This window comes from Silurus meridionalis, chromosome 2, assembly GCF_014805685.1.
Source record: "Silurus meridionalis isolate SWU-2019-XX chromosome 2, ASM1480568v1, whole genome shotgun sequence".
In the NCBI taxonomy this organism is placed as follows: Eukaryota; Metazoa; Chordata; class Actinopteri; order Siluriformes; family Siluridae; genus Silurus; species Silurus meridionalis.
Genome location: NC_060885.1, coordinates 34,249,834 through 34,312,555, shown reverse-complemented (window position 1 = coordinate 34,312,555; position 62,722 = coordinate 34,249,834). Strand labels below are relative to the sequence as shown.

The window sequence follows — 62,722 nt, the reverse complement described above, 5'->3', positions numbered from 1 at the left end:
TGCAGCTGTGACTAATAGAGATTTACTTGTTTCATTTCATGGTTTGTGTGTGTGTTGTTTGTGGGCATGTTTGTATATTTTGCAAAAGAATATTTGACATTTTACCTTGAGGGGACAATTGAGGTGTGTGTGTGTGTGTGTGTGTGTGTGTGTGTGTGTGTGTGTGTGTGTGTGTGTGTGTGAGAGAGAGAGAGAGAGAGAGAGAGAGAGAGAGAGAGAGATTCCATGGCTGTGTTTGAATTAGTCTGGTGACGTGAGCAGGTGTCTGAGGGGACAGAGGGAGTCACGATCTATCTGCTTCATAACAAAAAACTATTTGGTTTGTCCCAGTGAAGGAGCAACAGGAGAACAATTACCAGCAGGAGACACCAACACCTTCTGTGATTTAATGCAGAAAAATTCTGCAGAAGATAAATAAAAATGGGAGGAAGAACTTAAAAAAAAGGGAAAAAAGATAGATACACAGACCTACAGACAGACAGACAGACAGACAGACAGACAAATAGATAGATAGATAGATAGATAGATAGATAGATAGATAGATAGATAGATAGATAGATAGATAGATAGATAGATAGATAGATAGATAGATAGATAGATAGATAGATAGATAGATTCCCTTATATTTCCTACTTATGAAGCAACCCATAAACTCTTGTGTTTTCTTTTGTGTGCCAGTGTAATGTATTTGTGAAAATAGAGATGGATGTGTCTGGCAGTTGTTCTGTTCATTCCCAGAAGGAGAGGATCTGGAAGAACGCATCTACTCTGTGCATACTTTACTCAATTTTCTTTTTCCAATAAAACTCTCACATTTGGCAGATGTCACCTCTCAGCTGTGTCTTAGTGTTCCATACCTTTAAACTTATAGATAGATAGATAGATAGATAGATAGATAGATAGATAGATAGATAGATAGATAGATAGATAGATGATAGATAGATAGATAGATGATAGATAGATAGATAGATAGATAGATAGATAGATGATAGATAGATAGATAGATAGATAGATAGATAGATAGATAGATAGTGTGTGTGTGTGTGTGTGTGTGTGTGTGTGTGTGTGTGTGTGTGTGTGTGTGTGTGTGTGTGTTTGTCCTTTGCACTTTTGGACACTTGGAATATTGAATATATAATGATATAATTTAGTGCTATATTTAAAACCAGGAAATGTTGAGAAAATGGTTTCTTTTCTAACAAACACGGTAAAGAAACATATTTACCTACTTGAAATCCATAATCTAACTTGTTAACGTCTAATTGCGTTTCAATCCGGTACGCAAAGACCATGCAGGAAGAAAAAAAATGCTCCTAATGTTATTGGTCCTGATGACCAGAGTCCCAGGAGCAATGCTCCACAGACCTTGGCCTTGATTAAAGTCCTAATGATGCTCTGAAAGCATAGTTAAACCTAATATCCTCCACGTGACCAGATACCCAGATGTGTGTTTACAGCATTAGTTAGGGTTCCACTGAAGATGAGCCTTTATTGATATGTCACAGAGCTTGTGGGTGATATCAGAGTCATGATTCCCGTACTGAATGAAAGCAGTGCATCTAATGCGGAAAACGATGTGAGACATACCACACGGATTATTGACACATATAAAGTATATACAAGAATACAAACCTTTTTTCCTCACAGATAAGATTGAAGCTTTCTGTGAATGTATGTGAAACAAAAACAGTGAAGTATGTTTTAGTGTTCGAATATGCTTCTTTTTTTATGTCAAATCTTTGTTTTATGTTAATATTTTTACTTTTTTGCATTTTTCTGATTTTCTTATCCAGAGCAACAGACTATGATCAAACCTATATGAAAGTTTACAGTTTTGCTTCACTAAATCCCACAAGCTCACCCTCACTGAACAGCTTCAGGATTATTTGGAGCACTTCACTTTTATAATATAACAGCAGGGGAAAACTAAATCTGGAATTTTAAAGTTTTAAAAGGGACATATGGATGTGTTAATCAGGTGTCCTGAAAAATCAGTACGGTATCTCAGTCAATATAAATCATATTAATGAAATATTATATTATATTATATATATATTAGAGTTGCCAATCCATCCAAGTGGAATGTTTTTTAGAAGGCAGGAGGAAACCAAACAACCCTGGGGAAATGTATGCTGATACAGTAGATGGAGGCCATGAAAACTCTGACCAACATTACGATCAAACTCAGAATTGTGGGTCTGTGTTGCATCAACGCTAACCCATTGCTCCATTGTTATAGAGCATACCCTGGCTGATATGATGTTCCAGATATGATGATACGATATGAGACAATGATAGGATGCACTTACTAAAGCCGAGACTCAGTTGTGTTCTAGGAAGCAAACATAGTTATCTTACAGCTTATCTTATAGCGCCTGCATTAATATCAGAGCAACCAAATGTAGATGTATAAAGCTGACAGTAACTGAGATGAACTCAGATACACAGAATGACATACTTCTAAATATATGGGAAAAGTAACAATATTCTAAATGTTGTATTTGGCCCAAGCAGGTTTTTAAAGAAAATGTTTAGGACACGGTATTGTTTATTTACTTCAATTTGAATATACTGTAAAGTATGTTTGGTCTGTGATGAACTGGCAGCTGACCCGCCTCACACACAATTCTCCTGGAATAGGAGTTCTGAACTGCTATTATTGACCATTACGAGGATTTTGTAATGGACTTGACATGGCAACCCTTCTTATAGATGAATTCTAAAGCTTCTTCCTTATCCACTTTATCCAAATCATTATCTTCATCTGTTTTTATTCATTTATTACATTTTCTGTTTTAAAATCTCTATAGCGTTTAACATATTGATGCTGCACTGTAAATGCATAAAACAGACATGCAGCCAAAAACAGTTCAGCGCAAAGTATTTATTTATATAACACTTGTATAAAACAATCAAAGTTCATCTCTAGCACCTGAAATGAGTCATTGTCGGAACAGTGACCACTCTGACCAGCTCTTGTTATACCTGTTTGTTCTTTAAGCTCTTCTCTCTATGTGATTTATTCAAGTCGGTTCTATTCTTTACCTCCCTCATTAATCACTCTATAGAGAACTGGCCTGGCCGTGAAAGAGAGCAGAGCAGATGAAATCATTTGGGATGCTGTTAAGGTCACTAGCTGAGTACTGAGTGTTTCTGCCCGAGAACTGCGTAAAAAACTGACTCATCCTGGGGGCACGCTCACTGCTCAATGCTTCAGCGAGCTCTTTACTCAGAACCAATTTATATCTCAGCCAAATTGTCAACATATTCCACCCAGTAGTCCACAAGCTCCAAAATGCATTAAAGCTCGCTGGCATTTAGCAGTTAACTCTGTGATATAACACGGTATAAGACTATCCTTCCAACAGCAGGTGTGTACATGCCAACACATTCATCTGTTGCGTGTTCATGACTAATAATAAGAATTTTATATGTAGAAATGCAGATGGTTGCAACCTGTCACATGTTTGCTATTTGCTGGGGTTTTTTTGTTGTTTGTTTGTTTGGTTGGTTGGTTTTTTAACTATGTCTTATAGATATGAGCTTTTCTCTGCATGTTGGATCCATAAGAAAGTCTGGTTTAAATCAACCTAACAGTAAAATAAATATGTTTCCCCACAGTTTGGCCCCTAATGTACTCAATGTCTTGAGTGATTCTGTTAGTACTGTGATTGAGGACTGCATTGCAGCAGTCTGGTGTGAGTAAACCAATTTAGAAGCACCCGAGAGCCTTATTATAAAAAAAGGCTGCAACTTCACAGACTTCTTTAGTAGCATCACTACACTGAAAAAAGAGAAGTTATGTATTTTATTTATTTCTATTTTATTTGTTTATCCCTTTTACAAATAACCTATAGTTAGATCTACAATAAATCCCTAAGTAAAGAGACATGGGTGATCATAACTGCTTGTGATGACATGATGGAGAAACCCTGAAAGGATTCTGACTCAGATGGGAACTCATTCTCTTCTAAAACCTGATCATGAGATTATACTGTAAATCATTACTGCATGGTTTACTATATGTTTTTATCTTGTATTGTTAAAAAATAAATGTTTATTTTAACATAAAAAGAGGTCAAATTAAGTGTTTGTTTTTTGCAAATTTCCCCGACTACTTGTATATGCATAGGGAAGGTACAATACTGCACATGATTGTTTTTCAGAAATGTCTACGGTGAAAACTGTCGTACACTATATGGCCAAATGTCTGTTGTCTTAGCATCAACCTATTGTTGCTATGTATAGATAACACAGATAGTGTTGAGGATATTTCTACACTATATGTATGATGAAATATTCTAATCGAACACATTTGCAATGCCATTTTTTCTTCAGAAAACCGTAAAGATTTGGATTGAGTTTCATATTGTTGAGACAAATTTGGATCTGATCATCAGCATGATCAAGAAGATATCTAGCATTTCACTGCATGTCCTACCCTGTATGTATGTGTATGTGACAAATAACATTTGATTTTGATTTAATTTGATCTATTTTTATCCAACCAGTCCACAGTCCAGTTTTCAAGTTCTTGCACAAACCATTTTATGTATCTGACATAATATTTAGCTGTTGAAATATAAATATAAAAAGATATATAAATATAAAAATATAAAAGAGAACGTACTGGGTAAGTTTCTCTCTGCCATTTTTAAAATGAGACAAAAGGGGAAATTGCTCAAAGCTATTGCACACACATTGGGCATTACCAATATGACAGTTCGTTTTGTAAAATAAATGCTGGTAAAAGTGTCATGGCTTGGGCTTGCATAACCCCTTTTGGAAAGGCTTACTAACTTATTAATGGTAGAATCTCATAAAAGTAGCAGCAAATTTAATCCAGAAATGTACAGAAAGATTCTGTCTTTAATGTGTCCAAACTATTTGGGATAGTTCTGAGGAGACTGTATAATTAAATACATTTATGTTTATGCTTATCTATAATGAAAAATGAACCAACCCAAAAGTAATACAAATATGTCAGGAGGAAGACTTCACTAATGGTCTGTAATGAGTTTGGGGTTTATGTAGTGAGTTTTTAATGAGCTGCAGGTGGAAATGCTCAGAATTCATATGGCCCTGAACATGAATATGTAAATTGCCTGGAAAACATAGTTCTCATGCTCCAGTATTCCAGCTGAAGTGGGCAAAACTGTAGAGTTAATTCAGGTATATTTTAGTTCAGGTAGAACATAATAAAATATCAGATTATTAATTCAGTTTAAATCATGTAAACAGGTGTGGTTAGCATCATTTACATTTTTGGCATTTGGCAGATGCCCTTATCCAGAGTGACTTACAGTTATTTCATTTATACAACTAAGATCAAGGGTCCAACATCTTTTTTTTCTTCTTCTTCTTCTTTTTATTTTCTTCTTCTTCTTCTTCTTCTTCTTCTTCTTCTTCTTCTTCTTCTTCTTTTTTCGGCTTCTCCCATTAGGGGTTGCCACAGCAGATCATTCGTCTCCAACCCCCACTTGTCCTCTACATCTGCCTCTTTCAACCCAACTACCTGCATGTCTTCCCTCACCACAACCATAAACCTCCTCCTTGGTCTTCCTCTTTTCCTCCTTCCTGGCGGCTCCATCCTCAGCATTCTTCTACCGATATACCCCATGTACCCCCTCTGCTCATGTCCAAACCATCTCAGTCTCGCCTCTCTCGCTTTGTCTCCAAAACACCCTACATGCGCTGTCCCTCTAATAAACTTGTTTCTAAATCAAGGGTCCAACATCTGGGATCTGAAATTCCAACCAATTGATAAGAAATGGGCAGGAACAATAATATATGCATTTACTAGTTTATAAAATATTGTCAAGACCAATATATTACACATATTGTTTATCTGTGTTTAACTAAGATGTACTGCAATAGATTGTTGTATTGTTTAACTGTTTTCAAGATTTCTTTTATTAAATAAACCATGCTAGTTTGTTCAATACTCTCCAAAATCTGCCAATTCCCACCCACCAGCCAGTTTCCCATAACATACAACACAACAACAAGGGAAAACAAAGACTTATAATAATAATAATAATAATAATAATAATAATAATAATAATAATAATAATAATAATAATAATAATATAACAATGTGAACTCAAAGGTAGTGAGTCTACAATAAAAAATGTGATATAAAAAAGCATTATATACCGCTTGTGTATTTTTAGAGCATTTTTAAAATCTCAATCTTCAGAGCCACTTCTGTAGCAAATCTATTTCATGATCAAAAACATGTCTATTAAAACAGTCTGTGGCAATAAATCATGTTTATAAAGACAAAATTACCAAAGTAAATAGTCATAGTGTATAAACAGATTTAGGCATAACGAATTATATTATATTAATAAATATTAAATGCAAAAAATAATCATTTGGATCATTTGGAAATTGGATCATTTGATTGTTGTGTGTTCACAACAATTGTTCACTGGATAACTCATAAATAATGGAAACCCTATTGGTTGCACCCTGTTGTAGGGTTCTCCATAAGGCATGTAACCTTTCTGGGTTGTCACGTGCACACATCACGGTATAATGAATCATACAAACCATGGCATTAAGAGGCTTAATTTCAGCACCGACCCAGAGCAGCACATCAGTCTGGTGGGACTTCTCTGATGACGTAGTAGCCCAGATCTGATGTGATTGTGTTCCTCATCTCATGAACAACATTTCAGACATATAAAACGAGGCGAGGTGGGTGAGGCCGTTCAGAGAGACACACACCAATCGTGGAGAAAAGACGCCAGGAGTCCTTTACAGCAAACTTCTTTGAGATAGCAAGTCACCTGGTTCAGCACCACGGTCAGCGCTCCACACAGGGGTCAGCCGCTCATCCAGACCAACCTGAGCACATGTAAGGAGGACTTTTCTTTCTTCTTTTTCTCTCTTTCTCTCTCTCTCTCTTTACTTTTATCTTATCATTCTCCTAGTGATCAGCTGTTTCTTATTTATAGCTTTAGAGACATGTTTAATGGTTGATGATCAGAAAAAAAGCAGACGAGTTACCTTGTGAAAATGAACCTTAATTATTTTAATGGCATCCATTGTATTGTTTTTACTACTGTTTTGTGTTCCTTATAACTAAATGATAACCTCCATACATAATGTTACTAGATACTTGAGTTTCGTTCTGCATGGGCAGAGCTACGGATTTATCCAGTTGCTGAACGGAAAGAATAAATGAGCTGTGCGTTTGCAGGTTTAAGGCGATGTTACATAGGAGCGCCACTCAGCTGCTGCTCCTCGTAGCTCTCTGCGGCGTCTTCTACACGCGGACTCTCAGCCTGCCGCTCGCCACTACACGGTAACAAAACATCTTTCAAAAAATAAGAGTCCGACTGATTTGTTTATTCTGAATAATTGAAATATGGGTATCCCTTTTATAAACTTTATCGCATGACAGCACGGAGGTCTGCGCGGTCGTCCGTCGCACAGTTTACTGATGCGTAATGCGTAATTAGTAATCAATAACTAATAATTGTCAACTTGTGGTGAAGACATGATGCTCTTGAAATTACGATAAACTTGACGATGAAGATAAACTTGATGAAATGACGATAAACTCTCTAGTATGTTACACTTTTCGTGTCTGGAGTATCTTCAATATGCATAATCTCCTCTATCATGAAGATTGTCTCTCCCACAAAAAATGCGATCCGAATTTGTATTTATTGTTTCTAAACTGATATTAAGAGATGCTGAACTGCGTTCATGTATACTGCCAAAAAGCACAGGTTATAGAATAATAATAAAACATTCTGATGTATTATTACAGTGCATATTATTTTAGGGGGTGACAAAGTCTGAACACAGATTTTGTGAACATTTTTTCTCTGTATGTGCAGAGCCACTCGACACGCTGACGGTCTGTTCACCAGCGGCTACAGCAAACTGCTGGGCCAACTATCAGCCAGACGCTACCTGGAGTCTCTGATTGGCAAACGTGTCAGGTAGAATCACTACAACCAACCTCAGACCAGCTTTCCAATTTCTGAGTAATCAGGCTGCTCAGTGGTCCAGTCCTCTGGAGGCGGTTTTTAACTGATTTTGGACATCAAACAAATTTCTTTATAAGAATTATTCAGTTATATAATTATGAATATTGTTCGTTCTCTGTTGGGTCTCAAGAAAAGGGTATTTATGGGACTGGGTAGAATTGGTGTATTGGAAAATCAATTTTAATACTAATAAATTCAATACTAATAAAACATTGAAGAGGCAAAATGAACAACATTATTCTGGTTAACAGGCATATAATCCAATTCAGTGGTTTGGAAATTTCTTTACAGCCATTACAACATACCATTAGCAAAATGTATGATATTTGTTACTATGTTTTTATTGTTATATAATGGGTTAAAATAAAATAGGACGGTTTTAGTACAAATCCTCAGTGTCACAAACAAGCAAAGATCAAGATCATGGAGAAAAAAATCTCTTCTGCAATGATAAATAGCTATATTATTATAGAGCTTATTTTAGTCATTTTTTGCTATTGTGGTATATTGTGGTATAGTGAGGGGGTAGAGACTGAAATAAAGTTTGAAAAGTCTAGTTAATTGGTATAAAAAAAATATTGAAAATGTAAAGAGAGAGTCTGCCACCTGAATAGAAAAGGGGTTCAGAGTGATAAATAGAGAGAGTGAGATGTTTTTACTTTCAAAAATATTGAATATTGATTACTGCAACCTGGTGTCTCACAATGTTTCAGTGATGATCTGGTGGAAGGACCGATGCCAGTGAAGCGTCACTCTGATGCCATATTCACTGATAATTACAGCCGCTTCCGCAAGCAAATGGCTGTGAAAAAGTACCTGAACTCTGTCTTAACAGGAAAGCGCAGGTAGGTCAATCAGTGTTCAAGCTCTGTTTACTACCAAATAGCATGCAGTGTATAATTTTATCACCATTTCTAACATAGCTATGTTCATATATCGTGTCTTCACCATTCACCATTTTCTTTTTAGCCTAGAAGATCCTGCCAGTGAGCAGGAGGAGTCCACTGGAGGAGAAACCTCCTACAAGGAGAGCTATGATGATCTAACTGTCGACGAGCTTCTAAATAATATACCAATGGTAAGTCACTGATCAAACTATATAATGAATGCTATTTTATAAGCTTTTTCATTTTTAAATAAAATATTTGTTTTTACTAATGAGTTCTCTTTCTCCTAATGATGTTTTGCGGTAGCACACATAAAATAAAAGATGTGTATTTCATCCCACCTGTTTCCTTTCCTCCAGTTTAACTGTTGTTTATGAATGTATTTTCTATGAAATATTCTAAAATATGATCCTTTTATTTATTACATTTTTTGTACTACGCATGATTGTGCTTCTGGTAAATAAGAACACGAAAGCTTTCAGATATTCTCTAAAGAATGATGTGTTTGTGTCTGTGTGTGTCTGTGTTTGTGTGCGTGTGTGTGTGTGTGTGTGTGTGTGTGTGTGTGTGTGTGTGTGTGTGTGTGACATTATTTACGCTCTAATTCTCTCTGTCTTTATCAGTGTCTATTTCCTTGCAGTTGTTTTTATTGTAATAGGGGATTTGTGTAATCATCACGTACAAGATGATGATGTATGACTGATCCTTCTTTCATTTTTCTCTTCCCTCTTTATTTCAGCCACTCTGAAGGCCCCTCGATAACACATGATTATCAGTGACTGTAACAGACATTCCATATACAGAACATAGTAAAGGACAGCAGCATTTTCATTAAAAAAAAATCATCAAATGTGTTTATCGATAAAGTAAAGGTTTACACTGTATATAAAAATTACACTTTAGAAGACGTTAAGCTAAAGAGGTGTGTGTGTGTGTGTGTGTGTGTGTGTGTGTGTGTGTGTGTGTGTGTGAGTGTGTGTAGTAGGTTTTGGCTCAAAAACAGACAAAGCCCTTCTACATTCCTGTATCAAGTAAATTCATTAATAAATGCATTAAAAGAAGTCATGCCTGATAAAATCGGAGAACAAGATCTTAGACCCCAAGACCACAAGCTAAGAACGAACTAGATCATAATTGTATAAGTCTGGAGTAATTATGTGACCTGGTCTGATCTCCATGAATTTTGTAAATCAGAATAATTTTATAAGACTCTGTTTCTGTTGCTTCTCTGACAGTTGTCAAGTAAAGGGTATTTAAGAGGCCGGGTGGGATCGGGGTATTGGAGAATCTTTATTTTTGCCATTCAATGATAATAAAACTTTGAAGAGCCATTCAAATATCATATGAGTGTATTTTCAGTCATGTATTTTTTGACCCACAAACAAACAAATAAACAAACAAAAAAATCCAACTACCTACAGCATCAATTATATTACCATGTCAGTAAATCACATCTATCATCAAACGACGATTTTAGTCAGTTGTTATTTCACAGGAATAAAATCCGTCTAAAAACCACACACACACACACACACACACACACACACACACACACACACACACACACACACACACACAAAGTATTTTTTGTTATGTTGTGCTTTGTCTTGGCTCCACTTATACCTTTAATGGAAGAGTAACTGCAAATCTATCCAGACTAATCCCATTTATCCAATGCTAAAACATTATTGGGTTCCACCTTACACACAGCACCATAGACCATGAGGTTCACTGTGTATGCTAGTGAAAATGATTCATCAGATTTCAGTGCCACTGGGTTCCTATGGGACTTGTTTAAAACCAGTGTGTTAGCATCATCATCAACACAACAACTGAGAGAACATTCGCTGAAAGAAGACTATTCATCCCTACAATACAGAGAATTAAAAACGCTTAAATATATAAGTAGATTGAAGCAGTTCAGGGAGCTTGTGGTTGCCACACACATAATATTACAAGATGTAACTGACTGGGAAAATGAGCTGAATTCAGTTTTTATATGTCTGATGCTCATTCTATTATCTTATATATATATATATATATATATATATATATATATATATATATATATATATATATATATATATATATGTATATATATGTGTGTGTGTGTGTGTGTGTGTGTGTGTGTGTGTGTGTGTGTGTATATATATTACTGTATGTATATGTGTGTGTGTGTGTGTGTGTGTGTGTGTGTGTGTGTGTGTGTGTGTGTGTGTGTGTGTGTGTGCGTGCTAATATGGCATGACCGGTGAGTCAGTATGTTTGCTGGTGTCATGTGTAGCTTGGAAAACTGAATCATAAATGTCAGAGGCTACAGAATGCCAGAGCACAAATTCACATAAAGTGCTAAAAACAAACCAAGTTTCCAAAAGTAGAAATCATGTCTGAATATCTGTTTGTGTTACTTAAAACTCACTTTATTGTTGACTGGTAAAGTGGCTTTAATACCCTCTGCTGATTGATGTATTGTAGATTTATCAGAGATAGAGTAGAAGAAGCTACAGGAACAGATCTGGTAAAAATCTATGTTCAGGAACTGAGGCAAGATCAGAGAGACAGATACAAGAACATCCCAGTTTCATAATGAGTCAAATGTAATATTTTAATATTTTAAAACCAGTAGATTACACATCATAACTCTAGAAGATCACATCTTGGGCTGCTGCTTTAGGAGCGGGAAGAGAAATTATCCTTCAGTGAAAGTAAGCATCAAAAACATTTAAAAAAAATGCATCTCTTAAAAAAACTGAGCAGTTTAGGTTTAAAGGCCCAGGAGTGGCTACTTGGTGGTGGTGGGATCTGAACTCACAACCTTCCGATAAAAAAAATCATCACCTTAATCATTTAGACACCTAAAAATGTTCAATTTTCTAAAATAAAAAGAGCCTCATTTAAAGAAAAACTTTAAATAAAATGTTATTGAGAATTGACTTTAAATAACAGCAACACAAATCAGCTTTAAATAAACACTCAAAAGAGTCTAATTAAAAAAGAGAAATTAAAGAGTCAACATTAAGAAAATAAGTAACATTTTTATAAGAGTTGACTTTAAATAAAAAGTAACATTTATGTTTATATGAAAAGTAATATGTTTAATGTTTATTTTTATACAAAACTGTTACATGATCCTTTCGATTTTACATCAAATGCACAGCTATAAACACCATTAACTCTCCGTATGTTTGTTTTACATCAAATCTACAAATTGTAACATTTATTTGAAGTTAAAATGAAGTTTTAACTTAACATGTACATTTAAGAAATTTGGCAATAATGACATACAAATCGACTATTAGTCATTATTTAAAAAACCTGCTGAGAAGGTGAGTACAGCGTGAAAAATGCAACACAATGTGTTGTTTTTAAACAGAAAAACTAACAAAAAAAGGTGAACACAGTGCAGTGCTGTGTGTGTGATGGGTGCTTTAAGGTTAGGGTTAGGGTTAGGGTTAGGGTTAGTGTTAAGGTTAGGGTTAGGGTTAGGGTTAGGGTTAGGGATAGGGTTAGGGTTAGGGTTAGGGTTAGGGATAGGAATAGGGTTAGGGATAGGGTTAGGGTTAAGGTTAGGGTTAGGGTTAGTGTTAAGGTTAGGGTTAGGGATAGGGTTAGGGTTAGGATAGGGTTAGGGTTAAGGTTAAGGTTAAGGTTAAGGTTAGGGTTAGGGTTAGGTTAGGGTTAGGGTTAGGGTTAGGGATAGGGTTAGGGATAGGGTTAGGGTTAGGGTTAGGGTTAAGGTTAAGGGTTAGGGTTAGGGTTAGGGTTAGGGTTAAGGTTAAGGTTAGGGTTAGGGTTAGGGTTAGGGATAGGGTTAGGGTTAGGGATAGGGTTAGGGTTAAGGTTAGGGTTAGGGTTAGGGTTCTGCTCTATCTTTGGCTTTGTAGGCCAAAACAGTGTTCATATGTGTTTTGTGCAGCAGATACTGAAAATATATGAGTTGATGTAGGAGTAACTAGAGAGATTGAAAATACATTCTGGATCATTCTCATGGGTTAGATGGCACTCAGAGTCAGAAACGTTGCAGTGGATCAGTGCTATAAGATTTAATTTTAACTGATAAACTGACATTCCTGACGAGAGATTCTGCCAGACACACTGATATAAGTGCCAAAACCTGTCTGTCTGAAGGAAAAATGGATATAAGGAGTTAAGTGTCATCAGCTATAGGTGTCATCTGCTATAGTCATCATATTAAAAGAAGAGAACCCAGCCATGAGCCTTGGTGGACACTAGATAGAGATATTGCTTAGGGACTAATGTATATGATAGAGCTCCACCTTATATGACCTTCCTCAAAGATATGAAGCACACCAAGATCTTTACCAATACTGAGGAATTTTGACTGTTGAGATCAAAAGACTCTAAAATCATGAACGTTATCAATAATGGCTAGAATATGTTGGATTCTGAAATGTCACTAAATCTAAATTATCCGAAGTTCTGAAGCCATTAGCTACACTACACTATTTTTTCAAGTATGACAGCATGTCAGATGGACCCAAGTTCAAGCCGGTGTGTAAAATAGCGAGGTGTACTTCAGATGTTGTGTGATTTTGCCCAGCTGTATAGACACAGGCAGCTCATTAATGCTCATTACTGCCAGGCTAAATGGACCAGGGGAATGCTGCCCATAAAAATAGACAGGACTCTTTCCAATACACTGACCAGACCCTCTGCTCTGGTAATTGCTGTACCACTTAAAACTATTCTCCCATAGAAATGGACAGCCAGAAATCACTGTTTTGTGGGTGGAAAGACAGGCTTTTAGGAACTTTTATATCATTTAGGTTTCTGTGTTATCATCAAATCCATTTCCTAAACCTGTATTTTCTGGTTTTTGGTCAAATATTTCCCCGTATAGAATGCCATGTTTGCAAAATTGTTTGTAAAACTGTAAACTATTCATGACATTTTAACCAGGTATACTGATCTTACACCATTTGTCCTTCTGGAAAACAAATTTTTTATCTGATTGTTCAGTTGGATTCAAGCTGATGTGGAGTTGCATAGACTATTCGTGTAATTGCTCAGTATATTCTAGTCACAGCTACACGAAAGAAAAGCAGTAACGTTTTTTTTTTGTTCAGTTAATTTAAGATGATTATGCTGAAATCGTTTTTTTTTTATAGTATATAGTATTTATTTATTTATTTATTTATTCTTTTGGCTACTAACACTCATCATTTTTGCATGAATTGGAAAGATGACATGATCCCAATCCCAAGATAAATTATTCTGGCTCAAATAAAACGCTTAGAGAGGCCTCAAACATGGTGTTGAATCTTCCCAGACACTAAACCAATTATTAACCAAACTAAATCAATCATTAACCATGGGTTTTATGAACTGGAAGCCCTTTTATATGGCTGAATGTTTGTAGACACCTGACTGTCATACCTATATGTGGGTTCTCTCTAAACTGCTGCCCCAAATTTGGAAGCACACAATTAAGCAGAGTGCTGTTTTATGCTGTAGCATTAAAATTTCCTTTCATAGGAACTAAGAGGCCCGAATCACTCCTGCATGCTCCTGGGCACAAAAATTCAAGAGAAACCTATTGCCAAATGAAGCTTGTGGTCTTTACATATACATTCTAAGACTGGATTTAGGTGCCTGGGTTTGTTAGTTTTTTACCTCTCAGAAATGGATTTTGAGAGAGATTGTTCAACCATAAATAGAAGAATCTGCTGTTTTTGAAAATATATAACCTGATGAATCCCTAGTGGTCCCTCATTACTTGTTTAAAACCGATGTGCAATCATGCAGAGATGAAAAATCCAGGCAAATTTTCCAAGAAAATATCATTCAATTACTCAGGACTGTCTCCGGTTTTAAAAGGTTAATTACATAAAATATCTATTCATGGCAAAATTAGATTTCCTTGTCCAAACAGCATGACTTGTGAGAAGGTGGGAAAACGCTGTTTGCCGTACGATTTTGTACATGTGAACATATCCGTTTGTGTGTGTGTTAGTGTAGTATGCTGTAAAGGCATGTTCAGTTGTATAGTTTTATCGGATCTAATTAATTTTAATAAAGAAAATGGAATAGAATAATAACAGGGAGCCCCTGAGCTCTTTTCCATGTAAAAGGTCAGAACTTAAATTAATGCTATTTCAAGGAAATCAAATAATGAAATATCTCTTGGCCTCAAATGTTTTGACTGACAATCTAATTTTTTAGAACCATTTTTTTATTCAAGACCTAATGCAGTTATTATGCATAGCATCTACTTAAGCGGATGAAAATGGAACACAAACGCAGAGGCACAGTAACGCATATAAGAGCCACATTTAGCCTCTGAATCATAGCATGGCCATGAGGGCTATAGATTGTCACCGCAAATCGGATAGCAAGGTGCAGAAATGGCATCCAAACTGCCAGCTATGCCCTGACATTTCAGATGGATCTCAAAGTGCCTGAGGAGACAAGAGTGGCAGGAGCAGTCAGCTGTGATGCATCTCCAAGTGATGTTGGTAATGCCCAAGCTTGACAGTCCGCTGCTATTTTAATGTGCTCCCATTAATATTTTATTTATTTATTTATTTTGCTGTTACCACTTTAAGGAATCCCAGGCTGTCCCCCATGTGATCCAGAATCTTATATATATCTTCTAAATGTTCAAATGAGATCAAGTCAACATCACTAGTAAACAGAACAAAAATATGTATCAGAACACCAATGCATCTTGGGTTTGCTGTACACTAAATTCATTCAGGTTTGGGATCAAAAGATGAATGAAACTCTAGATCTTAGATATTAAATTATAAGCTTTCATTTCCAGATATTTACATCCAGAGTGTTAAGAATGTCCAGGTGGGCAAAAGAAAAAGGATCAATTAAGGGACACTGGACAAAAGTTTGTGAACATCCCATTCCACGTTTAGTCCCTATTTAAATAAATTAGATTAATCTAATCTAATTTAATCTATTTGCTGTTGTAAGAACAGAACATGTTCCCACTTCTTGGAAGACGTTCCACTAGATTTTGGAGTGTGCTTGTGCCCCAGGTTTTGAAGAATCTCCCCATCCCCAAAAAAACAAACTCGTTATGCTATTTAAAAGTCTTCAGTGTATACAGTGGAGACCATTTAATACACCTAAACTAAAATAATTCAGCGCTTCACTAAGCAAAAACTGTTAATTGTGAAATGATTGATGATGAAAAATCATGAGCCTACAATCCTTGTTTTACAACGAACAATACGTTTCTCTATTCAGTCCTCCTCTTTATCTATTCTTTAATGTATCAGATTTCCTAAATTGACTGTCTCTTTTAAAACATTTAGAAGCTTCTGATTGGCCAATTCTTATAATTAGGAGTTAAACAGGAGCACCTGAGACCTTCTTGATACTACAAGAAAAAATACAGACTAAATTAAAGTCAAAAGATTAATTCTTTTGGCCATAATGAACAGTATTTTATATGAAACAAAGAAAAGGTGAGGCTTTCCTTCCAAAAAAGCACCATCCCAAATGTGAAGCATCATGTACCGCAGACATTGTAAATTGGGACTGGTGTATTATAAATATATGAGGGAGGATAAAATAAAAAATACTAAAGCACCAGCTCAAGATATTAACCAGAAAGTTCATCCTTCATGATCATTAATTAATGATCTCCTCAAAGCTAATACTACATATCTAGTTAATGCAGATACACTTTGCTATAAATTACATGATATAACTGAAAGATATCAGGGAAGTTAAAAACAAAACAAAAAAAAGACTGCCACTATTTGTGATCTACTTTTATAATATTTTAAAATACATAACAAATGCTTTCTGTGATTCTGAAAGAACATTTAGTTGACCATCATATACAGTACAGTTGCATGCTTATACCTTCATAATTAATAATTAAATATTTGGTCTGTTTTATGAAGCAGTAGAACAGCTAATAAATGGGGAAATGGATCTTCTAGTACAGATTAGTTACATCCACTGTATTTATGGTACAAAAGTTAAAATGAGATATTGGTAGTTCTGGATGTTATAATGATTCTCTTTATAAATTTGTGTTTAAACATAGTATTTACTCATAACCAGCTCCATTATATAGACTGGTTTGTCCACCAGAAGAAAATCAATACACACGGTCTAAAAAAAAATAGAGATTCTTTATTCAGCCATGTAAATATTTACAATTGGACAAGGCACAAAAAAATAAAGTTCATTAATACATTTACAAATAAAAGCATATAAAATTTTGTATTGCATCAGTGGAGAAGGCTGTCTGGTCATCTCCTTCCTTTTTTTCTTTTGGCATTCAGTACTTTACAAACATATGCTAAAGGCACAGAAAATGTGACATACATCACTTCAGATTAGACACTGAGGAACAGATATAAAAAGTCCACATTATAAAAGTATCATAAAAAGTTTTTTTTTTTTAAAGTAATAAAGACTGTGCAAATTGTGTTTCCTGGGTTAGGAGTTAACTCATAGGCGCCGGATGCTGCGTTTGCTGCGAGCAGAACCTGCTAAAGGTGAGGTCTGGCAGTGTGATGAAGAGGACTTTAGTATGCCCCTCTGGCAGGGGGTGGACCCATGGTACGCCGACTGGCACAGTGAGCAGAAGTCGAAAGCACAGCTCGCTCTCATACACACCGCCCTTTTCATGACCGAGTCGAACCGTGCAGGAGAACCGCAGACACGACAGCTCCTCAGCGCCTCGTGAACCTTCAGAGATTTTGCAGCCTTGGAGGAAACAGAAGGGCGTGTTAACTCTCCAGCAATTCATTAATAATTGTATAACCTCTGTAACACCCATTTCTCCAATTCAGTCTCACTTCAAGGTGCAAACTGGTGTATAAAATTTCTATTCCCAAGTTTAAAGAAATCCTGCTTACTTCGTGAAACTCTGCGAAGCGGCTTGGCTTGGCAGAATTCTGTGTGGCATCCGTTTGGCTGTGCGTCGTCTTTGTGGGTTTGGATCTTGGTGTCGAAGAAGCTACTTTCTGCAGGCAAGAAAACACCACCCTGCTAAGCCCAAAGTCTCTGGATAAAGACTCTGTCGACTTTCCAGTGTCCTGCAACAGGAAATGAAAGTTTTACTGAGACATGAAAACATCAATATATAAATGATGATAATGTCTGTCAGATGTCTGTCTGCTCCGTCAGACACGAATACTCAAGTCCTTACCCGTAGCATTTGCTCGGCTTTTCTACATCTCTGAACGGCCCGGTTGTCTTGGCGAATGATTATCTGCCACGTCTTGCTCACTTTTTTACAGCTGTAGAAATAATTTCGATCAGTAAAGCTTTTTAAAAAAAAAAAAAAAAAAACCAGATCAGTAATGTGGTTTAGGTAAAAACCAGACCAAGTCCTTACCTTATCAAGTCACAATCCCCAAGAAGACCCAAGATCCTGGTCAGGATGTGCTTCATGTCCTTCTTTAACAAGCCACAAAGGATATCAACATATTCGAGCCCATCTTTGTACCAATAATGTTCTGGAGGTTGTAACACTCAGCAATCTTATTAATGATGGTCCAATCATAGCTTTGGGTTTTCCTGTAGTCTTTCTTCAGCTGTCTGCATACCTCCTCCTGGAACTTCAGGACAGGAAGGCAGTTCGGGGTTGAGGAGGAATAGAGTGGAGATGGTCCACGCTCTTTTTCCTCTGCGCAGATCTGCAGCGTCTCTGTACAAGGCAGGTCGTTGTCACTGGGCTCGAGCTGGCTGTTGTGGAGAGACAAGTATCCGCTGTCCTCTGCTAGACTCGAGCTGCTCAAAGGAACATCATCACTGGGCAGCAGATCCACACCACATGACTTGTTCTCCTCACAGTTCTCCTTGTTATGAGGTCCTGTAGGGTCACTGTTTAGGGACTGAGGGATGGAGGGAGAAATGGAGGAGGCCACACAGAAAGATGGCGCGCTCTGTTTCCGTTCCTTTAACTCTGAGCTCGTTTCCGTTTTCTGGGCGGAAGTTCTGCTGCGGGTCAGGCACTTCATATCTGGGCCTATACACTGCTCCACAAAACTGAGGAATAATAAGAGTCGTTTTATTAATATTCAATATTTTATCAACATTTATTAGATTATTAAACACAATATCCTGTCAAACTAATATTACACATCCTAACAAACTCATTCACCGGGTAGGACTTTACAAACCCACTGAGGGGAAAATCTGACTTATTTAATAACCAAAATTATTCGACCTTTATATCCCGCTATTAAAAAGGGAAAATAAAAAAGTTAAACCCTGCTGCATTATTTATTATATACAACAATGCAGGTGTGTAGCAAGACATTAATAAAGACATCATCCACAAACCTCAGCCCTGTCACAGTCAGAAACACACACATTAACCTAATAAAGTCCCTGTTCCTACACTAATCCGTATTTCACTAGATTTAATCCTTTATTTCTCCATTTTGCACATGGAAGCAGGAGATGTTTCAGTTCGCGCGCTCAGTAAAGCTAACAGGTTAGCCACATTCCGAGTTAGCTGCCCTGCTGGACGGTGTAAAGGCTAAACTTTAACGCCTTAGCATCACCTTTATCAGGAAACCGCGGGAGAACAGCTGCTCATTAAAACCCAATAATGATGTTCGATTTAATTCTACAGAAATACACATCTGTCCTTCTGCTACAAACACTGTACTGAGAGTATCTGCTGGAATAATCACTCAGGTCTCGCGGCCATGCACTGATAAATATAAAATATTAAACCTTACCTGTAAAATAAAACTTCTGCTTTTTTTTCTACAGAATTAATCATTTAAAATGAGTGTATAAATGAGTGTCCACTGCTTCAGCAGAGAAGATTTTCGCGTTCGAGCCCGGACTCCGTTCACTGTACTGAGGACTAAAAAGCGCCAGTTACTGCAGTGTTTGAATTTCGCGTCAAAAACCGCGCTAACGAATCAGAGCTCGGCGCAATACCTTTAAGCCGCCGACAGCCAATAGGAGCCTTCCGTGAGTCGCGCACGCTCCATACACCCCTACCTATATTTAGGACAAGTCCCGCCTGCTACGTTTCTATTGGCTACAAACTCATTCTCGTTTAGCAGCTCAACCAATCAGCTTGCTCAATCTTACATTTTTGGGACGAATCCAGCTCCTTACTCCTAGCACATGAGGTGGTATCTGTCCGAATACGGGTAGTAAAAAAAAAATTAACGCCTTATTGGGGGAAATGGCGCGTATATATGACGTGGATGACCGAAAAGGAGTCTTTTATAAAATGATTTAGAAATAAATGACTTTTCTAATATATTTTTCTTTTATTTTCCATACACACACACACACACACACACACAAATATATATATTTGAGATGTTTGTCACATTCATCCTTCATGATCATTCATTCATGATCTCCTCAAGGCTGATACTACATATCTAGTTAATGCAGATACACTTTGCTATAAATTACATGATATAACTGAAAGATATCAGGGAAGTTAAAAAACAAAACAAAAAAAAAGAATGCCACTATTTGTGATCTACTTTTATAATATTTTAAAATACATAACAAATGCTTTCTGTGATTCTGAAAGAATATTTAGTTGACCATCATATACAGTACAGTTGCATGCTTATACCTTCATAATTAATAATTATTAATATTTGGTCTGTTTTATGAAGCAGTAGAACAGCTAATAAATGGGGGGAAAAAAAATTGATCTAGTACAGATTAGTTACATCCACTGTATTTATGGTACAAAAGTTAAAATGAGATATTGGTAGTTCTGGATGTTATAATGATTCTTCATAAATTTGTGTTTAAACATAGTATTTACTCATAACCAGCTCCATTATATAGACTGGTTTGTCCACCAGAAGAAAATCAATACACACGGTCTAAAAAAAATAGAGATTCTTTATTCAGCCATGTAAATATTTACAATTGGACAAGGCACAAAAAAATAAAGTTCATTAATACATTTACAAATAAAAGCATATAAAATTTTGTATTGCATCAGTGGAGAAGGCTGTCTGGTCATCTCCTTCCTTTTTTTCTTTTGGCATTCAGTACTTTACAAACATATGCTAAAGGCACAGAAAATGTGACATACATCACTTCAGATTAGACACTGAGGAACAGATAAAAAAAGTCCACATTATAAAAGTATCATAAAAAGTTTTTTTTTTTTTAAAGTAATAAAGACTGTGCAAATTGTGTTTCCTGAGTTAGGAGTTAACTCATAGGCGCCGGATGCTGCGTTTGCTGCGAGCAGAACCTGCTAAAGGTGAGGTCTGGCAGTGTGATGAAGAGGACTTTAGTATGCCCCTCTGGCAGGGGGTGGACCCATGGTACCGACTGGCACAGTGAGCAGAAGTCGAAAGCACAGCTCGCTCTCATACACACCGCCCTTTTCATGACCGAGTCGAACCGTGCAGGAGAACCGCAGACACGACAGCTCCTCAGCGCCTCGTGAACCTTCAGAGATTTTGCAGCCTTGGAGGAAACAGAAGGGCGTGTTAACTCTCCAGCAATTCATTAATAATTGTATAACCTCTGTAACACCCATTTCTCCAATTCAGTCTCACTTCAAGGTGCAAACTGGTGTATAAAATTTCTATTCCCAAGTTTAAAGAAATCCTGCTTACTTCGTGAAACTCTGCGAAGCGGCTTGGCTTGGCAGAATTCTGTGTGGCATCCGTTTGGCTGTGCGTCGTCTTTGTGGGTTTGGATCTTGGTGTCGAAGAAGCTACTTTCTGCAGGCAAGAAAACACCACCCTGCTAAGCCCAAAGTCTCTGGATAAAGACTCTGTCGACTTTCCAGTGTCCTGCAACAGGAAATGAAAGTTTTACTGAGACATGAAAACATCAATATATAAATGATGATAATGTCTGCCGTATGTCTGTCTGCTCCGTCAGACACGAATACTCAAGTCCTTACCCGTAGCATTTGCTCGGCTTTTCTACATCTCTGAACGGCCCGGTTGTCTTGGCGAATGATTATCTGCCACGTCTTGCTCACTTTTTTACAGCTGTAGAAATAATTTCGATCAGTAAAGCTTTTTAAAAAAAAAAAAAAAAAAAAAAAAAAACCCAGATCAGTAATGTGGTTTAGGTAAAAACCAGACCAAGTCCTTACCTTATCAAGTCACAATCCCCAAGAAGACCCAAGATCCTGGTCAGGATGTGCTTCATGTCCTTCTTTAACAAGCCACAAAGGATATCAACATACTCCGAGCCCATCTTTGTACCAATAATGTTCTGGAGGTTGTAACACTCAGCAATCTTATTAATGATGGTCCAATCATAGCTTTGGGTTTTCCTGTAGTCTTTCTTCAGCTGTCTGCATACCTCCTCCTGGAACTTCAGGACAGGAAGGCAGTTCGGGGTTGAGGAGGAATAGAGTGGAGATGGTCCACGCTCTTTTTCCTCTGCGCAGATCTGCAGCGTCTCTGTACAAGGCAGGTCGTTGTCACTGGGCTCGAGCTGGCTGTTGTGGAGAGACAAGTATCCGCTGTCCTCTGCTAGACTCGAGCTGCTCAGAGGAACATCATCACTGGGCAGCAGGTCAACACCACATGACTTGTTCTCCTCACAGTTCTCCTTGTTATGAGGTCCTGTAGGGTCACTGTTTAGGGACTGAGGGATGGAGGGAGAAATGGAGGAGGTCACACAGAAAGATGGCGCGCTCTGTTTCCGTTCCTTTAACTCTGAGCTCGTTTCCGTTTTCTGGGCGGAAGTTCTGCTGCGGGTCAGGCACTTCATATCTGGGCCTATACACTGCTCCACAAAACTGAGGAATAATAAGAGTCGTTTTATTAATATTCAATATTTTATCAACATTTATTAGATTATTAAACACAATATCCTGTCAAACTAATATTACACATCCTAACAAACTCATTCACCGGGTAGGACTTTACAAACCCACTGAGGGGAAAATCTGACTTATTTAATAACCAAAATTATTCGACCTTTATATCCCGCTATTAAAAAGGGAAAATAAAAAAGTTAAACCCTGCTGCATTATTTATTATATACAACAATGCAGGTGTGTAGCAAGACATTAATAAAGACATCATCCACAAACCTCAGCCCTGTCACAGTCAGAAACACACACATTAACCTAATAAAGTCCCTGTTCCTACACTAATCCGTATTTCACTAGATTTAATCCTTTATTTCTCCATTTTGCACATGGAAGCAGGAGATGTTTCAGTTCGCGCTCAGTAAAGCTAACAGGTTAGCCACATTCCGAGTTAGCTGCCCTGCTGGACGGTGTAAAGGCTAAACTTTAACGCCTTAGTATCACCTTTATCAGGAAACCGCGGAGAACAGCTGCTCATTAAAACCCAATAATGATGTTCGATTTAATTCTACAGAAATACACATCTGTCCTTCTGCTACAAACACTGTACTGAGAGTATCTGCTGGAATAATCACTCAGGTCTCGCGGCCATGCACTGATAAATATAAAATATTAAACCTTACCTGTAAAATAAAACTTCTGCTTTTTTCTACAGAATTAATCATTTAAAATGAGTGTATAAATGAGTGTCCACTGCTTCAGCAGAGAAGATTTTCGCGTTCGAGCCCGGACTCCGTTCACTGTACTGAGGACTAAAAAGCGCCAGTTACTGCAGTGTTTGAATTTCGCGTCAAAAACCGCGCTAACGAATCAGAGCTCGGCGCAATACCTTTAAGCCGCCGACAGCCAATAGGAGCCTTCCGTGAGTCGCGCACGCTCCATACACCCCTACCTATATTTAGGACAAGTCCCGCCTGCTACGTTTCTATTGGCTACAAACTCATTCTCGTTTAGCAGCTCAACCAATCAGCTTGCTCAATCTTACATTTTTGGGACGAATCCAGCTCCTTACTCCTAGCACATGAGGTGGTATCTGTCCGAATACGGGTAGTAAAAATAAGAAATTAACGCCTAATTAGGGGGAAATGGTGCGTATATATGACGCGGGTGACCGAAAAGGCGCCTTTTATAAAATGATTTAGAAATAAATGACTTTTTTAATATATTTTTTATTTCTTTTTTTTTCATACACATACATACACACATATATATTCATATATATATATATATATATATATATATATATATACACACACACACACACACACACACACACGTTTATGATGTTTCTCGATTCCAATACTCTTTAAACAGCTGGATTTTAAATGTCTTACTGCTTTTGTCGGTCTTACAGAGTTCAGCATGCATGTGGCAACACAAAGGTATTTCACACCTCCAGGTGGAATGTGGAAAGGGTTCGATAGCCTGCTTAGAGGTTCACCACCCTGTAACAAAACTACAGACTGGCGAATGTATAGACCAGGGCGACACCCCCCACAGCTTCTCCAGGATCAATTAACATGACAAAGAGCACTTCACATGCACAACACACCAGGCCAACTGGGGAGCTGTTAATGCCCTACTGAAGGCAAATTGATTTTCTTGAACCAGATTTACTGGATTTATAAGATTCCAATATTTGATCTACTTCTGTTTCGGTCATTTCAAACAAGGTTGAATAATCTATAGCACCAGATGAGTAGAATCTTCAGGAATTTCCAAGCTTTATTTATAGAGCTCACAATCGAGTGAGAGATCTTTCCTAAAAGTAAATGCATATATGTATATATCAGAGGGCATCTGTGATTACAAAGAAACACGACGGATATCTGTTACATATTGAATTCTGTTTAGTGAACAGAGATCTGTCTGTATTATCAGTGATGGACAAGCGATACGACACAGAGCTCAACAAAAAGGCATTTAATAAACAATTTTAAAATGTTATATATGGTTATTGATTTCAGTCATTAAACTTCGACAATGTCCATGAGAGCTTCCTGTTCGGAGAACTGCTGCAAAGACACGCTCATCTCATCCAGCAGCTCCTCCCCTAATAAAAATCCATGTATGTCATGCAGAGTTTTGCCAATCCGATGGTCGGTGATGCGATCTTGAGAAAAGTTGTAGGTCCTGATTTTTTCCGATCTGCCTTTAGTGCCAATCTGTTAGAACAAAAAGTAAAAAAATATGGTAAATCTAGGGTATTAACAATAGGAACCTCCATCCAGTTAATTTTTAGTGGAGAAGAACATAAATATGACCTGGTTTCAAGCATTACACAAGAAATCAGTGGATTTGTTCGTAAAAATTCTACAGATCTATGCATGCTTCTGTTTTTGTTAGAGCGGATGGTTAGGTGTTGGCAAGGCTTATTTCTGGGAAACACTTTTACTGTTTATTTTTAGGGCTTAATGAGGCTTGAAGCTGTGCTCACTCGGGCCTGATTTAGATCTCTGCATCTTGTTTTGCATTTGTGTCTAAAAACATTCTTCTTCTACATCTTCTTTCGGCTGCTCCCATTAGGGGTCACCACAGCGGATCATCTGTCTCCATATCCCCCTGTCCTCTACATCTGCCTCTTTCAAACCAACTACCTGCATGTCGTCCCTCACCATAAACCTCCTCTTTGGCCTTCCTTTTTTCCTCCTTCCTGGTGGCTCCATCCTCAGCAGTCTTCTACCAATATCCCCCATGTCCCTCCTCTGCACATGTCCAAACCATCTCAACTGGGCCTCTCTCACTTTGTCCCCAAAACGTCCTACATGTTCTGTCCCCTAATAAACTCATTTCTAAAAAAAATTATTGTGCATAATGTTAGTGTGTACACTAGAGGGCAGTGTTCGACAAACCCAGAAAAAAGAGGCAATGTAGTGTGATGTTTCACAGTAGTAGAAAATGGACAGAATAAAGTGCCACATAAGTAAAATAAATATATTGTAGTTAAATTTTAGCACCACCAAACTGTCATAAATATAAATGTCATAAATATAAATAAACACTTACATGACAATTTATTGAAACATTTATTTATAAATCAATGAGCAAGTTTAAACTGATGATAGAAATATAAGTATATGGAGTAAGGATGAAAATATATAAAGTGCATTCATTTGGACACTTCAGCCACTTCTTACTGACTTATACTGGCTCACCTGGAGTTTGCGTGTCTGGTATCTCTTACTGGTCTCCTCCTCCAGCTTTGCACTGTAGAGCCTTGCTCTCAGCACCTTCATGGCCTTCTCTTTGTTTTTGATCTGAGAGCGCTCCTGCTGACACTCAGACACGATGCCTGCAATTTACACATTCACTTTTAGCTCTCCTCAGCATGGGCTGAAAAATGTGTTGACCTTCAGAAGGATTTGACCAGATCCATCATGTCTAGAAGGTGAATAAATAATGGACCTGTTGGTAAATGGACGATCCTTACAGCACTGTCTGTCGTGTTTACGTGCTGTCCTCCGGCTCCGCTCGCTCGTTTCGTTTCAATCCTCAGGTCTTTGACATTAATGGTGAAGGAGATCTGTGGAGGCAATGCAGAACATTTTATCCTTAAAATCAAAGCCACAAAAATTTGTTTACATCCTCATGCATTGTTAAAAACTGCTGCATGATTGGTTTCACCATGCTACAGGTCTTCAGTAGACATTTGTATATTATCTGAAGTGTTCATCACACCTCTGCAGGTTGTGGCAAAATCGCTACAGTCATTGTGCTGGTGTGCATGCGGCCTTGTTTCTCCGTCTTTGGGACTCTCTGAACTCGATGGACGCCTGCTTCAAACTTCATCTTCTTGTAGCACATTGGACCACTTATGCTGGCTGTGGCGTGGCGTAAACCCCCTGAGTTAACAAAAAACAGCATTAGAGCTGCAGTCAGCGCGTGTGTTATAACCTCTCAGAGACAGAAATGAGCAGAGACTGACCTATATCACTTGGCATATATTCAAGCATATCAAAGCCCCAGCCATGAAAAGCAGCATAGTTCTGGTACATGTCAAAAATCTCTGCTGTAAAAAGCATGGCCTCTTGACCTCCAACCCCAGCTGTGACCTCCAGGACCAGGTCACTCATATCTGATTCTTCTTTAGGAATGAGAAGAGAGAGAATCTATATGAATGAAAAAAAAAGGGCAAAATAAAAGATTTCTTGCATCTGAAGCATAGCTTTAAAGACAAGTTGAGCAGAAAAGCATTTTACAAGTCAAAAATGAAGTCAGGTGGGCTACAGAAGCAGAAAACTCACATTGGGTTCCAGTTCTATCTGCAACAAACACAATTAATAATCTACAGTATATTGTGCATGGGTTTACTGAAACCAGGCAGTCTTTTCTCCACTGTGTAACGGTGTAAACTCTCAGCGAGTTCTGAAATACATCTGGCACCAACCACTGTGCCAAAGTCACACGGATCACAGGGTGCTTGATGTGAACATGTGAAGCTCTGGAGCGCCACCTGTATGACTATATACTAGGGGTGTAACGATACACATATTTGTACTGAAACATTTCGGTGTAGGGCTTTCGGTTTGTGCACTCGTGGAGTAAATGCAATAAATGTTTACGTTTGAAACATAGTTAAAATCTCAGCTCCCTCACAAACGTAATAATTGGCGGGCCGCAATTTTGTTTAGTATTCGCGTCGCACAACAAAAAAATCTTTTGTTTTGCTTATGTGTGAAATCGCTGACAGTCTAGCGATATCAATTCTTTAGTGTTTTATGTAGTTTCAAGAATTTATTTTAATAATTTAACCTTTATTCGTCCCACAGTGGGGAAATTTCTAGTTTTTTCGCATATCCCAACTCATCTGGAAGCTGGGGTCAGAGCGCAGGGTCAGCCATGGTACGGCGCCCCTGGAGCTGATAGGGTTAAGTGCCTTGCTCAAGGGCTCAACAGTGGTAGCTTGGCTGTGCTGGGGCTTGAACCGCTGACCTTGTGATCAGTAACCCAGAGCCTTAACCACTGGACTACCACTGCCCCAATGAGGAAATCCTGAAAAATTCTGCATTTCTACACTCCAAATCCAGTAGGCAGCGGTATGACGCTATAAAGCTGGTTTACCGCGCGCTAATAAATAATAGAAGAAGTGGTTTACAGAACACATGGTTAACTTTTTTATTTTTTTATTTAATCAGCAGGGGGCAGCACTGTGTCGTGTTTGACGTATTGGCACTCAGAGAGAAGTAGAAGAAAACAAGTCTCCATGCTGTGACACAGTTTGACCAGAAGGTGGCACCAGAAGGCGTTCTTTTTTTTGTATTTAACAATAATCACAAGACAGATATAAAGAGAAGAAGAGGCGCATACAGATAATAAAAATGTAAAGTATAAGATTTATTGTAAAACAAGGTTTTGAGTTTAAAGGTTTTGACATGTTCTCAAAATAAAAAAGGGACTTAATAGTATAATCTCATTGGGTTCAGAGTATGTGAAAATAAAATTAAAATAAATAAACAAATAAAAAATAATTCTCGCAACTCCGACTTTATTTCTCGCAATTCTGACTTTATTTCTGACTTGAATTTCGTAAAAAGAAAAAAACAGAAATTATTTTTAATGTGGTGGAAACAGGCTTCCATTATTATTGTTGTTAATAAAAAAAAAAAAAAAAAAGCAAAGGCACACAATTTAAGTGTGCTAAGCCTTTTTTATTTTTATTACACATTATATCCATTTTTTTTTAATTAGCTCTTCTCCACCTGCTCCCTACTCTCACAACAAATCACAATATCATCCACAAACATCATAGTCCACGGAGACTCCTGTCTGACCTCGTCATTCAACCTGTCCATCACTGCTGCAAACAGGAAAGGGCTCAGAGCCGATCCTTGATGCAGTTCCACCTCCACCTTGAACACTTTACTGCTGTCACACTGTCCTCATACATGTCCTGCACCACCCTCACATACTTCTCTGACACACCAGACTTCCTCATACAATACAAGTAATCCACAACTCCTCTCTCCACCCTGTCCTACGCTTTCCCTAAATCCACAAACACACAATGCAATTCCTTCTGTCCTTCTCTATACTTCTCCATCAACATTCTCAAAGCAATTAATGCGTCTGTGGTGCTCTTCCTCAGCATGAAACCATACTGTTGCTCACAGATGGTCACCTCTTCTCTCAGCCTGGCTTCCACTACTCTTTCCCATAACTTCATGGTGTGACTGATCAACTTTATTCCCCACGTTTTGGATTTTTTCCCCCCAAACTGTAGAACCAAACCATGACTTTAAAACTAAGGTACATACCAAACCGCAGATTTTGTGTACTGTTACACTCCTACTGTACACAATAAGATAAATATGCATTAAGAGGATGACCTCTACCACCTCTGGACCTCCACCTGTATGACTGTATACAGTAAGCAGCTGCTACATGATTGGCTGATTTGGATGTGTGCAAGCACTGATTGTGAAAGACGTCATATGCCTGAGACTTTTCCTTGCAATGATGCAGAAATATTTAAGAGCTTGACAGTGGTATGATATTGAACCTACCGTTTGTCTGATTTGTTGAATAGATGCCATGCAGTGCTTCTTCTCGGTCTCTGCGAGCTCGCGCAAGTCGGGGTCATTTTCTATAAAGCGAAAGCAGACAGTCAGGAAGCATCAGTCCAGTAAAAACACCAAGACATGCACCATTCCTACCTTTCAGTAATGCCTCAGTCTCCTCAAACTCCCTCTGTTTGGATTCCAGCTCCCTGATTTTCAGGACCAGAGGCTCTAAAGCACTGAGTCTCCTCCTGGTTGTTCTCGCCTCCTCCTCGTCTGGCTGCAGGTGTGTGGCACTGACAGCTCGCAGACACTCGGTGTACTCCGTCTGCAGCATCCTCAGGTGGTCCTGCAGGGATTTCCTAGAGAACATCTCATCCGCAGTCATGATCTTTGTGACTAGGGCATGACTGCTGGTATGAAACCCTCTGTACCGTCCCAGGACTCGCTCATTCCGGGCTACACGTGCATACCTGTGTGTCAGGTCTCGGAGCTCGCGATTAGACCTCAGTGCCGGGGTCGTGCACTTTCCTACCGGAGGAAACCCCGCGCACCTGAGCAGCTGTCTGGTAAAACAGGACAGAGCCATAAGGGGGACGTTTCCGACACCTGCCCTACCACGCTTTCTTATTACAGCACAACAATCCGACCATGTTACTTCCGGGTTCCTGATCTCAAAATAAAAGTCTCCTTTTAAAGAACGGGGGTAATAAAGATTGTTCATATATATATATATATATATATATATATATATATATATATATATATATATATATATATATATATATATATATATTTATATATATATTTTTTTATTTTTTTATTTTTTATTTTTTATTCAAAATCCCCACAAATGTTTGGAAAGTTACAACTTTATTCGAGTTATCTGTCATTTATTTGACTCATAAAACTTATACTGAAACCGGAAGTCAAGGAGGGACTATTAGCCCGCCCACAATTTATTAAACATTTAAATAACAAACAGGCATTGTCATTATTCCACTGATGACCACATTTAACAATAGAACAATAACCATAAAATAAATCAATCAACAAAAACAGCAATAATAATAATAACAACAACAACAATTTCTACAATAACAATAGGGTTTCTGCATTTCATGCTTGAACCCCTAATAAAATACAAGGTACAAATAATATAAAAACATGTAAAACAGATTATAAGACAAATTAAATTACAATCCAGAGTTCAATCCAAGTATTTTGCATTTTATTGAATTTTAAAGTTAAAGCACTTTTTATTGTTTTATGAATAGAAATAAAATTCTGGAAAATCTTAAAATGCTTTAAAAAAACAAACAAAAAAAAGGATAAACTTTGATAAATCTACATTTGTGTATTTAAAACTTCCAAACCACAATCAACGTACTATTGCACAGAAATTCAATTTATTTGTTTTGCATAAAGAACATATTTTACAATGTGATAGTCAAAGGCAGGAAGGATTTTTTTTCTCTTTAACCACTCATACAATGTGTCCCGAAATGATTAACAATAGTCAAAACAATGTTCCTGAGATTCAGTGACTTTCAGGCAGAAAGTACATACATTTCTATACAAATAAAATCACATTCTAAGAAACTCATTACATGGAAAAATGTCATTGATTGTTTTGAAATGTACTTCTTACATTTTAAGAAGCAAAGAAAATTACAGGTATCTACTTCTATCTAGTTCGAGAGTGTCACCTTTTAAAATAAGAGATCTTTTGAAATAAGAGATCTCAAAACCTTCTTACATTTAACATCCAGGAAATTATAATTGTCAATTAACAAATCAACCAATAAAAGTATTACAGAAAAATATTGTATTATGTTTTTAAATACATTTCTGAAAGCTACAGGCTTTGTAAACTAAAGAAATTAACAAATTAATTATGAATTTCAAATGATCGTAACTTATCATATTACCATCTTCATCTATTAAATGCATTACACTACAAAAATCCCTTTGTCAAACCAACCAATTATAAAATATAGTTTTCCTTTTATGTAAAATATACCTGTTATTCCAAATTATAACATTATGTGGAGTAAAATTATGGTTGTACAACATTTTTCAATATAGTAAAACACGCACATGAAAATAATTAATAATATAATTTATAAAGGCAGTTTTTCATGGGTCAAAATATAAATAAATACCTCCAATTCTTTTTTAAAGACTAAAAGAAACGCGAAATAATACAATCTGTTAATCTCTTACAAACACCGTGAACGCCTACATGCTAAACATGACACAATGCTACCACCTACTGGTCAAACTATGTCACAGCAGGGCCATTTTTTCTTCTTCTTCTACTAGTCTCTAATAGGTGCCAATATGCCAAACACGACGCAATGTTCCCACCTGCTGGTCAAACTGTATCACAGCATGGTGACTTGTTTTTTTTTTCTTCTTTTTCTATTTCTCTCCAAACACGACACATTGTTGCCCCTTGCTGGTCAAATCGTGTTATTGCAGGTGCGACTTCGCTCTTCTTTTTTTCTACATTTTTATTTTGTTTTTGTTAATTTTGTTTTAGATTTAATTTTCTGAATAAAAATAGAAGAAGAAAAAGGAAAAAACAAAAGATGTGTTTTGTGTTGTTTAAGATTTATAATCACACTCTTGATATCACCCATTGGTTCCCCTTGTAAATCTGGTTCTTTTCAAGATTTCTTCTTCATACCATCTAAGGGAGTTTTTTCTTGCCAACACAGGGTGTGAGACAGGAAGTTCATAATCACTTTCACACTTAAACACCTTCACTGGGGCAATTTAAAGAAACTGCTCCACCTACTTGGATGTTTTTGGAAGTTGGGAGGAAACCAGAAAAACTTGAGAGAAGCCACACAAATATAAAGACTCTGTGTGTCCACTAAACTGAACTCGGGATGGAACATGTCTCATGGCACTTTATAAGAAACAGCTATACAGATGGTAATTAATGCAGCCATGCAGTAAAACCATCACATCCTATCAGGGCAGTGCAGTAAAGATGCAGTGTAAACTGAGGAATTTTCTCTAGAAAGAATAAAAAACCCCGGAGAAACTGGGTTAATCCTCTCAATGGTTTCATGTGAACTACTGGATTATGGAGATTATGGATATTTGTGTCTGAATTAAACCAATAATATATATATATATATATATATATAATATATAATATATAATATATATATATTATATAATATATATATAAAACCCCACTGGTGTCCATACCCTGGCACTGACCCACGGTCTGTCAGCTCCAGGATCACATCATGCTCCTGCACCTGACAGACCGTGGGTCAGTGCCAGGGTATGGACACCAGTGGGAAGGAGGAAGGATGACTGCAGAAAATGGGAAAAGAGATTAATTGAACGGTTGTTGTTGATGTTGTAAAAACTTGGTGGGGGCATTTCTTTGTTTTATAATGTTGAGCAAATGTGCAAATTAAAGTTTTAGCTGGTTTCCAAGGAAAAATAATTCACATTAGGTGAAAATGTTATAATATCAATGAGTTGTACTATAGCAGATACGAGGTGGTATTGAAAAGTTTTGAGACGTACTTTATATATCTACCTTCTCTTACACATTATCACCTTCAAAATAATCCCCTGCACAGCAATACAGCACTCCCAGCGTTCCTGCCACTTCTGGAAAGTGCCCTGGAAGTCTTCTGGTCGAAGCAGAGCAACTTCTGCGATTTGCGCTGAATCACTACAATGGTGATAAAATGAAGACCTCTGAGGCAGATCTTCATCTTCGGGAAGAGGAGAAAGTCTGCAGGAAAGTAGAATGCAAAAGTAAGATTGTGTTGTTTCCGGCAAGAAATTCACGTGAGTTTTTACGCAGAATTTCACGCTTGTTCTTTGTTCTAACTTGCTGTCCATGATAAAATTACAGACATGGTAGTGCACGTGGTCAGAATAAACCAGTTGCACAGCTCCCGGAGTCTTGGTAAATTGACTTATGAAGGTCGGTGCTCCTTGTGACTGTGCAAGCAGCCTTGTGCTGCCATCTGTTGGCGTGTTACAGTGTTACAGTGTCCTAAAATGTTTTGATCCCACCACGTAGGACATTTGGATCATGTGTTTAATAATATCAGCTGCTTTTGAACAGGAGAAAATCTGTTTAGGAAATCATTACTGTATTTCTAAATAATTTGGAATCATAAATGAGAGGAACCATGGCAACTTAAATTTTAATATAATACACTTTGGTATAATCAATTAAGTTTAATTCCCTTTATAGGAAAAACATTGGGCACCTCTGTTATAGAACTAAGAAAAATCTGTGTTCTCCAAAACCCTTTTAGTTTACACAAACATTTACATTCAGATGAACTAAAAGGCCTGTTGTTTTTCTTATGTGTTTAGAGGAGAGTAATTCAGCAGTGTGGGAAATAGTCAGTAGTTACAGTTATCCACCCTTTGTTGTTTAATTCAAGTCAAGTCAAGTCTAGTCAAATCAAGTCAAGTCAAGAAGCTTTTATACTCATTTCAACCATATATATCTGACACATTACACAGTGAACTGAAACAACTTCCTCCTGAACCCTGGTGCTCCGTACAACAAAAATCACAGAAACAGAAAACACAGAGTTAAGGACTAGTAAGTGTCCTCAACACAACAGTGCAAATACAACACAAGACAGTGCAAGAAAATACAGGACAGTGTAAGACAAATACACAAAACACAAAATAGCACTGCCAGTAAACCTGTTGTATATTACAAACTGGTGTGTAAGAGATGTAAAGTAAACAGTAGCAAAAGAGCAAATAGCAGCAATCCAGAAAAGATGTGCAGGAAGAAACCTTGAGAGGAACCAGACTCAAAAAGGAACTTTTCCTCATTTGTGTGATATAAACATCACAATTATTTCAGTAATTAATTGTGAAACTTGTGTATTAAATACATTGAATGCACACAGACTGAAGTAGTTTAGGTCTTTGGTTCTTTTAATTGTGATGATTTTGGCTCACATTTAACAAAAACCCACCAATTCAATATAAAAAAAAAATTAGAATAATTCATAAGACCAATAGAAAAATTTTTTTGGGGTGATTTGTTGGGCTTCTGGAAAGTCTGTTTATTTACTGTATCTGTACTCAATGCTTGAATGAAATCAGCATCTCCATAAAGCTGGTCAGTAGAAGGAAGCATGAAGCGCTCTAAAACGTCTTGGTTAATGGGTGCAGTGACTTTGGTTTTCAAAAAACACAGTGGACGTGGGCTATGATCTTTATAGTTTAGAGCTTTATTTATCCCCTTGGGGCAATTAATTCAAGCTATCGTGGTGCTTCACACAATTTAGAACACACACATACCACTGTTAATACCTTAAAATAGAAGAAAAAATGTTTTTTTAATTAATTAATTAAAATCCATAAAAAGAACGAATCTAATTCAACTGGATTTGTTACATAGCCGTATTTCTTCGGGCACAAAAGTAAATTTGTACCGGTTTGTGGAACATCTAATTGATCTTAAATGTCGCCCAGGGGGCATCCACTCAAAATAGTCATTCAAAGGGTGTGTACAGTCACCGATAATTTTGTGTACCATCTTCATCATTTGTTGTTCATAATAAAATGTGAGACTTCGCAAAGGAACACCTACAATTTTTGGGCACAGATTTACTATACCTTGCAAGTGATTCCTATTCTTTACAAACAATAAAGAAAACCAACAGATAAAAGAAAAGGACAAGATACTTTCCACAAAAGAGTTATAAAAGGTCATAAGAATCCGTCTCTGTACATTAAAAGAATTTAACTTCCTCGGCACAAATAATCTTTGATGTGACTTTTTACTAAACTCCACTTCTCCACCCTTCCTCCAGACTCTGAGACCTTGTTCTCCAAATGAAATAAAAAAAAATTGCTCTCATCTGAAAAGAGGACTTTGGACCACTGGGCAAAAGTCCAGTTCTTCTTCTCTTTAGCCCCGGTAAGACGCCTCTGACGTTGTCTGGGGTTCAGGAGCGGCTTAACAAGAGGAATATGACAACTGTATCCGAATTCCTTCACACGCCTGTGTGTGGTGGCTCTCGATGCCTTGACCCAGCCTCAGTCCATTCCTTGTGAAGTTCACCAAGATTCTTGAATGGATTTTGCTTGACGAGCCTCTCGAGGCTGTGGTTTTCTCGGTTGGTTGTGAATCATTTTCTTCCACACGTTTTCCTTCCACTTAACTTTCTGTTAACATGCTCGGATACCGCACTCTGTGATCAGCAGCTTCTGTGCTGATGAATGCTTGTGTCATCTCCTCCTTGTGAAGGGGGTCAATGATTGTCTTCTGGACAACTGCCAGATCAGTAGTGTCCCCAATGATTGTGGAGCCTAGTGAACCAAACTCAGAGACCATTTTGAAGCCTCAGGAACCTTTGCAGGTGTTTTTAGTTGATTAGCTATATAAATATATAAAACACAGATAAAATCCCATCACCCTTCATCACCATTTGCAAGAATAAAAGAGCTTAAAAGATTACAATATTTGTATTTTTGCTGTACAAGTCAAGGTTAACTTTGCAGTTGAAAATAAATCATAAGTAGGTCCATAATAAAAATGCTGGAACAATTGCCAGGAAAAGAGTGACCCGGAACAGATCACATGAGCACATGAGCACATGAGTATGCCTTGATCCAATCCCCCTTTACTTTGTGGGGGCAGGGCATTGCAGTTTAATCTTCTTTTAAAAATAAAATGTCTGTTGATGTCAATTGTGTGTACAATATATACATAAAAATAACCTGTCAATATGGTCATAATCACGTAATGTAAAAGGAAATGTATGTAGGTGATCATGGAATGTGAACAATAGCGGGATTGCGTGCGGTGCTGTCTGGCAGGAAGCTCCTCTTTGAGAAGGTTCAGCAGGATGACCAGCTTTCATGTCCACATATAATAAACTGAAATGATGACATTTTCCAGATGGGTCAACAAAACAATAATGCATAATATTTAAAAACATTATAAATAAAAACCCTAATCTTATAATGGAATAATGAATTCAGATAGATCGAGTTTTCATGTTCTGATTTGTTTCTGAAAGTACATGGCCCATCCATTCCAATATTTCACTAAACCATAAATAAAAAAGCTTTTGTGTTTTCCAAATGCAGCGAATATCGATGATGGATGCAGTATCTGTGATATAATCAGAACAGCCCAGTGTTGACTCTTGTTTGGAGAGATCCGATTTCATGTCCTAACAAAAAAAGATTTCCTCCCCCCTGTTTTATCACGTACAGCACATTGAGTGCTCCTGAGGGACGTGGAAGAACTTTATAACCAGAGACCAGGCTTACAAAAAAAGGTTTGTAGGCACCTGACCATGACCCCTATATGTGGCATTAAGTTTTGTCTTCATCTTCATTTTGTCTTCATACAATGTGACAGCAGAGTGTATTTAATCAGAAGACTGCCACTGTATCCCACGTGCATTTATTCAGAAAATATTTTTACACTAATAGTTTGTGTACATTTACCTGCTTTCTTTATTGTTCTATTCACCTCCTTGTCTACTCATCATGACTAGTTAATTGTATTAATGTTAAACTCTATGCAGTGGTTCAGCAGGCAGTCAGGACAGTGAGAGTGAGAGCAAGGCCTCTGGAAAACAAATCTAGACAAACTAGAGCACTTTCAGAAACAGCCGCTAATGATAATACAGAAGTAACACACATTCAGCTTTTAATTGTATCTGGAAGTGTTAAATGAAGACAAAGATTTACAGTCTGCATTCAAAGGAAGGACGCCAGCTGTGCGTGCAACCAGCTGTTCAAGCAACCATCCACCATTCCATTTTTGGCACAATATTCGAGTCAAGTCAAGTCAAGTCAAGTTTATTTCTATTGCGCTTTTCACAACAGACATTGTTTTAAAGCAGCTTTACAGAAATCAACAGTGAAGGTGAACGATGTGTGTTTATCCCTGATGAGCAGCCATGGAGACTGTGGTGAAGGAAAAACTCCCTTAGATGTCATGAGGAAGAAACCTTGAGAGGAACCAGACTCAAAAGGGGAACCTCATTTGGGTGACATCAAGAGTGTGATTATAGTCTTTAAACACTACAGAACACTGGAGAGTGAGAACTAACATGAGCACTGGAGTGTGTGATTATACAGTCATTATGGTTATAAAACTAGGAGCTACTGAGCAACTCATAAAATTGCTCAACATTCTCGATCATCACAGATCCAACACCAGCTTCTCCATGCCAGAGTTTTTAAACATTCCAGGAGGTCCAGTGTCCAAACTCCACACATGAAGGGGGATCCAGCTGGCCCTGGTACGTCTCTGGGTGGTACGGGAAGTTTGCGAGTTCCGCATCTATTTCTTTAAAGGTCCATAATCTTCATGAGGTGGGACGTTACTGGAGCTGGTCAAACCTCAGGATGCCTCGGGATGGGGATATTCGAGTAACATAATTATGCAGTGGCATTAGTAGTTTCGGGGTGATGAAGGTCTGAACAAATACTCAAAGCACCAGAAAATAGTGGAGTAAAGCTTCATCAAAACATTGCCCTAATTATTAAAGTCACTATGGCTGCTCATCAGAGATAAATACACATCGTTCACCTTAACTCTTACATTCTGTAAAGCTGCTGTAAGACAATGTCTGTTGTGAAAAGCGCAATAGAAATAAACTTGACTTGACTTGTTATGTTAAAACCAGTTCTTGGTCCATCGTATACAAAAAATAGCCATAGGTGGTCTGAATGGAGCAGAATGGCATTTGTTGTTTGTATTTTTGTCTGACTATAGGATATTGACTTTAGCATCTGACCAGGCAAAGATAACAAGCAAAATCCTGATATTTCTGCTGACGCGAGTGTGCCACCCAAGTCTATGAAAAGACAAAAGGAAACTGGAACACAATAGATTCCATAATTTCCAGTCTAAACAGGAGAAATGTTTTAACAGTGATGTGTTAACTTCCTATTTCCTCTGTACGTTGAAATCTATGTAAATGATGTCCGGATTCCGAAAGTAGAGAGCAGGATTTTTTTATTTACAGCAATCCAAGGATCCAAAACCTCACAAGCATCCAATACTTACCGCATCTAAAAAGACTGAGACAAACACGAGTCAAGTTCTATGACAGCTGTGTCATAGTGTGTACAAGGATTAGCAAAAAAACAAAAAACAAAACAACCCAGAACTAAACTCTATCTAATTTACAATTGAAATGCTGCAGAGTTAATTCCAGAAGTATGAGTGATCTATTCCAGGACTTATTGATCTATTGGATCTATTGGATCATTTGCAACATGGAAACAAAAGTTCAGTTTGGTGTCCAGATAATTTACATAACTTAAAACACCATAATTACTTTAAAACATTTATAAGAACATTTTTGTGTTCATGCTCTACATTTGCATAAAGCCTCTGTTTTTGTCCATGCCCATGTTGATTGGAGTATTAAAAACTTAAAAAGTATTAATTTAAGAAAAATTTAGAACAGATAAGAATTTTAAATTAATCGTGAGTCAACTCATATGTATATGTATAACTTAATATGTATGTTAAATTCTATAACAAAAAACATGTACATCTGGTGAAACCAATGAAATGTTTCTCGTGTTATTTCAGATACTATAAAGAAATAGCTTAAGAAAGCTTAAGAAAATTCCTACTAAAGCAGGAAAGATGGAAAACTCCACAATACACAAAGAGCAATTTTTTTAAACAGAGTGAATCACTTATTAATACACAATATACAGAGATGGACAATGTTGAGCAAACTACCTGTTTGGCAGAATCTGGGCTCACAGTTAATTGACTTTTGCACTATGTATAAAAATTTCATCTAAAAGTTCAACAAAAATATTGCTACAAATGCAAATGCAACTTAACAATGAAATACTGCCACTTTTTTTTTTTTCGGAATGTTTCGGAAAGTATTCAGCATTATCTGCCAACCTAGGTAGAAGTCCGTGTTATCTGGCAACCTGTGGTGTGCTCATGGCAATGGTTACAGTTGCAAGAATTTCAGCTGCCAGTAGACATAACCATATATGTGTCAGAAAATGTGGGTGAGTGGGAGGGAGGACCCAAATGCAGGATGCCACAGCGTTATGGAGAAAACAGGCTTTAATAAAAAAAAAGTAGCAAGCAGAGCAAGATAGAGCAATGGGGCAAAGGCAAAAACAAAGTCCAAAAAACAGTCCAGGGTTTTAAAAACACAGGCAAACAGGGCAATGCAGGCAGAGACAAATCCAAATCCAAAAACAGGCCATAAACATGAACCCAGCGAATGCACCAAAGCGTTGCCTGTCCCGAGCCCCGCCAAGGTCGTTTCTCTGTTCCTGACAAGCACAGACAAAGACAAAGCTTTATTTCAGAGCCTTGCAGAGTAGAGAGAGCGTTTCTCCGCCTCATTACAATGGCCAGAAAGCCTCGGTGCCAGGTGCAGCCACCTGGCCTTGCCCAACCTCCAAGGAGTTCCTCCAGCTTAAGAACATGTGTGAATGGCCAGTAATCACTTATGACTTTTTGAAAATCTTTATCAACTGCAGTTTCTCCAGAACGCTCTTGTCTACATGAAGTTGGGTCATGACCCTTGGAACTAAGATCAAGAAAGTAGACAATATCTGCAAAATATATTTTGAGGAACTGAAATTTTCCACCAACGTAATGCGAGCCTGGGTTTTCTCCAGCAATACACTACAACAGTTTGTCTTTTTTATACCATGATCCTCCAGTACTTGCCCCTAATACGCACACTATGGTGTTTAGTTATGTTAGTTATGGTGGGATAACAAATAATCTGTCCATGTCTCTATTTAACACTGTTTCAGAAATATACTCTATAATTTGCATGAGTTTTTCTGCTAAACTAGTTTCCATAAATTCATTTAACACAATAAAACTTGCCTCATCAAGCATTAAACTAGAAATACACCAAACAATATTGATCTATGACAATTAGTTATTTTTACGGTGAAAAACTTCAAGGTGAAATTCTATGATATTCCACATAAGCCAGGTTTATCAGGAAGAAAACCTCAGGTAAGACTTTGTCTATATATTAGTCCAGTGTCTATTAAATGAAACATTTCTCATATGATTTCACTTAAATGGAACAAAAATAAGTATGTTTAACATCAGCTGTGGGTGAGGTAAAGGTACTTTGTGTCCACTGTAAAATAGGAACATATTAGTCTATATTAGCCAGGGGAAATGAAAGTCACATGATCAAGTTTCAAGTTTGTTGCTCAAACTTTACTTGGGTTACTAATGCTTTTTTTGCGGTAAATAAATAATAGTAAAAAAAAAAACCCAGGTAGCAAATAAATATGTTTATAGTCATGTTTATTGAAAAGTCCTTAAAGTTGAAAGTTAAGTACTCAATAAAACAAAATCTAATTAAAAAGATCAACTTAATTGGGAATTTTCCAGCCATATGCGGTTCTTCGCCCAACTGTTAGCACAAAGTTGAAGGCACACAAGGACGTGGATGTGGTAGCAGTAAATTATTTGATTTTTGGATATTTGGACATAGTTTCTTTGTTTCATAGCTCACAGAGGTGAGATGGAAAGGAATTCCCATAACCTGTTTTTTTTATAATCAAACTGAATATTTTAGACATTCTTTCTTAAACTGCTCTACACTTTTCCCACTATCAATTCTTCAGCCCCGTGTTTGTGTTATTTTCAAGGGCAGCCTTCAGACAGTCTCACAAACCGCAGTAGGCTGAATTTAGACTAGACAGGGTGGAGATGGAAATGTCGAGGTCTGGGTGTAATGGCAAACAGTGCTCCAGTGAATTCTGTGTACTTACTGGTTTATAGCCAAAACCATAAAAAATTAAAGCTTCAGCCTGTTTTGAATAAACATGAGTCATGCATTGAGGGGTACAGGGATAAAGCTATACACCAGCCCAGGAATTATGTGTCATAAGGCAGGAACTAGTGGCGTGGGTTCAGGAAGAGGGCTGAATACAAGATGTTTTAAATTGGCCTTCGATTTTTAGTTTTATTACCAATCCCCGCAAAATATCTTGTGTATCTTTTATGGCTTGCAAAAACAGATGATTCGTTAAAAAATGACACATAGGACGATTTGTTTTCAACATACTGGCGTTCCTGATGACCATTTTGTCTAGATACAAGAGATCTCACATTGTGACAGAGGCCACTCATGCTCAAGAGCTGTTTATACAAGTGCTAATTTGTGTTGACATGCCAAAAGTGCACTGGGCAAAGAATATGTTGTCTTACAACATCTCTCAATAGAAGACTCTGTACAGACTTTATGGACTGTAATGTAGAGTGTAAAGCAGTAAACTGTACAACTCCTCATAATAGACATATTTAAATAGTATTTATTATAAATAAAGATAAATATGTATCATTTAAAACTTGGCTATGCAGATAACCACTCCTTCCTGAAAGAAAGGAAGGGGTCTGACACACCATGGGAGGTCCTGCATTCTCTTATCTTGGACAGAAAGACACCTGTATTCCATGGATGTGGCGAAGGAAAGCAGGATGCAGAACAAATGATTTGCAATTTCCACTGACTTTAGCTTCCGTAACAGAGACGTTTTGCATACTGAAAAAACACAAACAAACTGTGCCACAGTGTAGAATGAATAAGAAACTTGTTTCATTGCTTTTGGCTGTCGTACACCATCAGTGTGACATCAGGGAAACATCAGTGAGATATCTTCTGACCTTAACTTGTTTTCTCAATTTCAAAGGAAATTGAGAAAGAAGTTCACACTATGGTTAAACTATCTGTCTCCTTGGGGAAATGCGCAAAACTTTCCGTTAGTGTGATATCAAGTGCAGTCTTGTGCAAACCAAAAGTGATACAACCAAAATCATGGAAACTACAGACGATGTTACATAGAGCACATCAACCTGCACATGGCTTTGTGAGAGATGTGTGCAACCACCAACAGAACATATTTCAACCTCAAAAAAACAAAACAGTTTTAACAGGATAACCTTCTTTGAGGTGGAATGTGACATGTCTGCCTTGTTGCCCACATTGACCTGCTGTTGTCTAGTCAGGACATCCAGCACCATCTGTCTGTGCATTGTGACTTAATCACCCTAATAATATAAAAGATACCAGCAGCATCTATTAGAGGTTTAGCTTGGTGTTTATTTTTTACTGCAGTCATGCTAAGCATGCTAAGATATTGCCCCGAGGAACTGAATTCCTTTATCCATTTATACAAGCAAATACTTGATTACACTTAAAATAGGACTGTGAATGGGGTTTTGAATGGAAAAACCCTTCAAGCCTGATACTACTGTGAGTAGGACAGAGAGATGATCGGAAACCTGAAAACTGTATTTGAGCAGTCTGTAAAATAGGAACTCTTTGATTTACCTTCGATTTTTTGCCACGCCTGCTCTTCAGGCTTAATGGATTTGGGTTTGCTTGTGATCTCCTAAGGATAAGTTGGATTGTAGAGAGTCAAAAATGACTTGTATTGTCAACATGAACATGTCAATCTGGCATTAAATCCAGCAAGTGAGGCGTACGACCAGATAACAAAAAACCTTTTTAGCTGTAGGAAACATAAACCATTCAGTGTACAGCTTCTTTAATGTGTAACGCTCTTCCTTCATGCCAAGATTGATCAGGGTATTGTGACTGCAGTTTGCCTTAGGGTCTGAGGCCTGTGGATTGTTTAATAGAACAAGACATCTGTGGTGTTTCTTTCACTGTCCATGTGGCCAGCCCAGTTAAAACCAGACTCAAATTAAACCAGATTCTTTCTGGACCAGAGCGGTTTTACTGGGAATTTTCCTGACCACCTTCACTGGCCAATAAAGGATCAACAATCTGAGGAATGGATCACAGGAATGTCAGGTTCTTGTGATTCATAGGATGAGTGGGTGTGTATTATTTCTTTTTTTTTAAGAAAACGGCTTATCTTTGTGGTTGGGATGATGATAATAATGATGATGATTCAGATGGGCTTAAAAGAGAATTTATTTAGTTATCATTAAATATTTTGCAGATTATTTTTTATTTTATTATTATAATTATTTTGCAGATTATTGTTTTGCACATTTCTGGAATAAAGGTGATAATGTGAGTGCATCAGTGGATTTCTAGTGACTAGATTTATGATGTATAGTCATAGTGAATGTCTATAACACATGTTTAATAGTCATATATGTCATGCATCTTCTACACTGAAAGGAATGGTATAAATATATACCCAGGTTTCACTCAAGGTTCTTTGTAAACTAACAAAAAGAACAACTTGGTCTGCAACTACAGATTGCTAGCACTTATTTGTGTGATGCTCTTCTGTCATTCTGATGATTCTGTTCACCAGAGCCCCTGAATCATCAAACAGAAAACCATAAACCATTGCTGATTCACCTCCAGGGTTTACAGTGGATATCTGGTGTGATTCCCTGCGGATTATGTTCCTGAACAAAGCAGACTGCTGCAACCAAACCAGTGTTTTTTTATTTTAATTTTGTCAAGCAAGTAAAGGGGTGCAGGAAGTGCAATAATTTTGGATCACCCCCAGAAATTGCTCAACATGTCTAAACACCTCAGTGAATGTGAAAATCACAGGTTTTAACTGTAGCAAGTAAAAAGTCACGTTTCCCTTTTGGTCTCCTGTAGTTTGTTCCTTATTCTGTCTGATGGAAATGTTCCTTGTCTCTGTTGCATTGGTGGACGATGCATATTTTACACGCCTTGACCAGAGTTTAGGAGAAGATATTTATTTTTTTGATGTGATATTAAATACATGGTTATTTGACCTCCAAATTCTGAGAAAGAAGTTCATTTATATTACAACAGAGCAGTTGCATGTTTAAGACTCGTGCTCAGGGGTCCAGCATTGGCAATTTGGTGGTGCTGGGATTCGAACACGTGACCTTCTGATTCAAAGTCCAACTGACCTCTGAGCTTCTACCTCACCGATGAACGAATATTCTTATAATAACTTTTTGTGGCGCATCCAGTCCTGCAGGGGGGGGGGGAGAGGGGTGTCACTGTGACGCAACCCAAAACGTCACGATGACGCTTTTGTCACATTCGCGCGCGGGCAGTGCATTTGTTAGCGCGTGCATCATAAAGCCTGGGTACGGGAAGGTTACCGGAACAATTTTAGCGGAGTCCACAGAAAGGTAATTTCATATCCGAATTTACAGAAAACAAACCAGTTTATCATATCGGCTTTATTCCGAGGGTGTGATGTGCGCGCGCGCTGTGCTCGGAGTTCGGAGTGGAGAAATGCGCTTCTTCTCTATTCTTACTCTAATTTGGTTCATTAATATTTGTTTGTGTCTGTAAGAAAACCAAAACTGGCATCCGCTAAATGAGGAGCCGCGAGTGGGTAGTGATTGTGGTGGTGGTGGTGGTCTGGGCAATCACACGTGGTTTTCAGACTAGACAACGGAATGGAAGCTCGTGCGACGTGTAAATTGGAAAGTTATGGATGGAAGATGTGTTGAAGTGTACAGAACATGTACAGTAAAGCTGGTCTGCAGGAGGACACGAGGAATCCTGACCAGGGAAGACTTTGAGCGACCCTTTGTCCTTTTTTTGCGTTTTTGCGACATTTGAGACGTGAGCACGCGCTGAACTCAGGGTAGAGTTTATCCGTATCTGCGGCTGTGCTCCATATCAGAACAGCAGGGATGAGAGTCCGCTATCTGTGTACACGGTCCCCAGGGGACACTTACAGCACGTGCAAAGTTCATAAACAAGATAAAGTGTGTAGATATCAAATATAATCATTAAAAACTATAGACTAGACTATTTATTTTTTATATATTAACAAGCAGCATGTTCAGTGCAATCAGTGTATGCATTATTTTATATATATATAGATAGATAGATAGATAGATAGATAGATAGATAGATCGATCACTGATTATTTCTTCATCATGGCACCTTTTAGTTGATGGATTTATTTATTAAGCAGCAGGTGAACATTTTGTCCTCAAAGTTGATGTTAGAAGCAGGAAAAATTGGCAAGCGTACGGATTTGAGTGAGTTTGACAAATTGTGACGTCTAGACGTCTGGGTTAGAGCATCTCCAAAACTGCAATTCTTGTGGGCTGTTCCTGGTCTGCAGTGGTCAGTGAAGATATTTTGCTAAAGTTATTCTGACTGATCACATTCATCCCCTGATCAGATCAGACATGTCTGTTCTAGCAGGAGTGGTCTCTTCGTGAATGAAGTTGAGTGGATTAATCAGTATGGAAATGATGTAAGACTGTGATCTTCTCAGTAACCAGATCTCAGCTGAGTCAAACGCAGGTTTTTACTCACACGGTGTACATTTTTCTCCTGTACATGGTTGAAGAGTCACTTGTTAATTTAGCGACATAATAAGACACTTTGTTGTTTTCTGCTTTAACGGGACGCCTGTATATCTCAATAGTTTGGGATGTGCACCAGTTTAAACATTCTCAGACCACTCCTCCCTGTTAACAGGAAGAGATGTTGTCTTTTCTTATGAACATGGTTGAGAACTGATCCTATTACTAGTCTATCACTCTTTCCACATGATTTAACTACTGCTTGATCTCATTCAATGGTATTTTTTTAGCTCCCTAGAGAGAGAGTTCAGATTTGTAGAATTGTAGAATAAAAAGTGGAGAAAACAATCCTGGGTGGACCAGATCCAAACTATTAGGAATGTAAATTTAGTTTACAACAGAATGTGCAGAAATTCTATTGATCTCAGAGGCACATGCATGAGAATTCCTTGTGGTTGATAATACAGAGTCCTGTTTTTCTGTTTAGAGAGAAATTGCGCCTGATCTTTACCTTCCTGTCCAAAAGAAGTGTCGCTAATTCTGCCGAGTAATAAATAAAAACTCATGGACAAGCACTGGCAGTGTTTTACGGACCTTTCGCCAAGATTTTCGGAAGTATTTTCCGCTCACAGAATTAACTTTTTGTGTGCATTTCAGACTTGGATGTGGTGAAGTGAAGGGTGCTGGGGAATGTTCATAAGCATAATTTCTCTCGAGAATTTCTCATAAGGTCTCCTGACCACAGTTCTCAGTCATATAATGCACTTGTGCTGAGGCCATGAGAACAGAAACACTTATTTGATTCACGTTTAATGTGTTTACATGCAAAAAATTAAGAATGCATGTATTAATGCATCGTTATATAATCAGCCTGTTAAAACATTATATTTATTAAAAGATGCATGTAAGCTGTTAGAGGTTTCTGTAGTACTTTTTGTGGATTGTATGGTGATGGTACATCTGTTTTGCGTGTAACACCATCTAGTTTTTTGTGGATTGAATGTACTGAACGTTGCTTCTTGGCCCAAAGGTTGAATGAAAATGCTGGAACACATTCTTCTCAACAAACAGCACAAAAAAAAACAATGGAGCCGGACTGAGTCTGTTTGAAATTATTCAGGGTGAAGAACGATGAACAGGAAAGAGTATAAAAACATTCTCGTAGCCATATGAGAGCAGATGCGGAAAAAAAAGGTTACGCATTTTTGAGGTAATTTGCTTTTTTATGCCTAACAGCAGGAGACCACACGGGCCAAGTTTTGCCTCGTTGCATTTGGAAATGCTTTAATTGTAACCTTAACTTGCTGTTGTGCCTTTCTGAAGTCTGCTCTGGTCAGGTAGTGCTCTGCATTTCCTACACCAAACATGTGCTCCAGTTTGCTTCGTAGCAACCAGCTTGTCTTTGGCCCCTTAGAAGGATTTCAAGCAAAGTTGTATCTTCATTCCATACTGTTCTGCTTCAGGAGTATCTAAACAGTGAAGAACAGACTGAGTTTAACCCTGCGGTGTTCTGCTGTGCAGATCCTGTGCAGAAACATTTACTACATTGCAAAAAACCCTGTGCAAGTTAAGATATTGTAGTTATGATGAATGCCTGGGACATTAGAGAACATGTCGAATCACTGTATACAGTTCAGACATACAAAATACAACAGACGACATCTTCCTGGATTTAGTGACTTTTTTATTGTTTGGATTTGTAATCATCAGTAAACTTCAAGAAAACCACGACTTGTTGGATTACGCCTGGCTGTTATGGAGCAGTACTGCAGTACTTATTACCAGCTTCAACTCCGTTATTTATCTCTTACAACTTATAATACAATCGATACTGATTTGGGAAGGTTTTGGAATAAGGCCTACTAGCACACAGCAGCTGAATTTATTTGTTGGCGAGCGTAGAACCTACTTATCAAGACACAACTTTAAACTTATTGGGTAAAATTAGATTTTTTGGCTGCAAAACTTGATCGTAAATTTTTTTGGTAAACTGTGACCATGATGCTTCATCCGATATCGCAGGTTTAGGAGGCCACCAAGCTGGTGGATGAGATAAGGGGCTATCTGTTCCCCACCATGGTTTAAAGGACCTCTAAGAAACCATGGTGTGGAAAACAGATAGCCTTGCTAGCATGCAAAGCAGTTCACCATGTACATAAACGTTGGAGCTGTGAACTTGGCTGAGATGGGTGATGTTACTACTAATTGGATCTAAATGGAACTTTTTCCACTATAACGTACCACAACATTATTAACATCAATGTGATATTATCATATTACAACATTATCAGGACGTCACTGTTTTCATGTCGAACATGACTACTGGAGGCATCTTCACACGTTCAGATAGAAAACAAAATGATCCATACAAAGCTATAGAAATCCATTGTTATAGCTATGAAGGAAAGCAAAGCAGAATGTGAAGCTCTGTGAAAAAATTCACAAAGATCACCTACAGTAATGAAAGTAACCTAATAAAAACATCTTGACTTTGGTGGATGAAAAGTCATGAAAAGTACAATCATCTGTTATAAATCAGTGAAAATGAGGAGCACAACCCCCAGTCTCCAGAGTTCATACACATACAAACATTGTGTGATCTGCGGTTCTGTGGGTTATGGGTATTTTTATGAATATGATTAAGTGAACATTGTATTGGTCCAAATCCTGATACTAATATCAGCATCAATGTAGTCAGTTATTGATTACCAAGTGAGAACACGGCTGTAAGTGTACAGTGGAAGTTTGAAACACTAAATAATCCATAGAGGAACATGTGAGAGGAATAAGCAGCTTTTTCATAGTCTCCATTTAACACAATGGAACCTGAGAAGGTCACTCATGCAGCAAAAACTGTTCATAGTGAAAACAGGTTAAAATACACAAATTACATGAACCCTAATGGTTTCATATACTGGTTATAATCGGGTGTGTTGTGACTTGCAGTGGCGTCCTTCATATCATTTTTCATCTCCACACACAGCAGCTGCTTCGTCAAATCCATGCTACCTTTGCTTCATCGCAGACCTTCTCAGGTTACTGCTGCTTATTTGAGACTCAGCATGTCACCAGGAAAGCTATTTCTGGAGCTCTGGCATCAAAATCCCGGGATACCTGAGCACAGGGGGTGATAGTGGTGGAGAACACTGAGGAGTGGCTTTGTCATGAACTTCATCACATGCTATGCCTCTCATTTGAGCTTAGTCTTAGAGATTCAGATGTGCCTCATATTTCTTAAGGAAGGTATTTTAAGGATCAGAAAGGCTCCTTTTGTATATTATATTCATTCCAAAATGAATCGCTTAAGGCACTAAATTCAGATTTTATTGACTCCGTTCCTGCTACGTTTCTTCTTCACTGACTTCTGCACCACACGACTGTGTTTATAAAGAGCATTTGACATCTAAATCATTGTGAAGATTCTTTTCCAGACTTGTACCACTTCTTTTTTCCAATTGTTGTTTGTATTTCTGTTAAAGAAGTCCTTTGTTGTGTTGGCAGTGTGATTTGGATTATTGCCATACTGTGGGAGTTCCTCCAAATTAGACTGGATGCATTTCTCTGTAAATTTCCAGACAATGTAACTGCAGACTTTCTAAATTTATTCTGCTGCTACATCATGAGTTACTCAACAGTAAAGATCAGTGAGCCTGTTGTGAGCCATGCAAACCCAAGCCGTGACGTTCCCTCCTCTGATGAGCTTGTTTGGGATCTTGAGCATATCCTTCCTTTGTCCACTCTTTGGTCTTTCCCTCACTTTTTTAGAGGCCTTTTCAGGAGATTCCCAAATGTTCTAACTGTGCTTCTCGATGGGCCTGCATATACTGGTATGGGCCGCTTGATGTTAGGCAGACCCGCATCTCTAAAATTCTGTTTTGGTTATGCTTTGTTATCAAAGCAAGTTTCAGGCAAATTCTGCAGAAAATCCACGCAGAGATATGAAACAGCTGTTAGGACCTGCCGCCTGTCAGGAGAGATCATGTGTTGCATAAGGATTTCATGAGGAGCATTAAAAAGGATTTCAGTTTATTTCTTTAGTTCTCGGTTTCTGTTTCTGTTCTTTCATGCAGCAATTATTCATGGATCCATGAAGGATATGAAGGTTTGATCCATCTGGAGGAGGTGGTAGCTCAATGGTTAACAGTCTGAAGGTTAGGGGTTCAAACCCCAGTATCACAGAGCTGCCACTCTTGGGCCCTTGAGCAAGGTTGTGTTTTCTGAATGGGATTCTTTTTTTTATAGCACTTTTAGATGTGATTTTTTTTCTGTTATCCATAAAATAGTAGAAAAATGGCATTTTTAGCACTAGATGTAGACGTCTGCATGTTTTCCAGAGAAGACTTGATGGACTTTTCGGACAGCTTCGGAGCCCTGCTGAAGACTAAATATTTTTTCCAGGAGAGGAAAGAGATTTCCACACTGTCCCTGATAACCCTGTACTTGCATGCATTGTTGACCACAAACAAATGCACCTAGAGTGAAGATTTAGTTTTTTGTAGATGTGGGGAACAAAAACATTTTCATCTGGAATGCAAGCAGTTTATCGTTTAATTTTAGTAACGGAGAAGGAGGTGAAATGTTCTTGTTTTGTTTGGGTTTTCCCTCAAACGCCGCAGTTCTAAGTAGTAGTTTCCACTGTGCATCTCTGAAGGCCATGTGTTTAATAGAGTAAGTGTTGGTCTGAAAGAACGAACATGGTAATGTTCTGTTGTTGTTCAGACCAGAGTGCAGCAGATACGGCTCTGGAATTTGTCTCTGCTATTACACAGATGAAGATCTCCAGCTCTGTCCACTGTTACAATACCACAAACACCTTTTTGTTTCCTTTTAGCTTTGGAGTGTCGGTTCTGAAGCAGCTCCAGACACCGTGGTGTACAATTAAAAGTATTTTAACCCTTAAATCATATTTATTATATTAGTAGCATCTGTGTAGTTAAAAGCGATTTAAAACTAATTCTTCCCTGAATTGTGCAGATCATTTGGATGGTTAAGGTGTGTAGTAAAGTGCTCCTGGATCATACTGAGTAGGTTTGACTGAGTAAATCTCACCACACATCAGAGAAACTCAAAAACACTTCAGTTTACATCCATGTGCTTTATTTCAAACAATTTGCTCTGAACAGAATCTGCTTCACAATTAGCTTTGTGCTGCAGATTAGATGTTTGTGTTCACATTCCAGCACGATACCAGACACCAACTGGTGGAAAAAAAGACCCTTAACCCTGCGTTATCTTATTACTTCTCAACAAAATCGATTCAAAGGTCATGTAGGAACGTTCCCATTGCTGAGTAAACCTTGCTTCATGGAGTGCTCCACATTTTTCTGTACTGAGGGTGTAGAAGTGTAGACCGTGATTCCTCTCAGCACCCGAGTCATGTGAATTCATTTAGAGCTCATTTACTCTCAGATCATATGAAACGTGTAGATGGTTTCTAAAGAAAGCCAGTGTTCAGGTTTTGTGTGTAGCGTGAGGAACCTACTGAGTGGAGTGGTGTGATAGTGGAACATTTGACATGGGGCAGTTTGTGTAGGTTGTTGCTCTGTGCTTCTAGCAGTGGATTGATTGGCATCATTAATGGTTGAATGGCTGTGATTTGGCATCGCTCTGATTACATACACTAAGCTGGATGTTGCTATCGGAACATTTTTACAAGTACATGTAAATGAACTCCGTTGCATCGGACTTATACGCAACATCTGTATGGATTCATGCCTGATGTATGGATTCATGCCTGATCTGTTGTGTGTTAACATTGCAGTTGTTTATTGTAGCATCTTCGCTTTGTAGGTACTTTGGAGTAAAGTGTAGTCAGGACATGTGGACGTGTTTTATTTGAGTCACAGGTACACAGTTAATTACACATTCTACTTGTAATTTCTATTGGGGAACCGACACACACATGCAAACACATGCACACACACACACACACACACATCTACACCTTTTCAGTTGATGGAATCATAACTCTCATGCCCTGGCATATTCAGCAATTTTGAAACTTCAACCTATAAACACACATACACACATTTGGCTCTACTCCGTGTCCCTCGGCCCCGAGGCTCTTTTCCCTCTTTTCTCTCTCCTATTTATCCTTGTTGCTGGATACTGGAACAGAGCGCACTGATTTGTCTCCTCATCCACAGGATACTTCTCACTGCTCCTTTCCTCCAGCTCCGAACCACATTCCTGACCCGGCTCTGGTCCGTGGATCCTGCTGCTGCTGCGTTATTCTCTCTCGGATCTCCTGAACACGGTTGCCTTCAGCATCACCATATGGAAGTTTTGTAGAAGCTTTAACAGAAGTGTAGAAGCTGTAAAGGAAGTGTAGATGATGTACAACAGAAATGAACACAGAACAAACCGGCATAAAGTGCACACGTGTGTGAAATGTTCTGCTGGAAGAAGAACATAAGAATGAGTACAGAAGATTTGTGTGTGTGCAGATGGATTTGTCTGTATTATAAAAACTGTACGTGTAAACGATTTTCGCAGCAGGATCACTTTTAGATACTTATAGTGAAGACCATATAGACATTTCTCAGGAGCTGCTTGGATTCTCTGACAGCTGTTAGGACCTCTGGAGTGTGTGTGTGTGTGTGTGTGTGTGTGTGTGTGTGTGTTCTGTGTATATGCTTCATGGTTGTTTGCTTGTTTTATCATGCTGGAGTATGTCCCACTTTGTTCAGATGATTCTCACTGAAGCTCTGGCCCATGTGTGTGTGTGTGTGTGTGTGTGTGTGTGTGTGTGTGTGTACAACAGTAAGTATATACATGTTGCTTATTCCTATAGTCATGCTTTTCTAATTCTTACATCTCTGTGAAACATTCCAGTAGTGTAGTGTTTGGGAGGAGTGAATCTGAGAGGCGGGGGTGAACTGTGTTCTGAGAACTCTTTACTGTTGTGTAGAATGTATTAGATGAGGTTTGTTCGGTGGTCGACGCTGCAGTGTGACGCTGTCGCTGAAGTGCTGAGGAATACACACTGTAAGACCTGGTTTCTTTTTCACCTGCTGTTTCTAACATTTACCTGAATATTTGCTGGATGTTAGAGGTTATTATTATTATTATTATTATTATTGTTATTATTGTTGTTATTAATATTATTTTGCTATTCCAGATGTTTGTCTGCAGTTGTTCAGGTCAGCGTAATGCTGCACTACCAGAAATGTATTGAATGAAATGAAATAATTGTCTGTCAGACTTTAGTAGATTTGAATCTTTAGATAATCCAAGCTGTACTGAGAAAAAGCTTCTGAATTGAAGCTGTAGCTTTCGACTGTTTAAAAAGGCAAACCCCCTTTTTTACTCTTGGAATTTTAGCTCTGAAGGCTGGAATTTTGCTACTAATGAAAAAAAATAAAAATCACTAGATTCCTGAGTTTGTAGGCTTTTTTTGGTCACAAAGGCCAGAATCCTCTGATGGGAATTTAGTTGCACATTGCTATTTTTTTAATAAATGCCTCATGAGGTTAATTTCATGAGAAAACATAACCACTGCTGATCTGTTTCTGGAAAAAACACTTTCATTTTGTGACTTTTTGATTTTCTATATTTGCGATTGCACAAATATAAACCAAAGTAAAACAGCAGAACGTTTTCAGCTTGATCTGTTTTACTGCTTTTGAAATGATATTTTTTTATTAATGACTGTGCACTTAAACAGAAACGTGTCAGAGGTCTGATGTATGATGCCTTCATTCGTTTTTTTTTCTTTTCACAAACAAAATGTGAATTCAGACTCGTTTGTTGTTTTTCAGGAGAAAAGATGTTTTATATGTTTTGAGACACACAAAAAAAGAGAAAGTGACGTATTTATTAATTTTATATGTTGGTTTAACCGCACAAAGTTTAAAAATCAAAGTCCCACAATATGAAATATGATCAATGACCTAAAATACAATTTTCCCAATTGAACATCCGAATCTGGAAGTAAAAGGGAATTTCACAGCTCTGTTCTTAGGAAGAAATATCCGCTCTGAAGATGTTCAAGCAGATGATAAATAATATGATTAAAAACTAAAGTAACAGATTCAGAGATCACAGTGAATCTAGTAGAAGATCGACAGGACAGAGTGAGGTGGTTCTTCAATGAGCATCTGAACTTGTATGTGGTAAAACATTGTAAGAAGAGAACACGTGTGTTTGACTCCCATTTCCTGTCGCACTCTGGTTGGTTTAAAAAGCATGTAGTGATCCATATGAACTTCTGTGTGAAGCCAGAATGTTTGGAGCCACTGATTGATTTTGTGCTGATGCTTGATCAGAAATTTTACATTAAGGTTCTTCAAGATTTTCACAAACACACAAAGTCAAACAATAAGATAACATGAAACTGTAACTGATTTATAGGATAAACCTTCATTTATATTTCATTTTCAAACCAAAAAAAATGAACGAATTCTCAGACCCTCAGAACCTGTTATTAATAATAATTCTGGTAATTCCCAATTTTGTCTTCTAGCATTTGAGCCTGAACTATAAACCGCGACAATGACGGCTACGAACGCTCCACGAGACAGGTGAGTAGCATCTCTTTATCTCTTCATATTTAATTACTAACTGCTGAGAATATGCGTTTTTTTTATTTTTATCATCATTACAGGTATTACGCTGTATGGATTATATTGTTCATCCTGGGGCTGGGAACACTTCTGCCATGGAACTTCTTCATGACTGCCACCATGGTAACATTACAAACCACCCCAACGCTTAACGGGAACTGGAATAGTGATCAGATCATATGATGCGTAATAAGATTGTGGTTTTAATTCTTCACAGTACTTCACCAGCCGTCTCCGAGATTCTGCCCCCGCTGGTGACAAGCAGAACGGGACCCATGATGGCACAGAAGGTGACACACGAAGTGTCCTGGAATCAAAATTTAACAATGTGATGACCCTGTGTGCCATGGTCCCTCTGCTCATCTTCACCTGCCTTAATTCCTTGCTCCATCAGAGGTGAGGCCAAATCTCCAGCTCTCACTTCTCACACAGCATTATTCTCCTACAGCTCTCTGAACTTAACATTTCGATTTGTACTTCATACGTGCTTGTAATTACACCTCCCTGATGATCAGAACCTGGAGCAGAGCAGTAGGTCACATTTCTTTATTTTTCATTAGAACAGTAACAGTTTGAACAGTAGATGTTCTCCTGAAGCAGATTTACAGAATTAAAAAGTGCTTATTAGTTTGTCCTAATGAGAGAGCCAGTGGAAACAGTGGTGAAGGAAAAAAACTTCATGAGATGGTATGAGGAAGAAACCGTATGAGAAACCAGAATCCAGATTCCATAATTCATAGTGGAGTTAAGAAGATAAGATCTTGGTTATTTCATTCTTATACGTTCTGAGTATAATCTAATAATCACACAGTTTTTTCTGATCAGTAAAGGTTGTGTCCGTGTTGTTGGTGGTTTGTAAATGAGGTAAACGCAGGTTTCTGATGTTGAAGTCTGTTCAGTTTCAATTCTCTTTTCTCGTCTCTTTTCCTGAGTAATAGCATTAATCGAACAGTAATTAAGGTGGAGCTCGCCATGCCACGTGCAGTCTCTTGTGCGATATATTTTTCTGTTGTTCTGTAGTTGATTATTGATCATGAGTCCCCCAATTCAATTCAGTTTTATTTATATACAACGATGGACATTGTCCCAAAGCAGCTTTAAAAATCAGAGATAAAACAGCAGAGATAAAGAGGTTATAAAATATGAATCAATGATCTTTGCTCTCCAGTTTTTTGTATGCTTTTGTTGGTGATGACTAGTGCTGTAGGAAGAACCTTTGTATTTGTGATATTGGGCTCATGGCGCAGATGTAAAAATGAGATCCTTAGTTAGAAGAGCTTGTATTTGTCACATACACGTTACAGCACAGTGAAATTTGTTCTTCATATCCCAGCTTGCTCAGGAGCTGAGGTCAGAGCGCAGGGTCGGCCATTATACGGCACCCCTGGAGGTTTAAGGGCCTTGCTCAAGGGCCCAAGAGTGGCAGCTTGGCAATAACGGGTCTTGAACCCTTTTCCTGAAGTGCTTCAGTGGTGTACCGTCCCATACAGGCATGAATATCATTGTCTGTTCTATTTTTGGTGTCTGGATTCCTCCCAGCTCTTTGTGTTGGATGGTTTTGTATTATATCAGGCACAGGCATGTTGTTGTTGATGTTTTCTGAGACCTGTGGCCAAAGATCTGTGGTGTGATTTGGTAGGTCATCTTCACTTTTTGGATCATATTTTCTCCATGTAGAGATGTTTCTGTAGGCGTGGGTTGTGAGTGTTAATTTGAACAGTAAATTTCTAGCTTTTCTAGAATTTCCTTGGAACTGTAGACTGTAAATGGTAGATCAAAGCAGGCTTTGAGCTAAATTGAAGTAAATCAGTCGCTCAAAAATCTCATGGGAAGGTACAAGCGGAAACCACAAAACGGTTACTGAGGATCAGTCAACGTGGTGCACGTGCCGTGTAAACCCCATGAGCCCCAACCGAATAATCAGCCTAACCCTACTGTCAACCAAATATTTTGTGGTATCTTGCAGGCTTTATTTTTCAGCCATCTTTTTATCATTATCTCAGGTTTGTATAAGGAATGTTGATCTTTGATTCCTATTTCCCTCTGCTTTCCTCCAGGATTCCTCAGAAATTAAGGATCTGCGGCAGCCTCACTGTGATCCTGGTGGTGTTTCTGGTCACTGCAGTGTTGGTCAAGGTGGACATGGAACCTCTAACCTTTTTCATCGTCACCATGTTTAAAATAGTCTGCATCAACTGTGAGTGTCTCAGCTAGACGTCTGCTGGTTTGAATTTTTGAGAAGTTGTTCAATGCACCATCATGCAGTTGACTTCTTTTTTCACTTGGAGTTAAGATCAACATGGCAGACCAGCCTGCTTTGATGTTATTATTACACTCTGGTTTGGGAAGTCGAGCTGTGGAAAAGATAACAAACACAGAATGTGTGCTGGGAAATTATCTTTGATAATCCCATGGGTTTTTTTTTCTTCCCTTCTTCTCACCACTCGGACATTTTTGTTTTTCTCCATTCTCCAGGTTTTGGTGCAATTCTGCAGGGAAGTTTGTTCGGCTTGGCAGGGCTGCTCCCAGGGTCTTACACGGCTCCCATCATGAGCGGCCAGGGATTGGCTGGAACATTCGCAGCCTTTTCCATGATCTGTGCAATCGCCTGTGCGTTTTTTTTCTTCAATTTGCTTTTTCACTACATTACTGATTTTACATTTTACCCTTTGGGCTTACGTTATTCACGTCTTTATTTTCCAGCTGGCTCAACGCTGCAGGACAGTGCTTTTGGTTACTTCATCATGGCCTGTGTTGTAATTCTGCTGGCCATCGTTTCTTACATCTTGCTGCCCAGAATGGTATGACACAAGCTCTTAAGTATTTTTATTTCTTTATTCCTTGGAGCCAAGTGTCCCAGTTTATCACAGTATACACACTTACATTGATCAGATCTTTAACATTTAGTTATTAAAATGTCCTATTTTTGGTTTGTTCCTGGTATTGCTATTCACGCCTCACCCCTTATCATGTGGTGTAGCCCTGAGATGGACACAGTTAAAGCCGTCTTCAGTGAACTTATTCCATCAGGTTTGTTTCTAATTATTTGTTTAATGATGTTGCAGGATTTCTTTAAATATTATGCAAACACCAGTAGTACCAAATCTTCTGGTGATGAGGAAAACAAGATGGACCTCTTGAACAAAGGTAGAGCAATTACTGAACACACTTGCACATTAAGTTCTCAGAGCACAGGCCTTCAAACCCGACTCAGAGTTTTCTGGGAAATACCTTTCTCACTAAAGCTTGTGCTAAAATCCAAACCATCTGGTATATTTGTTTAGTTCTCTTTTGCTATTGCTGCTAAAGGTCTGAGTGCTCGTAGATGATGCTGGAGACTCGTGAAAATCCTGCAGTTTGTATTCTGTTTGTTTCCTGCCCCTTTTTTCTTATTTGTACTTGTACACAATGTTTCATATGAAGATGCGCTGGAAAGCAACAAGACTCAGAGTATAGCGTTAGATGTGAATGCTGAAGTTACGGAAAACCCTGCGGAGAAAACTTTAGTAGTGGATCTGACTGATGTAAATACCACACCTTCCATCTCTGTGTTTGGCATCTTCAAGAAGGTACCTTTTGGAAAAGTTTGAAGTTTATAATGTTTATACAATCATTAGACAAAATATAATTGTATAGACCTGCTGAGATCCTGATTACTTCTCCTGCTCCACCCCTTTAGATCAAGGTGATGGCCCTTTCAGTGTGCTTCATCTTCACCGTCACTATTGGAGTTTTCCCTGCTGTGACTGTGGATGTCAAGCCCTATATCGCTGCAGGTGGTACTTGGGGTAAGAAGGTGTTTCTCAAAGTGTGCTACTTTAAGATTTTGCAGCTTATTATGTTTTCACATCATCGTCCTCCTTTTCACTGATATCTCCAGCAAAATACTTCATTCCCGTGTTCTGCTTCTTGATGTTTAACTTGATGGATTGGGCCGGACGAAGCTTAACAGCAAAGTGCACATGGGTGAGTGTCATGAAGTGCATGTTTTGTGGGTTAAGGGGAAAAGTGCTGGTTTAAAGTGTTCATTTTGCTCTGAGACACGAAACAGTCCAAACATCTGGTGTGTGTTTTAAAAGCATTTTCAAGGTTAGTAAATTCTGCTCCGAGACTGTAGGGTAAAAAAACAAATAAACTCCTATCTGTGGGAAATTTACTATATAGTACTATAGTACTTTTAACAATAGATATTGGCACTAATGAGCTTGTTCTAAAATCCAGACATCTTTAGAAGGACTATAAATCATTACACTTCTAAGCTGTATGTAGGACACCGGTGTGTGAGGATGCGCTCTGGGGCTCATGTTTATTCAGTCCACGCATTTCAGTGCACTTTTAAAAACTTGAAAAAATTCACAGATCAATAGGAAAGGACTTTGAGATGTGGAAAGTTCACAGTTCCGTCCACATGACACTCACACCAGCATGCTGTCACACTGTACTACGGATTTTACAACACAAATGAACCGATGTGATGTTTAATATAAACATCATGAATTAGAGTCCACTCGATACAGATCCGTCACACCTCCACAAAACGAGAGGAAAAAACATATCAACCCATTTGTAAGATTTGCAGGTGAAAGGACATGCAGTGAAATGCTTTTTACGACGATGAGGGAATAGGATGGGGAGAAAGACTTTCAGGTGGAAGAACCAGGAAGAGTTTTTATAGCAGACAAAACAAAAGCACACACATTTCACTTTAACTAGAATTTATCCAGATTGTAAAAATGATCTGCTACGTTTGGATTTGTGTAATAACTTGTGTAAATTGATCTAAATTTAATTTGTTGCATGGAGGCAAGAATATAGGTGGAATTTAATCTTTTCGCACAAATGACCAACTGGTGGCGACTGTGGTGAAGGAAAAACTCCTTGAGGTGGCATGAGGAAACAACCTTAAGAGGCACCAGACATGAGAGGGAACCTCATCCTCATCTGGGTGGCACCGAATGCCCATTTATTACAGATAAACGATGTTGAGGTGCAGTGATGATCAAATACATCCAGTAGTCCTGAGTCAGTGTAGCAGACTGTTGGCATTAAGTACAAACCAAATCCAAATCCATCCTCAAAGCTCCCGTGTTTCCTCATGGTTATAATTGTTTCCTGGAAATAGTTTGTGATGAATCCAGATGATTCCAGATTATTGTTTATGATCTCATTACTGTTTTTGAATGACTACCTGATTCTTAAATATATTTTCTACACTCTGAGAGACTGTAGAGTTTTCTGGTCTTAATATTGTTTGTGTACTGTTTCCGCAGCCTGGTAAAGACAGTATCATTCTTCCGGGTCTGGTGCTGGTTCGTGTCATCTTCATCCCCCTCTTCATGCTGTGTAACGTGTTCCCCAGGCAAAAGCTGCCTGTAGTGTTCGCCCATGACGCCTGGTACATCGTTTTCATGATTGTCTTCTCATTCAGCAATGGCTATCTCGCCAGCCTGTGCATGTGCTTCGGACCGAAGTGAGTATAAAGAGTTTACACCACCCCATAAACTGGATCTCACACAGAATCAATTACATTCCAAAATGTTTCGATGTCTCATCGTTAGCAATGTTTTCTTTTTAAAAAAACCTAATTGGCTCAGCTGCATTTAAAAATCAGTTGTGAAATCCTCACACACACACACACACACACACACACACACACACACACACACACACACACATTTGACCACATTGCAAGCTTCATACTGTATTATGAACTCGGATTTAAACCACACACTGCACTATATATTTGTTCTGTGCAGAACAGTGTATCGTGAACATTACTTACTGAACATCAGAGATGAATGTTGATGTTTTCTAAAAAAACAATATCACATGATACTTAAGCGGCGAATCTTTACTCATGCAATTAGTGTCATAGTTCAGTCGGGTGCAGATGTTTGTAACACCTGGCACACCCACAGTGTCGGGTGACCGAAAGGAAATCCTCAAATTTTATAGTAATGTGGGGGGAGAAAGCTAAATGTACGCCAGTCCAACAAAACAGAACATGAGACCAAAAGGAGAAGATGAGAAGGTTTGCCAAGAAAATCTTAGTTTAATGTTCAGGGCTGAGAGGATTCCTAGGTTTCTCAATGAAGATTAGACACATAAAAAGCCAAAGGTAAATATAAAGGCACATTTTAAGAACACCAGGCTTAAGGAAAACATCCTGGATATGACGCGTCACAGATCACCACGTGTTAGCACTTATTTAGTAATTATTTTCTCGTTTTGGATCTGTCCCACAGGAAAGTGGCCCAGCATGAAGCAGAGACAGCCGGGGCCATCATGGTCTTCTTTCTGTCCTTGGGTCTGTCGTTGGGAGCTGCACTGTCCTTTGGCTTCAGGGCACTGATCTAACACATCTTACTCAGTATATCACCCTCTGGGAGAGAAAGTAAAGGACAAACATTACCAAACTGCTCAACTGTGCCATTTGAAAACACAAGGATTTAGTATTTAATCAGTCTTCCAAGTTTAATAGAACTACACTTTTGCCTGAAGATAAATTTTACTTATTCAGAAGAACATGTTCATGGCCTCGTGGTTTTCTTTTAACACCCCTGGAACAGACGGGTTTGTTGATGAAAAGCGATTTACCACAAAACTGTTCCATCTAAAGCCATTGTGTAAGTAAAAAAAATCCTAATTGGATTAACTTGTGGTTTAATTTTCCCTCTTTGATCTCTTTGAACTTTTTGTTTCAGTTGGAAGTAGTAGTAGAAGTTTTGCGGAAATGCCAGTTTTATTTTATTCTCCTAACTTTAATATTTAGCATTATTTTTTAATAGGTGTTAGTACTAATGTCACCCAACAGGGGGCAGTAGTTAACACTACACTGTACATTTCTTTTTGCATGTTGTTAGTTGGAACCATAGAATTATTTTTATTGTATTATTTAATTTTTTTTTTTACTTGTGTAACGTTGAGTACAAAAGCCTTAAAGTACTGCAGCTTTTTCCCTCTACATCAAAAAAATGTGTGCGGAAAATACAGTGTGTACAATATTTGTGCTTTAAAAATAGTCGAGATAGATCTCTCTTATTATGCAAGTTATTAATGTAAATCGTATTTTAGAATTGTTTTTATTTTTAAAAGGGAAACTGACAGCCAACAACACGACAGTAACTGTGAACAAACAGAATGATATTGTTCCCTGAAATTCCATTTTTTTGGTTTATTTTTTAATTGTGGGCATGTAAAGATTTTACAGGTGCCATTATAAAAATGCCATAAGTTTTGTAAAAAAAAAAAAAGAGTTTCCTTTTCTTCTGTTGTACTCCGGTGTATCCACATGCTGGATAAAGATGAAGGTGAAAAGTTTAGCAGTTAATAGCTGCCATTTCTCGTGTTGTTTTTTCATCATGCCAGTGATTCAGCGTTCTGCGCTGCCATGCGGAGTTCAAGGCATCAGGCTCGAGTGTGTCCAATAAAACCTGAGCTGAATTCTGTGTGTACGTTAATGTTGGTGTGTGTATTTATTTGTATGTATAAAAGCTGTGACGTTTTTTTTCAAACTGGGCAGATAAACAGATCTGCTCTTCCGCTCTGGAGAGCAAAGCTGATGTTTTGACGTCTTTCCAGAACATCTTTCCAGGTCTGGTCATCTCGTTTACAGCAGGAACCTGTGCTGTGGTTTGGGTTTTAGAGGACGGACGAAGTGCAGACGAACTCTGCTGAAGGTTTGATGACACAGATACTTGCATTTTTATAAACATGTCTATTTAATCAGCACCTGTGTTAATCAGCCATATTGTCCTATCCTTTTTTTCCCCTTTTTAGCTCGAGATTTTATTATATTTTATTACCTTGAGCAGAGGTGGGAAGTAACGGATTACAAATACTTCGTTTCTGTACTTCAGTAGATTTTTCTGGTATCAGTTTTTTACTCCACTATTTACTCATTTTTTACTTTTCACTTTTACTCATTACATTTTTACACAAATATCTGTACTTTTTACTTCTTACATTTTCAAAATTGGCTCGTTACTTTAGTTTTAATCCACTGATTTGGTGAAATATTATTTTTATTTTCACTGTGCATCGATTTCAGCCGAACAACTGATTTCCTGTTACTGCGCGTCTTTTTCACTCCGCTGGTGTATAAAGTCCTGACTCTCACTCACCACAGATGTAGACTAGTTTATGGAGATAAGAATCAGCAGGCAGAAGCAGTAAGAAGTTTGGGGTTAATGTGGATGAGACAGAGGGAGTCAGTGATGAGAACATGACTGAGATCAGACACATTCCTGATCATCATCATCTTTTCTCTGCTTGTGTTCTATATGTGGATTGTAAACGGCACTAAATTTTATTAACGCTATCAATTCAGCGCATTTCTGTTTCATCATTTTTATAGAAAATGTAAATACATAAATAAATAACTAAATAAAAAAGAGGCACAATTAAAAAAAATTCGGCAAAAAATACGTTTATCCACGACGTCCTTTCTTAGATATAAAATAAATAAATAAACTCCAGATAAAAAATGTTTTAATCAGTAAACTTTTGTTTTATTTCTGCGCCAAGTCTCAAATCAAACACCAAATCCACCATGTTTTACACAATTTACCCTCTAGGGGGCGTTTTGTGGGTTTTTCCCTCATAATGGCGACACAAACTTAAATTACTGTCTTTATTGATCGTACAGATAAAAACAATACATCATTTAAATCTGTAAAATGTCTATAATTTTATATATATAAGCTTCCTGACTTGACTTGAAGAGGTGCAGTC

The 62,722-nt window shown here is 38.0% G+C and overlaps 5 protein-coding genes across 6 annotated transcripts; 2 read left to right on the top strand and 3 right to left on the bottom strand.

Moving 5' to 3' along the window:
- The first annotated feature begins 6,605 nt into the window (after positions 1-6,605).
- LOC124402974 (vasoactive intestinal peptide) lies at positions 6,606-10,267 on the top strand. The gene is made up of 6 exons (XM_046876467.1): positions 6,606-6,862; positions 7,208-7,312; positions 7,854-7,958; positions 8,720-8,851; positions 8,976-9,084; positions 9,633-10,267. Coding segments are annotated over exons 1-6 (462 nt in total). The 5' UTR covers positions 6,606-6,860; the 3' UTR covers positions 9,642-10,267.
- Positions 10,268-16,994: 6,727 nt separating this feature from the next.
- Positions 16,995-19,785, bottom strand: LOC124402002 (F-box only protein 5-like). The gene is given in 6 exon segments (XM_046874584.1): positions 16,995-17,593; positions 17,746-17,925; positions 18,039-18,129; positions 18,228-18,324; positions 18,327-18,880; positions 19,582-19,785. Coding segments are annotated over 6 exon segments (1,224 nt in total). The 5' UTR covers positions 19,626-19,785; the 3' UTR covers positions 16,995-17,335.
- A 925-nt stretch (positions 19,786-20,710) lies between these two features.
- On the bottom strand, positions 20,711-22,948 carry LOC124402093 (F-box only protein 5-like). Its single transcript, XM_046874762.1, is given in 6 exon segments — positions 20,711-21,166; positions 21,168-21,307; positions 21,460-21,639; positions 21,753-21,843; positions 21,951-22,604; positions 22,902-22,948. Coding segments are annotated over 6 exon segments (1,212 nt in total). The 5' UTR covers positions 22,934-22,948; the 3' UTR covers positions 20,711-21,051.
- Positions 22,949-24,587: 1,639 nt separating this feature from the next.
- On the bottom strand, positions 24,588-29,838 carry mtrf1l (mitochondrial translational release factor 1-like). The gene is made up of 7 exons (XM_046862930.1): positions 29,333-29,838; positions 29,183-29,262; positions 26,605-26,788; positions 26,358-26,521; positions 26,085-26,202; positions 25,835-25,971; positions 24,588-24,844 (listed from the first exon to the last, which is right to left on the bottom strand). The coding sequence occupies exons 1-7, from the start codon at positions 29,763-29,765 to the stop codon at positions 24,650-24,652; spliced, it is 1,311 nt and encodes a 436-aa protein (XP_046718886.1). The 5' UTR covers positions 29,766-29,838; the 3' UTR covers positions 24,588-24,649.
- A 14,324-nt stretch (positions 29,839-44,162) lies between these two features.
- On the top strand, positions 44,163-61,449 carry slc29a1a (solute carrier family 29 member 1a). 2 transcript variants are annotated; one of them, XM_046836616.1, is made up of 13 exons: positions 44,163-44,285; positions 53,890-53,947; positions 54,031-54,112; positions 54,207-54,385; positions 56,047-56,186; positions 56,465-56,599; positions 56,693-56,790; positions 57,055-57,136; positions 57,413-57,558; positions 57,669-57,777; positions 57,870-57,955; positions 59,260-59,459; positions 60,235-61,449. In XM_046836616.1, the coding sequence occupies exons 2-13, from the start codon at positions 53,919-53,921 to the stop codon at positions 60,344-60,346; spliced, it is 1,398 nt and encodes a 465-aa protein (XP_046692572.1). In that variant the 5' UTR covers positions 44,163-44,285; positions 53,890-53,918; the 3' UTR covers positions 60,347-61,449. The 2 variants fall into 2 exon arrangements, with proteins under 2 accessions (XP_046692572.1, XP_046692581.1); XM_046836625.1 differs by lacking the exon at positions 44,163-44,285 and adding an exon at positions 52,330-52,412.
- Positions 61,450-62,722: the final 1,273 nt, after the last annotated feature.

Coding starts and splice junctions, on each gene's coding strand:
- LOC124402974 (XM_046876467.1), top strand. Junction 7,313..7,853: donor CTGCCGCTCGCCACTACACG/GTAACAAAACAT, acceptor CTGTATGTGCAG/AGCCACTCGACACGCTGACG. Junction 7,959..8,719: donor CTGATTGGCAAACGTGTCAG/GTAGAATCACTA, acceptor ACAATGTTTCAG/TGATGATCTGGTGGAAGGAC.
- mtrf1l (XM_046862930.1), bottom strand. CDS start 29,765: ATGGCTCTGTCCTGTTTTACCAGACAGCTGCTCAGGTGCGCGGGGTTT. Junction 26,789..29,182: donor TTCAACAAATCAGACAAACG/GTAGGTTCAATA, acceptor TCATTCATATAG/ATTCTCTCTCTTCTCATTCC. Junction 25,972..26,084: donor GATCGTCCATTTACCAACAG/GTCCATTATTTA, acceptor TGTAAATTGCAG/GCATCGTGTCTGAGTGTCAG.
- slc29a1a (XM_046836616.1), top strand. CDS start 53,919: ATGACGGCTACGAACGCTCCACGAGACAG. Junction 57,778..57,869: donor CGCTGCAGGTGGTACTTGGG/GTAAGAAGGTGT, acceptor TGATATCTCCAG/CAAAATACTTCATTCCCGTG. Junction 59,460..60,234: donor TGCATGTGCTTCGGACCGAA/GTGAGTATAAAG, acceptor TCTGTCCCACAG/GAAAGTGGCCCAGCATGAAG.